The sequence below is a fragment of the Triplophysa dalaica genome, chromosome 21, assembly GCF_015846415.1.
Source record: "Triplophysa dalaica isolate WHDGS20190420 chromosome 21, ASM1584641v1, whole genome shotgun sequence".
Lineage (NCBI taxonomy): Eukaryota > Metazoa > Chordata > Actinopteri > Cypriniformes > Nemacheilidae > Triplophysa > Triplophysa dalaica.
Genome location: NC_079562.1, coordinates 13432471 through 13504226, shown reverse-complemented (window position 1 = coordinate 13504226; position 71756 = coordinate 13432471). Strand labels below are relative to the sequence as shown.

General features: G+C 37.6%; 5 protein-coding genes across 6 annotated transcripts; 3 read left to right on the top strand and 2 right to left on the bottom strand.

Annotated features, from left to right (window-relative positions):
• Positions 1-15255: 15255 nt before the first annotated feature.
• Positions 15256-20632, top strand: sgta (small glutamine rich tetratricopeptide repeat co-chaperone alpha). Its single transcript, XM_056735579.1, has 12 exons — positions 15256-15340; positions 15902-16047; positions 16133-16236; positions 16330-16417; positions 16506-16605; positions 16749-16853; positions 17516-17657; positions 18720-18782; positions 18869-18906; positions 19011-19169; positions 19294-19440; positions 20128-20632. Exons 2-11 carry the CDS (start codon positions 15948-15950, stop codon positions 19403-19405), a joined length of 1011 nt encoding a protein of 336 aa, XP_056591557.1. The 5' UTR covers positions 15256-15340; positions 15902-15947; the 3' UTR covers positions 19406-19440; positions 20128-20632.
• Positions 20633-20764: 132 nt separating this feature from the next.
• On the top strand, positions 20765-25343 carry LOC130410742 (zinc transporter ZIP3-like). The gene is made up of 3 exons (XM_056735580.1): positions 20765-20901; positions 21332-21654; positions 22586-25343. The coding sequence occupies exons 2-3, from the start codon at positions 21448-21450 to the stop codon at positions 23324-23326; spliced, it is 948 nt and encodes a 315-aa protein (XP_056591558.1). The 5' UTR covers positions 20765-20901; positions 21332-21447; the 3' UTR covers positions 23327-25343.
• A 91-nt stretch (positions 25344-25434) lies between these two features.
• slc1a8a (solute carrier family 1 member 8a) lies at positions 25435-33099 on the top strand. The gene is made up of 12 exons (XM_056735576.1): positions 25435-25513; positions 25956-26235; positions 27626-27705; positions 27785-28000; positions 28343-28385; positions 28495-28702; positions 28789-28888; positions 30799-31032; positions 31129-31323; positions 31579-31713; positions 31851-31947; positions 32290-33099. The coding sequence occupies exons 2-12, from the start codon at positions 25999-26001 to the stop codon at positions 32455-32457; spliced, it is 1713 nt and encodes a 570-aa protein (XP_056591554.1). The 5' UTR covers positions 25435-25513; positions 25956-25998; the 3' UTR covers positions 32458-33099.
• Positions 33100-33873: 774 nt separating this feature from the next.
• On the bottom strand, positions 33874-39280 carry elavl1b (ELAV like RNA binding protein 1b). 2 transcript variants are annotated; one of them, XM_056735577.1, is made up of 8 exons: positions 39150-39280; positions 38495-38560; positions 38160-38213; positions 37837-38017; positions 36640-36743; positions 35789-35942; positions 35472-35697; positions 33874-35358 (listed from the first exon to the last, which is right to left on the bottom strand). In XM_056735577.1, the coding sequence occupies exons 2-8, from the start codon at positions 38528-38530 to the stop codon at positions 35034-35036; spliced, it is 1080 nt and encodes a 359-aa protein (XP_056591555.1). In that variant the 5' UTR covers positions 38531-38560; positions 39150-39280; the 3' UTR covers positions 33874-35033. The 2 variants fall into 2 exon arrangements, with proteins under 2 accessions (XP_056591555.1, XP_056591556.1); XM_056735578.1 differs by lacking the exons at positions 36640-36743; positions 38160-38213; positions 38495-38560; positions 39150-39280 and having other exon boundaries at positions 37837-37976.
• Positions 39281-39642: 362 nt separating this feature from the next.
• On the bottom strand, positions 39643-50658 carry si:ch73-60h1.1 (calcium/calmodulin-dependent protein kinase type IV). Its single transcript, XM_056734096.1, has 11 exons — positions 49881-50658; positions 48383-48461; positions 48231-48293; positions 48051-48133; positions 46600-46672; positions 42960-43050; positions 42755-42829; positions 42503-42578; positions 41976-42102; positions 41655-41807; positions 39643-41513 (listed from the first exon to the last, which is right to left on the bottom strand). Exons 1-11 carry the CDS (start codon positions 49985-49987, stop codon positions 41037-41039), a joined length of 1404 nt encoding a protein of 467 aa, XP_056590074.1. The 5' UTR covers positions 49988-50658; the 3' UTR covers positions 39643-41036.
• Between the last annotated feature and the right edge of the window lie 21098 nt (positions 50659-71756).

The window sequence follows — 71756 nt, the reverse complement described above, 5'->3', positions numbered from 1 at the left end:
GTTAGACGGAAGACTAAACCATCTAAAAGAAAACAGATTTCGGCTTCTTCCACAGATGTTTCAGATATAAGAGGAACCTTTTTGTGTAGCTCCTTGTCAACCTTGTTTTTAAAGAACAATTTTCATTACTGTTCCAACCTCAGCAGTAAAGAAACCAAGCCAATACATCACAGATGCTCTTCGCATAAACAATAACACTCATGTCCAGATGGAAAGAAACCAAACTCGACCAATCATCTGTCAGATGGGAAATTGTGCATCACAATAATCCTTGTCGGTATAGGAGCCAGACCTGTTTGAAAGTGACATTTACATGTGTTGTGATTTTAGGAAGAGATGCGAAGGACTCGGTGCTGGAGGACTGATTTATCTGCCCATTAATGAAGAGACTGATAGCAACTGCTTGCCAAAGGCGAACAGTTAAAATGCACAATAACTGAACGACGAATCCTGAAAAAGTTATGAGTTTCATCTGTTGGGTTGTGACTTAATATGGATTGCAGGTCTGTAGGATCACAGACAGCAGGAAATCAATGTTACATCTCATTGAAGGAAACTCAAAATCTTCAGGATTTTGGCAAAAATTCATCTGCCGCATAGTAAAGCCAAATATGGCCAAAGGTCACATGTCCTCATATTCGAACACAGAGAACAGAGGTGAAAGAAAATACAACCCAGACAACTTTCAATTTGTGTTTACATGCTACCAGAATAATAAACCGCAATCTGTTTTGTGCTATTCTTCTGATGTTGTTTATGCATTTACAAAAGTTTTGGAGTTAGGTCTACGCTTTCTCGCAGTGACAAATTTAGGTCCAGATCCATTTCTGGCGAGATGATAGAAAATCATGTTCAAAAGAAACGAATCCTGACGCTTTATAAAGATTCTTTATACTGTAAATTGGATCCATCTGATGATGTGTTATTTCAGTGAAATAAAATAAGAGACCATTATATACGTTTAATAATAGTTCATGCCCATCAAACAACAAATTTACCCTGGTTTTATTCAGTTCGCTGCAATAAACTGCTTTATTGTCTGAACCTGAAAGCGTGTGCCGTTCACAAGGGTTAATTCCCAGCTTTCATGTGTTGTCATTATGATTCAAATCAGGCAGAGAAGAAAACCTGTTACGCTTGTTTATGTTGAATCTCTCCTGAGACATTAGATGGGAATGAAATGAGATGTCTTCCATTCACGTATCTATTTCTCTGATTAACTGAGCTCCCAAGATAGAAGCTTTGTTTCAATGTAAACGTGTACTTTCTTGTCCATCCTGCTCCTGTTTTATTCATTGAAAATTGTCGTTAGCACAAATAGCCTGTACACGATGCTGAAAACAAGCCAATTGTGATCTGATATATAATGGTTTTCTCAATTAAGGATATTCCCTTGAGTTTTAACATATTGAAAACATGTCGAACTGTCAGCATGTCTTGAAGCCATATTGGAAAAAACATGTCGCTTTTTACAAATGCCCTTGTTTTTACTGTCTAGCAATGCAGTCAAGACGAGTTTGCTCCAAAACAACATAGCTTTAGATGTCCATTAGTGTTGGCTTCCAGAACAGTCCAATTATGAAGATTAAGACTGATGATTTGATCTGAAGATAATGCTCATAAATTTGTTCAATTTCTTAGTGACTTGTACAGTATCTGAACATGATTACAAAGCAAACAACTCAATCCCACAAGACAAAACTCAAACGTTTTATTTTGCCAGAGTGTTTGTACAATTGCTTAATACTGACCGTCAGTCTTTCACAAATAGTCAGTTCTTTGTTCGTCCTGGCTTCACTTCAGAGGAATATTCCATCATAAATGATATAGCAGCTGTTAAGACTTCCTCTAAATTTAGTTCTCCAGAGAACACATCATAACCAAATGAAAACAGCACAATCGATATGAACGCCGCCTGCTTACGATGACGGACATATTTCCATGATGTTACATTTTTTCTGCAGAACAGAACAAATGTGTCATAGAGGCAAAAGATGCAAATATTGTTGTGTCATATTCTTCAGTCATTGTGGGTGTGGTTGAAGTTATTGAAGTACTGTAGGTGAGCATACAATTTTTGAATAATTCATGGAATGGGTTGATGGCATTATGCATAAATTATTTATTATTTGAATGAATTATTCCAATTAATTTATTTTTAAATAATATATTTGATGGCACCATTCTTGCTTCATAAAGGTTATACAATAATCAATATGCAGTTGTTTACCGCAAAAAATAATTGTTTTACTTTTTATAAGATCACTACATCTCTCTTTTGACATCATTGCTCTCTAGGCAGTGATAAAAAATGAGAAACAAATAATTTACGTATAAGGATTTTTGACATGCCACTTTTAAAGTACAAATAAATAATTATGTCTATTGCAGTAATTCAAACATTAAGAATGTGGTGTACATATAAATGCAGATTAAAATGTTAAATTAATTGATTTTAGTGCTTTATCTATGAATTGGCCATAGACTTTAAAAATGTCATGTGGTCTTAAAACTTGTTAATTATCTTGATATGCTTAATTTTTGTGTATAGAAAAAAAATATTTGCATCGCTTTAAGTTTTGGTAAGTGATCATCTCTTATTTTTGTACTGTACTTTTGTCTTCTAAAAAGAACAAAATTAACTTACTTTACCTGACATTGCACACAACTAATAGAAATGTTTTAGGAATAGCATTCAATTAAGCATGCTGTTTCAGAGATTCATATTAAAGCCACAAAAATGTAATATATTTGATTTTTAAATTTAAGGAGCACTGTGGAGATTGAGGTGGCATCTAGCGGTGAGGTTGTGAATTGCAACCAACAGTTCACCTCTCCCTCTTCCTTTGAAGAATTACGGCAACTCCAACAGGACAAAGAGGTTGTCAGGCTTTTGCTTCTTTGGCGAAAAAGATAACGTATAAACAAAACGCCAGGGCTGGACTTGGACAAAAAACAACTTCTTGGCCAAGAACTGCCCTCAATTCTGCGGCAGCCCTCCCTCCCTCCTTAGATGTTAGATGCGGCCCACCGGTAAAAGTCCCTGTGTGTCCCTGTCTGCCCCTGGAAAACACACTCTGTAGAGCAGTTTTTCCGTTTAGGGCTACTATAGAAACAACTTGGTAAATTCCAGGGGACCCGTGTTTACATAGAAATAGCTCAATCAAAGCTAATAATAGCATAACGATTCATTATGTAAGGTCTTTATACACCTCTGAACACATAGTTATGTATATTATTTAGCGTTTCTGTCAATAGATACTCCAAAAAATTACACAGTGAACCTTTAATACAATTATTGATATTATAAGTGGCACCACTATTCCTGTAACCTCTGAGTCAGCTTATGATGTCTTATGTCAGACACTGGTAGTAATGTTTTGAGCAGGCACATTGTTTACATTAAAACAGCAGACAAGCACGTATTCCTTTAATCCAGAAGGCTGAAGTGAGACATTACTCGACCTATCGTGTTTCAAAATGGGTTTGACAGCTCTGTGAAAGAACAGCCCTTGCAAAATGTCTTGCCAGTTCATCCATTTGTGTCCTGCAAGAGCCCCAATGGGTTACGTGCCCAGAATTCTCTTTCTGTGCTGGACCGCACGTCTCTCCAATACCATTACTGTCTAAAGTGTCCCAGGCAAAACTTTCTGTATTTGATTGTATGGGGGATTTTCAGGGGGAAATCACAAATGGTAACATCAGTTCTTTCAGGCAAGAGTAATGAATTTGAATTTTGAGCTCATTAAATTAGAAATAATGAATTCTTGTTCATTCAAATTGATTTGGCATCACACTTGATGATTAAGGTAACACTCAAAAAATGCAAATACTCTCATCATTCAGAGTATAATAAACTTTAAAAAGCTTGTACAAGGTCACTTTATAAAATAAATGTGCTACAAAAGGTTTTTCACAGAGTTTCCATAGAAGAATTTATATTTTTGATTCCCCAAAGAACCATTTACTCAAAGGTTCTTATAAGAACCGTGTCTTTCTATTAATTACTCCGAAGAACCCTTTTCACAGCAAAAATCTTTTGTGAAAAAAACAGTTTGCATTTTAAAGTTCTTTGAAACCATTGAGCTAAAAATGTATCTTCTATGGCAGTTGTTCACAGACTATTATTGCTTAAGTACCCCTTTTTATGATTTTTTCAAGCCAAGTACCCCTTGACCAGACCGCAACATTATGCATTAAAATACAGTGAAATGAGAGTCAGACAGTTATTATATTGGATGCCCCCTAAGTAGGTGTATTGCTTATAAACATTTCTTTATGTAGCTTTACGTAAAAATTGTAAAAAAAAAATGTTTTACATTTAACCGCAACCTCTCCTAACTTACATTATTTCGCGCCCAGATACTGCTCCTGATTCCGGGCTCAAAAAATAATTCTTATAAATTGAAATGCGTTTAAATTTATGAATTAATTTTTTATATATATTTGTGTAGTCCTAATTTCATATAACAATACAACTATCACAATTAATTGATTTTCATTGTTTATTCCTAAATTTCAGTTTCTCTCACGTACCCCTTGCAGTACCCCTAAGTACCCCTGGGGGTACGCATAAACCCATTTGGGAACCACTGTTCTATGGCATCTTGAAGCAACTTTATTTTTAAGAGAGTTTAATGGACAAGTTGTTGTGTCTTCATTCATTTTAGAACTTGACAAAGTCACAATGAATAAGTGAGTAAGGGAACCTTCTGTGTAAATATTCTTTAAAACAATTCATGTTCACATGAGCATGAATGACAACAACAAACACTTGCGGGCAGGGGCAGTTCTGCTGGGACGTGAAAGCAATTTATGAAAGCCACAAAAAAATATACCACATTGTAATTCCTGCCTGAAATCTAATCATCGTATTCATCACGAGCAGGATTGATAGTAAATTTGACATTTAATGACTTTGAGAAACTTCTCTGATTGCTTTCATCTCGGAGTCTCTGGTGTGCTGTAGATCATTTCCACACCATCAGCTGCGGGCCAAGCTTCAACAGCGCGATGGGACAAGCAAGACTTAAAATTGAGTTTCACGCTTACCGTTCCAAACGACCGGACCCGTTCCTTCAACATTCTCTGAAATATGTTTTGTCACTTTGGGGAAAGCAAAACTTTTATAAACAACATAACAAAATAGAAACATCTTTACTAGTTAGCGTTTGAAGGCTGTTCTGCATTAAATTGTTTCAGAAGCACAAAAGCTGAGAGCAGATGAATCTATTGTGACTTATTGATCGCTGATATGAATCTTGTTATTCTGCTCAAATGTTTACTCAACATGCATTTTTGCATCAAAGCATTCCTGCTTCAATCTCATGCATATAATGAGATCGGTGTGTATGATCAATTACATCCGGCCTCATGGTTTCTCAAATTTATTTATTTTGGCAAACCAATTCTTGTTATACATTTCTTGAATAGCCCTTGTCAGCTGAAGGTCTTTTATTGCTCCTCTGGTTGGCCACTTAGGGGAGATTTTTGCGGGATTTGATTGCTTGTGTTTCTGGGCGATATTAGAGGGATATTTAAAAAGATGGATATTGTTAAACATACGCTGTCAATGGAAAATCCATATTACTTTTAGAAAGAAGTTAAGGCTACATGTAGCACTGGCTTCTTTTAAGTGTCTTATTTTGTTTTTGGGAAGTGTTTCCAAAGATAATTGATCTGAGCCTGTTTTTGGTCCAAAATCACTTTTATAATAAAACTCTGAATGTCACAATTCAAATAAACTCAAAAAATGTATGTTTGGTTAAGTGTCAAGTGTTTGACAATAAGACAACTACTTGGTTCTGAATAGTTGTAAGCATTCTTATGTGTTGTCTTCGGCTTCTGGGTTGTTCTAGGATCTATGTGCTCATAACCACAGACACACAGATTGCAGAAGGTTATGCACAAAATTGTAATGCTTTCAGGAAAAGATTAGCCTATATTTTACCCCCGCTTAAGCCATCTCAGGTGTATTCCACTATCTCCCTTTAGTGGACGACAATCTGAGTTATATTGAATAATATCCTGGCTCTGCAGTTTGGTAATGGCAATGGATAGAGAACCATTTTTGATGCTTCAAAACGCCCATATATCCGTCATTGAAAGACTCCAAGGTTACATGTCTCATGAGTCATGACACAAAATGATACATTTGTGGAACACTGTTTTATGATGGTTATGCATTCTTTGGAATGTGTTTTGCCAGGATTTGGATTATTTTTACGATGTAAAAAATTCAGTTAAAATCAAAACAATTCCTGGCAGCTGGAGCGTCTGTAATAGACCGCAAAAGCGTTTCCCTGTAAAATGACATGTTTTCCGCATTTTTCTTGATGCTGAACTTGCCAGTTGATCCATTGAGTGAACATCCGTCTAAAGCTGAGAAGACCTGTTCTTTCAGCTCCCACAGAGAGAATTTCCTCCTGGGAGTTCTCTGAAATCAGGGGTCAGAGAGATTAGCGCTTTCAATTACAGGAATACATGTGAACAGTATAAAGATTAAAGCTTTAAACACAAGAAAAAGACTCATCGCAAAACTTTCAAACATACTGTTTAGTCGTTCTTTTATGAGATTAATTCAACAGAATTACTGCAGATTTAGAGAGATTTATTCACTAGTGTGTCGTAAAACACAAAAGACAACATTTTAAGCTATGTCTCAGTGGTTTTGTGTCCATACAATGAATGCCAATATGGTCCATTGTTGTTTGCTACACTGAAAAAAGGTTTTCTTTCAACCAATTAAAACGTTTTAGGGTAAGGATTCACATCTCTGATTTATAACTTGAGTGAAAGAAAAATATGTATATATATTTTTTCATTGGCTCAATTAATAAAATATAGATGTGAATCATTCCCCTAAAAATGTGTAATCGGTGTACCAGTATTTTTTAAATATATTTTATGGTCTGCAGAAGAAAGTCATGCAGGTTTGATATGGCATGCGATTTTTCATTTAAATTAAAAATCTTGAATCATTTTCATTTTTTCGCGAACCATCCATTGAGTTGCTGTGAAAAATGTTGTCCTGCACTTAAAAGCTATTCATTTAGCTTTGCATCCTACAAAGGGCACCCCAGTCCCACAAAAAAACAAAGTAAATGAAGAACACAACATCACGGAAAAGAGCCTGACCTTTTTACCACAGTGCTCTTAAAGTATAACATTAATAAAAGCCTGCTATAAATTATTAACATCAAGGATCAGCTTGCTTTGTGGTTTCATTAATCTTAAAGTGCATTTACACGGTGCTCATTTCCATCTGTGCAGTGCCAGAGAGCTTTAGTGGATAATGGCCTATATTGAGCAACACGAATTGCATCTTTTTATAAACACAAAAGCGTCTTCACAGCAAACATACAGCTCACTGCAACCTCGGGCTTTTAGTGACCGACTCAATGGATTCGGGTAAAGGGTATCTCACCTTTAAGAAAACAAGTTCTGTCTAAAAAGAGCACAAAAATGAATGTAATGAAGTGTCTTTTCAAACGAATGATAATTACATTTGCAGGACAGCATGATGAAGTTCATCATTTTAACCTGTAACCTGTCACGCCTATTTTTGCGTGCATATGATACGCCAATTTAGCGTGTGTGCATATTAGACAGCAATTTGTCTCATTAACCTGTCCCCTAACCCAAACCCTGAACCTAATGTTAGCGTCCGTGCATATTCTAGTCTCTAACCAAACCCTAAACCTAACAATATTATTTACATTTTTCAGTGTTTCCTCTTCATTTATGTTTAAAAATGGCTGCTCTCAACCCAGGTACAAACAAACATTGGCGTATCGTATGCACGTAAAATCGAACTTTGGCGTAGGTATTAGACGATAATGCAACAGCGTGTTATTTATATGCAAATTGATAAGACCAGGTTGAAAAGAAGAAATGTAAATGAATGTTGTTTGGTTATCAAAATTCGTCAAGATATATTCTAATGTGTTCTACAGAAGAAAGTCATTTTGTTTTGGAATACATGATGAAAAAAGATTCATTTTTGGGTGAACTATCCTTTTAGCAAAGGAAAACCATATCAATAGACAATAAAATCACAAACCATGACTTGTGAATTACACTTGATATGATTAGACAGTAAAACATCTAAAAATGCAAATTGCCATGACAACAAATTGTGCTTTTATAGGACATTTATACCAAGGGGATACTGGCATGTCTTGAGACGACCAAAAACAATATTCATTTGCATTTCTTAAATGATTTTTACCGGCATATTTGTTTTGAATAATCAAAATAAACAACCGGGGTTCAATGAGAGCTTTTTAAATGACTTCAAATATATCCCATTATCATGATGCATTAAAGGAAAATGCAAAACAGTTTATTTTAGGCTTCATATTAAGATGAAATTAAGATTTGTGATACAGTGAACATAAGCATTAAGTCTGAAAAAATCCAGAATAAACACCCCCTCTGACAGCTTTTGCCATTTTTACCTCAGAAAAAATCTATTAATTAAGCCAAATTGACTGATGTCGGTCCACATTTCATTCATTTGTTACGACTAATCAATCTTGAAAGGAAACATACTAAAACAAACCTCAAAGAGAATCACGAGTCTGCAGGAGAATTGTTCTTGGCTGACAAATGAAGCAGCTGATACAATTTGAACATTCAAGACAAAGATGTGACGTTGACCATATTATTTTATTTGTGCATTGAAGCACGCAAAATGGTCTTTGGATCACTCTGATATAACACAAATCTTCTGGTTTAGCAAGCTTGAGTGCAAAACAAGGAAGGAAACGGAAGAAAACCTTTTTAATGTTTGACTTTAAATTGTAAAATGATCACGAAAAATGTTACTTCTTCATCCGAGCATTACATTTATGCATTTGGCAGACGCTTTTATCCAAAGTGACTTACATTGCATTGTACTATACAATTGTTTCTACATATGTGCAATCCCCTGGGATCTAACCCATGACCTTGACGTGTTTTACAGTTGTGAGCAATCTTTGTTACATAACTATGTTCTTCTACATATAAAATATTGCAACTCAAGAAAATATATTTAATGTCAATCTATATATTTATATGGAAAGTATCCAAGAAAAAAGCAAAACAACTTGTTGTGTCAGTGATCCCCCTTAAATTTAAGGATTGGTGTTAACCATCAAAAGGTCTTGCCCAGTGTTTGTAGTGAAATCTAAAGAATCAATCTATTGAAAACTGCAGGCCTGCATGGTTTTCTGGGAGCTGTTCCTATTTTAGCCTCGCAATTGATTTGTGGTCAAATCAATTCAAGTCAAATGGAACGACTGCTGCAATCACTGAACCTTTTCAATTTGCACCATTAATTGCTATTATTAAAGAAAAGCCCCAACAATGGCAAACCAAAGGGAATTTCACATCTCTACAAGAACATCTTTCTTGCATATTATCACTTATAATGTTTCTAAGGAGAAATCTGCCAACACAGTCAGTCTAGGAGCTCTCAAATTGATTAATAATAAGTAAGTAAATCACCGTCTCGCTGTGCAAAGCCCACATCACTCATTTCTTGAGTCGTGCTTCAAGTCACACTTGATTTATTTCTCTTAAAGAACTGTGAGTGTAGCTTTGATTTGTTTTTTCAATGGTTGGAAAAAACAAGATTGATACATCAAAATGAGATCTTTGGGTATAAAAGGTTTTGAAAGAAATACCTCCACCCCATCTTTTCGAAGCACTACAAATGCAGACAGAACTTGGCGAAATACATGTAGATATAGAAATAGCTCATTCTTAGGTAATAAAAACATACCGTTTCATTGTGTAAGCTCTTTATACACCTCTGAAGGCATAGCTATGTACATTGTATTGCATTTCTATCATCCCCAAAATTACACACTGGACCTTTAAACTAGGAAAAATGATAGGTAAAAAATCAAAAGTGCCCCAGAACTGTTTGCTTTCCTGCATTCTTACAAATATCGTTCTCTGTGTTCACAACTCGAGTGTGAGAAAATGATGACAGAATTTTCCTTTTTAGGTGAAGTGTTCCTTTAAAACTTTCAGTGGAAATTACCAGGAGGCATGTTTTGTGAAGGCACAGAGCTACCGCCTTAAAATAATCATCTTGTATAAACTCAGTGAGGATTAAAAACATCTCAAGAAAAATTCACACCTCCAACATAATGGATTTCATTACTGGGTGGACTCAGGGGATGAAGCTGTCAGAAAGATTAGGAACAGCAATGCACATGTCCATCCTAGTTTACGAGTCCACTTTTGCTGGTCTTATGAGAGATGATTAAAATCCCACACAGAGGCTGAACATAAATGGCATGTTATGTTAAAGTAGTCCATAGTGTGACGCTGGAATTTTATTGGGCCTGATGAGGAATTTCCAAGGAAATGTTTTTCTATCCAACTATTTGAAATGTTTTTTCAAAACATAATAAATGTGTTATTTATTTGCTTAGGGATTCCCGTTTCCCCCATTTTACAGTAACTGTGCTTTGAAAAACTATTACTTAAGTCAGTTCTCACACTGAATGTGGATTGGAGCTGTGCCCCTCAAAAGGGTGGAAATAAAAGTGTGTGTGTGTGATATTCTTTCGAAGGTATTCAAAACCTTTTTTGACATTTTATTGTTTATTTTATTTTTGAGTAAACTGTTGCTAGAAGTCAAATGAACCATCAACAATGTATTGTAAATTTAATCCTCGCTGTACACAGTTTCAGTCCTTGACAGAATTTGGATGGCTCGCCTTACAGAGAGCACCACAAAACAAATGCCCCTTCTCAAAGCAAACGGTACACATGACTGAGCAATGACAAGACTTATGATGTGTTATGTAAAAACACACAGACAGGATTGTTACCAATTCATTATCAGGCTCAAATATTTATGCTCATGACCTCAGTATTAATTGCTAGAAACTGACACTTTAGCTTAATGCGACGATGTGAAAAATGATTTAAAAGAGTTCAAAGCTGGGTTTCCTGAAAACTTCGTATATCGTTACCACCCTTAGGGGGTGTTTCCCAGACAGGGCCTAAGCCTATCTCAGACTAATTTAAAAGTGAGAGATGCCTTGATCGAAAACAGTTGCACTGATATTACATAACTGTGATTGTTTTGTCTCAAGATGCACACGTAATGTTTTTTTGAAAAGTATGTTTTTTAAAACAACTTAATTCTCCTTATTTAACTAAGGCCTAGTCCTGGTTTAAGCCAATCCTTGTCTGGGAAACGGCCCTTAAAGTATAATTTAAGAATGACGTATTTTTGAAGATGTTCATAAAAATCAATAGTTATCCCGCGTGTGTTTCTCGAAAGTTGTTTTGAACAATTAGGTAACAATTAGGTACAATAGAATGTAATTAAATTGAATAAACATGCTGAGGAATTAATTTTGAGGAAAACACTTAATATGGAAAAACCAATACACGACGGATTCAAATGAAATATATTTGTAAAATTTATACCCCAGATGAATAATAATAGAAATCATCAGATAAATTGTTATAATTCTAAACTATACTCTCTGCCTATCTAGTGGTAACGGTGGGTGGTGTTAGATGGGAACCAATAGAAAACCATAAATGCTGCTGAAATAAGGAACGAATCGCATTACATAAAGAAATTGTGTAATAGTTGAACAGCTGATGGTTCATAATGGTATTTGTAGAAACCATTGGAATTGTCTATGTATTTTCCCCAACAAGGAAATTGTATAAATGTGCTGCCCTCTACTGCTACCTTTTTAAACTAACAGCTGGTTTTCATAAAATCATTCTATCTTTCAATAAATATGTTAAAAGGTTAATAGTTATCACAAATAACATAAAGCACTTTTTATTACTGTAAATCCCGACGTAAGGTTCAAGTTTAAAAGGTAAAGCTGTAGCCTGAGCACATAGCAAGTTACATATGTATCTCATAGGATTTCATTTAGATGTAATGTTTTCAGAAACTACACGTCATTTGCCACTGTCAGTGCCCCGACAGCCCTTTTTTATTATTGAATTGAACAAGAAAGAACTACACCTTCCAAAAAGTGTAGAATAACCACACAAAATCCAAAAATAAAGGCACTAAATGGAAGCTCCAAAGATAAAGTAAAAAACAAAACAAGCAAAAAAAAATACTGTCAGAATACGCCAAATACAGACTCATACTAATACTTTTTTAGAATACTTTGAATAAAAATGAAGATTTAGACAGTCGACATTTATGAATAAAAAAATTGCCACAGAACGTACTGTGAGACTTAACTGTTTTATCATTAATATGCGATAACTTCCTATTAATTTAATAGAACGTTTGGGCATACTTTTCGGCACGGTAGCTTCACGACATGAGTAAGCTATTCATTTATATAGACCATAGCTGCGTTTCCCGGATAGGGTTCCTACACAGTGTTCACTGCTCCCTACTCCCTGAGCTCGGGATATTGAAGTGGACTTTGGTGACAAAAAACGCTCCATTGGAATGCCCTGCAACGTCATCAAAGAAAGGCAACGGCACGGTTGCGCACTTTTGATTACATTTACATTTTGCCATTTTGTCATTTAGCTTTTACCCAAAGCGAAACAAAATAGGGGAAAACAATCGAAGCAATTTGTGAAAGAAAGAACAACAATACATAGGTGCAGTATAACTGGTCTCAGTTAGCCTACCACAGTATACAAACCTAAGATTTTTATTTTTTTGTAGGGAAAGGAATGTAGAAAAAAAGTAGAAGACTGGGTCAAATATTGACGGAAGATATGTGTTTTTAGCCGATTTTTAAAGACAACCACAGAATCCATTGATCTTGTGGCAAGAGGGAGATCGTTTCAGAGTCGTGGATCACATCCGGAGAAAGAATGTGAGAGTGATTTTTTTCCCCTTTGTGGGATGGGACCACAAGGCGTTGTTCGACTGCAGAGCACAAGAGAGAGTGAAGATAAGGGGGTGCTGAACCATAGGTGGTTTTGTAGGCCAAGAGTAGAGATTTGAATTGAATGCGAGCGACTATAGGGAGTGCAACCAGTGCAACCTAATGATGTGAGGAGTGACATCCGCTCTCTTCGGCTTGTTAAAGACCACTCTTACCGCTATATTCTGGATCATCTGTAGAGGTCTGGTTGTACAAGCTGGAAGAACAGCCAGTAGAGAATTGCAATAGCCCAGTCTGGACATGACAAGCCTGGACAGGAAAGGTCTAATTCTACAAATATTGTAGAGGATGAATCTACAGGACCGGATGGTGCTGGCAACATGATCTCTGAAGTTCAAATGATCATCAATTACCACTCCCAGGTTTCTAGCCCTTCTAGAAGGAGTAATGTTTGATGAACCAAGTTGGTTGGAAAGGCCGTGCAGAGTCTGCGGTTCGGCCGGGATCACAAGCAGTTCAGTTTTTGCAAGGTTCACCTGCAGGTGATGGTCCTTCATCCAGAGTGAAATTAAATTCAGACATGCTGAGATCCGCGCAGAAACCATGGGATCATTAGGCTGAAATGACAGGTGGACTTGTGTGTCATCCACATAGCAGTGATAGGAAAAGCCATGTTTCCTAAGGACAGAACCTTGGGACATTGTGTTTAGGAAGAAGAGTAGCGGTCCAAGAACTGAGCCCTGGGGTACCCCTGTACTTAGATGCTGGGACTCAGAGACCACACCTCTCGAGGATACTCTGAATGACCTATCCGAGAGGTAAAACTCGAATCATCGTAGCGGCGTTCCAGAGACACTCATAGTCTTAAAGGATCGACAGGAGGATGTGGTGGTTGACAGGAGGATGTGGTGATAACAGTGTCGAAAGCGTACGATAGATCCAGGAGGATAAGGTCAAATGACTGAGAGGCCGCCCTTGCCAGTCTCGGGGCTTTGATGACTGAGAGCAGTGCAGTCTCAGTGGAATGACCCCTCTTGAAACCAGATTGGTTAGTTTCCAAGAGGTTGTTCTGTGTGAGAAAGACTGGTCAGCTACCACACGCTCAAGGGTTTTTGCAATGAAGGGGAGGAGAGATACTGGTCTGTAGTTTCCTAGCAGTGCATGGACAAGAGTCGGTTTCTTCAGCAGCGGAGTTATACGTGCCTCCTTAAAAGGGCCTTTTTTTAAGTTTATATTTATTATTTGACCGATGCAGCTTTGATTATTTGAAACTCTGTTACTGTTATGCAATATAAAAATAAATTTTAATTTGGTCAACTAAGTGAAGATGTGTTCTTAATCCATAGTCACATCAGTCTCAACTCGCTTTTTTTCCCTATGTGGTGCAGCAGTATACATTCCTGAGGTAAATAACATAACATTATAAAAAAGAACTACTACTGCTGCTTACCACTTTTACATAACTTTGTATAATAAGAGCAAAATGGATGAATCCTTACATACATATGGAAACTACTTTTTAATTGCACACTAAATCTAAATAAATATATTAATCATATCAAGTGTGTAGCCGACATAATGACACTGCTACAAAAAGTAAAATAACATATTTACGTGGAGCAAACCACAGTAAACTATTTAATATAAGTAACAATAATTAAAAAAAATCACAATGTACAAAAGGCAGACGTAAACTCGTCCGTTGTTTTTCTGACTCGTGACGCGGCGTGCAGTGGCAGTTAGATGCGAAGTGATGTATAGATGTTCCCTGATTCCCTACGCCGTTCGCAGTGCCCTTCTGAACATGTTCGATTCCATCGGATTGGATTCTCACTTAAGATGGTTGAACACCATGTCCACTTCACAGTCCACTTGTGGCCAAATGGAACGCGCCTGATATCGAATGACCCCCAGTTAATTTCCGGTTTGTGTTCGGCTAGTGTCTAATAATATGACTATTTAGATTTACTTTAATTTATGTTTATATTAATTTGTATTATAATAATTATATTTTATATATAATAATTCTATTTTAAATAAACGATTTGTTAAATTTTGTTGTATGCTCGTTTTATAAATGTACAATTTGTTGAATGGGTCCTGTAGTTTGATATCATTTAAAGAAACCGTATGGTACATTGAAATATAGCAGTTGAGTTTGAGACAAGTTTAGTCAAGTAACGGTTCTTCTCGGTTCCTTCTGATTGTTATCAGAAATAATCTACAGGTATTCTATTGTTTGTGTTTCGGAAGTTTAGTTGTTGGTTCACAAAAGTGCGCATGCGCCGTAACGTTTCTTTATGTGTCTTTTTTATTGCTCAAAGAATAAACATAACATAATGCCAAGAACCTACATTAATAATAATAAATATTGTTATTTTGAAACCTTGATATTTACCCATATCATGACGTCATGGGCTCTACGGCACGCAGACGCGCGCGCACGTGAATCGTCACTCTTTACTGGCTAGTGGCTACTAGGAATCATTGAGTGCTGACAAGTGGTGAGTGTAAACCTACAAACATGTTTTATTCATAATTTACAACCAAGTATAATTCTGCATGGTTCTAGTGTAATGTATTAAATGGCTGGTGATCCGTGTTCGTTATTCTTTTTACATTTAAACAGACTAGCGAACTGAAGCTAATGGTCGCTGTATTAGCACACACGCTGTAACCCAATGGAAACTGTTAGCATAAGCTAACATCCACTGTGTGCTAGAATGTTCTGTCATGAATAACTGCTTTTGTGGACCTTTTGAGCATATTTACCCGTCAAGAACAGTTTCTCATTGCTTCACGCCATTATTTACATTTCATTAGGTTGTTCATATATTGTTGTCCTAGTATCGATTAGCTTGTGCACATAAACTGACTAATCTGAACAGTTGATGTTAACCATTAATTCCTATAAAATGCTGATTGATACACTAAATGTCATGTAGCATGTAAACTGTATAATTTTTAAGGTTTACATGAACTGCAAACAGTTTTGATACTGATTTCCTGTAACTTTGTATTATGTGTTTAACATATACTGATATATATATATATATGTCTTTCAGGTTTCCTTCACATTTTTATTTGGCGAGGATTAAGCCTCAGTACAGAATGGCAGACACAAAGCGTCTCGCGTTCTCTATAATCCAGTTTCTTCATGATCAGATGGCCTGTGGAAGTCTGTCATCGGACGCTCAAGAAAGCTTAGAAGGTAAAACCGACTGCAAGAGTCATTTCTGCACATTGTTATGGTGTTGGTTTGTAATGAACGGGTCCTTATTTATCAACCTTTCTAGTCGCCATCCAGTGCCTGGAGACAGCGTTTGGTGTATCTGTGGAAGATCAGACCTTAGCAGTCAGTCAAACTCTGCCAGAGATATTTGCATCAGCTACAAAAGAGGTAAAAGTTGTTTTTACAATGCCGGCGAACCATGTTGACTGTTTTTTAATAACACAGAATGTGATTTCATCAAGATGTTCATATATGTATCAGACAGGTGCACCGCAAGTCAATACCAGTTCGTCCTGTGATTCACCTACTGCGGAGCAGTTAGCAGAGGCTGAATGTCTTAAAACCGATGGTATTCCCATGACACCTTCACGTTGGTCTTATGGTTGAAGATGCTTCACGCAGTCCTCTTATCCATAGCTGTGCGTATGTTTTCACAGGCAATGATCAGATGAGGGTAGAAAACTTTAGCGCAGCCGTGGAGTTTTACTCTAAAGCCATCCAGCTTAATCCTCAAAATGCAGTGTACTACTGCAACAGGTAAACAATGTCATGAAAACATCTTAAATACAGCAAAGTGTGGTAAATCAAAAACACTGATTCATATGGGACTCACTTAAGTAGTGTTGGGTAAAAATATCAATTGTTCGCTAGGTAAAAAGTCATTGTTTTGTTGCATTTAGAGCTGCAGCCAACAGCAAACTGGGAAACTATGCTGGAGCTGTTCAAGACTGTGAACGTGCCATTGGGATTGATCCAAACTACAGTAAAGCATACGGACGCATGGGGTAAATTTGATATCAATATTAATATTGTTTTTCCTGAGGAGGCATTAAAGGGATATTTCAGACGCAAAATAAAATTTCCCCATGTTTAACTCGCCCTCAAGGCATCCTGACTGAATATGCCTTTCCTGTTGAAGAATAATGTAGTCGGAGTTATAATACCACGTATCATTTTACTTCCAAGCGGTAGAATGGGATTTTTAAAGCTCCAAAAAGGGCATCCACCGATCAAAGAATGGATCGACAGGTCACCGTGGTCTTAACAAAGGTCTTCTGAAGCGAATCGATGCGCTTGTTTAAGAGAAATATCAATATTGACAGCGCTATTAACGTTGATGTCTAGCATCCGTTGATGTTTGGCTGCTTGTGAAACTGAAACTTGTTTTCCTGACAAATGACGTTGACGAAAGATCCAGTGCAGAGGAGATGGAAAAAATGCCACTGTTTTGCCTCTGAAAAATCCCTTCAAACGAGGTCCTCTGGTAGTATTTATAGCTTTAGGGAAAATGTTCAAGGGCAGATGTTTATTTAGCCTTAACATTAATTTCTGGTCAAGGTCAAGTCAATGGAAAGTCATAGCTCGCTCCAGTTCATAGATCTCTTCATCTTGTATCAAGTAATTGATTTCTGTTTACTTTTTCCTGTTGTTTTCTGTAAAAAACAAGGCTTGCTCTTGCGAGTTTAAACAAGTACTCGGAGGCAGTGAGCTTCTACCAAAAAGCATTGGAGTTGGATCCTGACAATGGCACTTACAAAGACAACCTGCTAATAGCAGAACAGAAAATGAAGGACACACAGTCCAGCCCAGTGAGTTTACAGAACCACAGTGACTACGTTTACATGCACCCTCATAATGCGATTATACAAGGATTATTGTAAATATTGCAATTACACTTTACCTCATGTAAACGCAATCAATAGATTTAAATAATGTGACTAAGCACATAATCGAAGTAACCTATGTGGTGTATGCCGGTTTTAAAAGGGGTCATGTGGCACGAATAAGTGTTTTTCTGTGTCTTTGGTGCAAAATTTTAAGGGTTGGAACAAAATATGCTTTCTATCTAAGAGTGAATGCTCACCCAGACCGGCCTGAAACGCCTCGTGTAACAACACCCCCACAAATCTACGTCAGTTGGTGGTATGATTTGACTAAGACCACCCAAATGTTTACGCAAGTACTGTGGGCGTACCTGTCAGTACAATTGCTTTGGAACCTGAAGCCTGAATCTCACCACGGTATTTTGAAAATACAGTGTTTTTGAACCTAAAATAGTGTAGACACATTGCATTACATCTAAAAAACGATAATATTTGTTTTGGATGTGTCATATGACCCCTTTAATCGCAATATTTAAACACCTTAATCACATTTATGCTGCTCCGATCAAGATGCGGATGTGCTTCTGTCTCGCACCATAAGCGCAAAGTCATGGTTAACATGACAGTCTGAACCGTGAACACAACATGCTGTCAGCAGTCTCCTTAACTTCATACAGAAATAGCATGAACGCGATGACAGCGTACACCACTGTTGCGGAGACATTTTCCATCATATCTCTATAAATTTATCAGGTAAACATAATGGAGTGTGGGGTTTGACGCAAATATATTAAAACGATTATTATATATATACACAACTTCTGTATCTGAGATTATCATTTGTACTGTGTATTAGAAAATATTTAGACTAATAAAACTTCCATGTAAACGGGAGCAGAGAGGTGTTCTCACGTCATGTAAAGTCCTCATTCTGATTGTTGAAAATAATCGCATTGTTGATGTGCATGTAAACAAAGTCATTGATAAGAGGCTTTTTTTGTCATTTTGAAAGCAGTGAAGCTAATTGAGTTAATTCATCTTTTTCAGGCAGGGGCTATGGGTGGTGTTGACCTGGCTGGTTTGCTGAGTAATCCTGGTTTTATGAACATGGTGAGGGCCACAATCATCTTGTATTCAGGTTTGCAAAACATATAGAAGCACCATATGTACAACCTAATCACTTACACTTTCTTTAGGCATCTAATTTAATGAACAACCCACAAGTGCAGCAACTGTGAGTATACGTGATTAAAACACATGCTGTGATGAATTTGTTAGAAAGATGATTATTGACTTATGAAATATTGATTGATAAATATTGATTGATTGTGTGCGTAGGATGTCAGGTATGATATCCGGGCCCTACGCTCCTATGGGAGGTGCGACCTCCCCCGTAGGAGCTGCTGGACCTGCACCTATACCTGGACCTGGACCTGGGCCTGTACCCGTAGTTGGATCTGGAGCAGGTGCCACTGACCTCTCTGGCCTCATACAGGCGTAAGTTCACATTCTTTATACACTGCTAGCCTGCTCTTGTCAGTAGCTAACAGAATGTTTTATACTGATCTATGTCTATGGTTTATATGTGAGATTTCATTGCTGTTTTTCTGTCGTGTGATAGCGGTCAACAGTTTGCACAGCAAATGCAGCAGCAGAACCCAGAGCTTATTGAGCAGTTACGAAGCCAAATGCGCAGTCGACCACCCAGCAGTGCTGGCAGCGAAGAACCCTGACCACATAATGTGGTACAACACATCATCTAGTAAAAGTAAATTAAAAGTTTAATGCATTGAGTTTTATGCAGGACAGTATAGACACATTTTAAAGGGGTCATATGACACGTCTAAAACAAATATTTTTGTTTGTTTTTGGATGTAGTGCAATGTGTGGATTTAAGGTTTAAAATGCTCTATTTTACACATACCGTGCATGTCTGTATCACCTCTTTGCCCCGCCTCTCTGAACACGCAGATTTTGAACAAAGCTCATTGCTGTGAAAAGCGAGGTGTGCTATTATTGGCCAGTTAACCAGTGTGTATTGATTGGTCAAATACTGCAAGCGTGTGATGGAAATGTAACGCCTCTTATCATATTTGGAACATCAGTTTCCTCAGCATTTGTATTGACAGGTACGCCCACCTTACTTGTGTATACATGTTGGCGGTCTTATCATACCACGAACTGACGTAGATTTGCGGTGGGGGATCTAAAAAAGCGTTTCAGGCAGGTCTGGGTGAGCATTGGCTTTTAGATAGAAGGTTTATTTTGTTCTGACACTTTAATATTTGCCATTTTACGTGTCTTACACAACTTATAACACACCACACAGGAAAAACACATATTCATGCCATATGACCCCTTTACTCTTAAGTTGTGTTAAAAGTTGATTATTACATATGTACTAATGTAGAGGATATATGTTCAGACGTAACGCCTTTTTTCTTGTTTTGTTTAGAATTTGGCCTGGTGGACCTAGGGAAGACGGGCTACTTTTTTATTTTTTAAGATATACCTTGTTCCTACAACTCCAGGGATAAGACATTTGATTCATCACAATAAAAACTGCATGTGCGCCCACCGCCCCACATAGAACTACCTGTTGGGAGAAGTCATGAGCACACATTTACACATCATGTATGGGCGCAGCCAGGACAGATGTCAGATCAAACGTACTTTAGGTTAACACTATATTCCTGAGTACCGGATTGTGATTGTTATCGAATCACAGCATTGTGGACATACGTGCAAATTTGCTGTGTTGTTAACACCTCGGTGATTCACCTGTACTGGTCTGTGACTAAAACTGAACAGCATTGACAAGGATGGTGTGCAATCTCAACATCGACAATTAAAGGTCCGACTTCATATAGGACTTATGTACTTCTGTTCTCTGCGTTTGAAGTTTCCTGTTTCAAAACTGCTCATGCCTACTACTATTAAAGAAATGAAATTTGTTAAAATTGCCCGTAAAGTTAGTTTTGTGATGGTTTGGGATTCAACAAAGTGGATATATTTTGGTGTTGCTTTGATGGAATTTGTTGCGTGTGGTATAAAAGAGGGCGTTGTAGTTTAATTGTATTTATTTATTACTGTCAATCATTTTGGGATCAGTCGCATTCCTCACGTCCTGTGATGCACAGCAGTGTTGTCCGGGAAGGCAGCTCTCTAGTTTTTTGTCCCGGTCACTGAACAGGTGTTTCAGTTGCAGGAAGTATCGACACAAACACTGGTAAACGCTTTAATTATACTTCTATAAAAATGCTTATATTAACTTTTATATATAAACGATATCTGTATAATTATACTCTATCGTTTTATTGTTTAATTGAGCCTATGAAAGCTTCGACGTGCTCTTACCGCAGACGTCATCCAAATGTATGTTCTTGTTTGTTAGCTTAGCCTTTGAGCTAATAAATACGTTTCCGGAAATAGCCTATTTAAAATGAAATCTCACTTATTATTTGTATTAATTTATTTGCAGAATTTAGACTAAAATCCAGTGACGTATTGTATTGTTCTTATATATGCACCATATTAAACGCATCGGTAAATAACTAACGTAGCAGCTCGTCAGAGTTAGCATGCTAAATGTCATTTTGATGGGTTGTATTGGAGAAACACTGTGTTATCTACAAAATGACTTTTACATTTTTTTACAGGGATGCTTCGTGTAACCTAACATCAAGGGTACTTGTACTGGAGCAAACAGACCACCAGAGGTTATTTATTTCAGATAATGGTTTGCTGAACCGGGATCGCATCCCATCTCCTCAATATGGAGATAGCTGTAGCCAAAATACTTTGCCTGCTGGGGGTCTTTGCCCTCATGCTGGGTGGGATCCTCATCCCTGTTCGGGTGATGCAGACAGAGTTTGATAAATTTGGCAGGTACAGAAAAGTGGTTTCGTTCAGCAATTCTTTTGGAGGAGGTGTTTTCTTGGCCACCTGCTTCAATGCCCTTTTACCTGCGGTCAGAGATAAGGTATGTAGTGAAACGAGATTTGGATTTTAATTCATATTTGAATACATTTACGCATACATTCACAAATATATGAAGAGTTTGCTTCCGAAATGAATTAATCGTTTTAAAAAAAATCATGTTTTTTATAATGTTATTATGTTTTTACTGTGTTTGTTTTTACCAGCGGTTTTTATTATGGTAACGGCACTGATTTTCACATTTGGTGGTTCAAATACCCATGTGAGATCTCTCTTCAAATGTGTAAAGCATTTGTTTTATTTTTAAAGCATAATTTTCCAGTCAGGTACGTGCCATTTTGAGGATTGTCACATCCATAACGCCACATATTCCTCATAAACAGACACATGAAAATTATTATAAAGTAACTATTTTATGTTCTATAAAGAGGCATTCCTTCTCCATTCATTGAGTGTTATTACTTCAGGAATGTGTATTTTATTTGACAGAAATCCTTTTACAGAAAGTTTATTGTCTCCCAAAAAACTTGTGCTTTTTTTGTCACAACGCATGTTTATTTCCCTTTTTTTAAATATGATTTTTTTTCATAGACTGGCATTTTTTTTGATGTAAAGACTCTATCAACAAGGATTCAGTAAAATATAAACCGATAGTTCACTATAATAGTAACAAATTCATTCTCTGAGGATTTTTATGTTCACGTCCATAACACTGGAATTGCCCAGCTGTATTGTTTGAGCTAATATGGCTTAAATCAAAACAAACCAACTGCAGTTTGTTTGATAATAATTGGAATGCACAATAAAAAAAACATGATTTTAGATTTTTTGGAAACCAATTATATACTTTACAGTTGTAATTTACAGTCAAATCCAGTTTTACAACCTGAGCTGCAATAAGGAAATCCACTGTGTCTAAGGAGTCAAATTTCAGTTTCACATAAGGAAACTCATATTTCTTTGTTTGCTGTCAGGTGGGGGAAGTCTTGAAAATGCTAAATGTGTCCACGGACTACCCGCTGGCGGAGACGATGATGATGCTTGGCTTTTTTCTAACAGTATTTGTGGAACAGGCCGTGCTTACATTCCGCAAGGAAAAGCCTTCATTCATTGACTTGGAGACCTTTAATGCAGGTGGTTCGGAAGCGGGGAGCGATTCTGAGTATGATACCCCATTCATTACACCCACTCGTGGGTCGTCCGGAGCCCATCAGCGTCATTCTCATCACCACGGAAACTTCAGCCCTTCGGATCTGACGCGTGCTGGCCCGTTGAGGTTAGCTAGTCTTGTGCTGGCGCTTTCTGCTCACTCTGTCTTCGAGGGTCTCGCGCTGGGCCTTCAGGAAGACGGGGCTAAGCTAGGAAGCCTCTTCATTGGAGTGGCCATCCACGAGACTCTGGCGGCCGTGGCTCTTGGGGTTAACGTAGCCAAGGCAGGAGTGCCCATACTGGATGCTGTTAAGCTGGGCGTAACAGTGAGTCTGATGATTCCTATGGGCATTGGGATTGGCATGGGTATTGAGACGGCCCAGAACTTGGCGGGAAGTATTATCTCTGTAGTGCTCCAGGGGCTGGCAGCCGGCACATTCCTTTTCATTACGTTTTTTGAGATTCTCTCAAGAGAGCTGGAGGATAAACACGACAGGCTGCTAAAGGTGCTGTTTCTTATCATGGGCTATGGTATACTAGCAGGGCTCATCTTTATCAAATGGTGAAGAGGTTTGAAAGACTGAGACACATTTCCAAGTGCATCAACTGTTAAACATGCCAAACGTTATTTTCAACATGTTCAGTATATTTACTGTAAAATGATTGATATTCCATATAGCGTTTTATTACTATTTATTCCAAACAGGGTATAAAACTACATTTTATATGATTTTAACAGATTGAACATTTTTGGGGGTAACAGAAATAGCACATATTACAGCAGTTTCATTCATTATATCATAAGTCTGTTTCTCATAAAAGGGTCTGATGTTAAAAGATGTACATCTGTTACAGACACTAAACATTGCCACTCCATTTTGTATCCGTTCTTCATCCAGTTACTGTTTGTGTGGATCTTGTAAAAGTCTCTTTTTTTGGAATGTCAAACATTTTGTTTGAAATGATTTGCATAGGAATGTAAGTTCAAGATGAGGTGTGAATATAAAAAGATGCAGTTGTTATTGAGATAGAGAAATTTGTCTCGGATAAATTGTGTAACTATGAAAATTGCTTCGTATAGAAGAGCTTTACTGGTGGAAATAGAAGCTTTGAAGTCACCATGAAACGGAAGTTGTGATTGACACCCCGAAGTGTGACATATTATATTCGCGTGTGATGCCTTCTGGAATTAGAAAAATATAGGGCGGGGCTTTATTTTGGCCTTCCTTTTTGATTGGTTTGTTGGAAACAAACCTGCACTAGAGGGCTAAAAATGCCAGTCCTAAAATTTTTTGTTACTTACGTCATGTTGTGAACAGTTGTTGTTGAGAGGCGGAGAGGAGCTTAATGTTTTTGATTAAAGATCACAAGTGAAATTAATACAAATAAATAATGAGTGTGAATAATGTGCACTGATGAATCATTTATAATAATCAATTCAACACTGTGTAAATACTTGGAATTGACCTCTTTGATTTCATGGTGACTTTAATAGTTTGGGTGTTTTTAGTAACGGAAGGGAAGTGTCTAAAATTGCGTTTGAGAGACTTGTTTTGTTGTGGATATAGTCAAACCAAAAATTGTTCAGACACCAGATATCATTTTTGATATGTTTACTTGTGGGTGCAGGATGCTTAATTTATTTAAGTGAAGATCAGTTAGAACAGCAGATTACCAGTAAAATGTATACAACTTTTTTTTATATTTAATTTCTAATGCAACCTTTTAACCCCAAAGACTGAACAAAATGAAGCATTGATTGGTAATTATTTGCCCTAAATTGATATGATCTAATTGTGGATTCAAATGTAACACCTGACAGCTCTAATCCGTTACGTATCTTTCTCTCAAAGTTATCTGACGCTATCAAGATGAATATGAACTCTTGAGTTCTTGTAATATTTTATCACCATTTTCTAAACTATAGCGAATTAACTGTGATCATAAATCTTGAAGGTGTCTGAATAAATGTAGTTTTGACTGCATATGGTGGATTATGTTGTGGAGTAAACAACCATGATTATCATTTTAATTCAGTTTGATTATTCGCCCATTAAGGCTTTATTTTTCTGTCTTTCCATTTTTTTTTCATACACATAAATCATGATTTACTCCCATATGTAAAAGTACAAAGAATTATTTAATGTAGTCCACTTGAAATGTACGGCTTGAATGATGCTAGAAGTCAGGAAGAGTCTTAGTAGCAAGTTGATGGGAATTGTTATGGAAATAGCACGAATACTGAATTTACCCAAAGTGCATCTCAGGTAACTGAACCTTTTTATTGTGTATTTAAACAATCTTTGACTGTGTCAATGTCCTAAATTAATCTGTGGTTGTTTTTCTTTTCTCTTACATTTTTGAAGCCACAATTTATCTTCAGTTGGCTGACTTTTGTTTGACATGTTTATGCTATTCAACAAAAACCTAATAATCCAAATCAATGGAATCCATTAGTTTTTTCTGATGAATGAAGACTTTTTATTAGTTTGTCTCTGTGATCTTTTACAAGTGCTGCAAACCTTTTCTTTAGAAATGCTGGTCAATCAATCATGTAATTTAATAAAACTGTTTAAATCATAATGCTGGATTTTCGGTTCTTGAATAGATGCCCTATATTTACTATAACCTGGTTGGAGATGTTCCAGATGACCATGTAACCAGTCTGACCCTTCAGCCCAAAGTGTGACATAATCTGACGCACATAATCTGACGTAAAATTCCTCTTGACCCATCAGACCCATTAACACTGAGTGAGTACATGATTCTCACATCAAACTGCCTTTAGTCACGATAGGATTAAATTTGATTGGATTGTTCTTATATCCATGGTTTCATTAAACCAACTCGCAAACATAACCTGGCCTTATTTACATGCAAAATAACATTGCATCCAAAGAAATTTCAAATGAAGCTGCACCTGAAATGTATGAAAGTCTTTTGGTGTAATTGAACAGCATTTGTTTTATTATTTGAGGGGATGTATGAAGTCTAACATGAATAAATCAAAGCCCATTTTTCTGACACATCCATTGATTGTAAATCAGTTTGCATGACATCCTGTGGTTTGACACAGATTCACTATAAACAGAGGTGTTCGATTTTACTGCCTACAGATCCTCTTAGTAAACTAATTCCACCCGACTGTGGTCTTGAGTTGTTGGAGGGATACATGATGGTTTAATCCCTCTTAAGGACAGGTAACCACTACTTTGGCCCTGTTACTCAGCATTTTACCATGGAGGAGTTCCTGATACCGACAGAAACCGAGCCTGCCGGCTTCTCTCCAGCAGGACCTCCTAAAAGCCCACCGGAGCGACTGAATGACTTCATAAAGAGCACATTCACGGTCAGTGTCAGAGAGTATGTGAGGGAGTACATCAAGAGAAATGGGTTACTGACGCTCTCTATAATGGCTGTGATCACGGGATGTGTCCTGGGCTTCATGCTGAGGGGTCTGACCCTCTCCACACAGGTATTTTACTTTGGCTTCATTTAATGAATGAATGAGAAAATAAGGCAAAAATTATCTTTTGATTCATTCTGCTTCAAATGTGTGAGCTGATTTTCTACTTTATTATCTCTGAATCAAATGTCTTAATACTATACTGGATTTAATGTTTCAAAGAAAGTGATGTATAAAGATTTGTTTTCGACATTGATTTACTCCTCACAATGCTATTTACTGAGGCTGAACGTTTTGTCAGGCTTTAATGCATTTAAATAGACAGGTCTGTTCCATAATTTATAAATATCAATTGCATGTTTTTTCGGCATACTTCAATATTTTCATCCTACATGAACAAAGCCCATATACGATGTTTTTTTATTCTTTGTCTGTGCATATGAATTGTAACTACAGAAAGGTTTCTGGTCTTTGTTGTGATGGGAAGTGTGCTCAGTTAATCCTATACAGACAGCAGTCTCTTCAGAGTAAATAGAGGTTGACGTGTGAGACACACAATCTCTGCGTGCATGACGCGTGACTTTAGTAATGAGTTGTTGACAAGAGTAAAAAGGAGCTCAGAGCTGTCTGAGGGATTAACTAGAATTGAGACTGAGAACTGAGTGTCCTACACTAGAAAAAAATACCAGTAAAAGTCGTGATATGGAAGCAGTAGGGGCATCAGAAAAAAAGGTCATGTTGTGAAATCACATCAAATAATGGGCTTAAAATGATTGGAAAATAAATATGTACAATTGAAATGTTGAAATGAAATAAACTTCAATAGGTTTAATAAGTCAAACAGAAATGTAACTAAAACAAAAATATATTAATTAATATAGCAAAAAAAATGACAAAAGCATAACAAAATTGCTAAAATATAACTAAAATTAACGTAAAAAAATAGCTTATTTAACTACGATAATTACAATACAACTTAAAACAAATCTAAAATAACTCTGATATAGGCAAATAAAATAAACCCTGAATGAGACGTGAAGCCCTCTTACCGTTTGGTTATTAGTTCATAGACGACAACAGATGTTGTTTAATTGAAACCAAATCTGTATACATTTCATTGTTCCAGTGAGCACAGAGAAAGATAGACAGACTGTCTGAACCCAAACATGTTTTTGGCCACCACTGACTACCATAGCAGGAAAAACAAGCATTCTTCCAAATATCTTTGTGTTCATTAGAACAAAGACATCTATACAGATTTGGATTAACTCGAGGGTGAATAGATAAAGACCGACTTTTCATTTTAAGGGAAAATGTCCCACGTTGATAAGTTGGACTTAAAAAAAACTTTGTTATTATTGAATGTCCTTAACATTCTTTTAAATTAAGATAAACCCTTTTAAACAGTATGACATTTGCTCTGCCTTCTGTAATATTTTTCTCCGTTTTTCCTAACAAGGCTAAAATCTATTTCTCCTTCCCTGGTGAGCTGCTCATGCGGATGCTTAAAATGCTGATTCTCCCCCTAATCACCTCCAGGTATCGTTATGTTATTTATAAACAAATTTTCTCTAAAGAAAATATCAGCGTGTTCTCTGATCAGCTGTTATGTCCGTAGTTTAATGTCTGGACTGTCGTCTATGGAGTCGAAGGCCTGCTGCAGGATAGGGGTGCTGACGGTCACCTACTATCTTTGGACCACGTTCATAGCTGTAGTGGTTGGGATTCTTCTTGTTCTGATCATTAAACCAGGCTATGGCACAGACATGGACAGAAACAGGCTGGCGGTTGGACAGGTCATAACATCTGCAGATGCACTGCTGGATCTAGTCAGGTATGGGGCTGTCCATAATATCATGGTGACTGGACCGTCGTTTTAGTGTTCGACCAGAATATTCCTTCTGACAAAGTCTTTAATAAATTGACACCATTCATGAGTAAGAGTTGGCCGAGATTGAGAAGTTTAGGTCATCTTAGAATGTGCAATCCTATTAAAGCTGAAGGGTGATTAGGGTATTTTTAGTTATCTGTACAAAAGGCCATGTAAGTGGTCCCTCCCACCTCTTTCCCTCTCTTCCTATGTGTTTGACTGATCTTAAGGGACGTATGGACTGTGTTTTACTGTTTATAAAGTATACACTGCATTCTTACACGCATAACTTAATTCTTTTTTCAGGAATATGATTCCCTCCAACTTGATGGAAGCCACTTTTCAGCAAGTGAGTAAATGCACCATATCCTATATGCTTCGTTCAATACAAAAAACGCACCCTAGCAACCAAACTTCTTAGCAACCAACAAGCTTCATGGTATTTTTGATCTTTTCAGTACCAGACAGACCTTATTCCCATCATAAAAACACCAGTTGTCACGGGGCGGCCTAATTTTGTCTACGTGATGCCTGATGACGACCATCCGAATGGTCGAATGGTGCTGTTGGAGCTCACACCACCTCCAGACATCGAGTACAAGACCCGTCCAGGCAGCAGTCAGCAAATGAACGTGCTCGGGATTGTTATTTTCTCAGCCACCATGGGTAATGCATCTGCTCAACGAGCGCAAATATACATTTACTTTATAAAATGAGAAAACGAGAGTATAATAAGACATTTTCCTTTAAAGGTCTATTACTGGGTAAAATGGGGGAGCGTGGAGCTCCGCTGGTGAACGTTTGTCAGTGCATCAATGAGTGTGTGATGAAGATCATTAATGCGGCTGTGTGGTAAGACAGAGAGAGAGATTCTATATAATAATGAATTTACATTTTCAAAGGGATCCAGAGCCACTTCCATTAAAAAATCTGAAATGAAAAGGATATGTTTAATACTTAACCAGGATTTCACATATAACTGAAGAGTGTGATCGTCAGTCGTGCTCTCCTTTATGACATGTAGAGATTATTGAGCACATGTACTTAAAAGCTCTCACACACTTTCTCATACTCTTCTCAGTAGTAACAATGTTCTATGTGCACATTTCAGGAAATGTCTTTGGTAACACTTTACAGTGAGATTGTATTTGTTAACACTGGTGAATGCATTGAGTAGCATGAACTAAAAAAATATAGTTTTCAGCATTTAGTAATCCTTGTTATGTTAGTTGATGTCAGTATGTTAGTTGATGTCAATACAGTAGATCATATTCAATATTTGACGCTGAAAAACGTATTAGTTAATGTTGAAATTGACATGAACTATTAATAAATGCTTTAATAATTTGTTCATTGTTAGTTCATTTGACATAATACATCAACTACGATAACAAATACAGCCTTACTGTAGAGTGTCACCATTTCTTTTGACTCCAAATCATTATGTTTTTTTCCTTTCGATTTCGGACAGCTGTTCCTCATTGCAAAAACAAAATGTGAACAAATCTTTCTTGTCTGTAAAAAACAACTAGTAAGATGTACTTAACAAAATTTGAAGAGTTTTTAAGGGAGTCATATAACACAGCTAAAATAAATATTAGCGTTTGTTTTGGATGTAATACAATGTGTATACACGATTTGATGTTTTAAAACGCTGTATTTTCCACACACCTGCATGTTTGTATCTCCTCTTTGCTCCGCCTCTCTGAAACATGCTGATTTTTAACAAAGCTCATCGCTCTGAAAAGCGAAGTGTGCTATGATTGGCCAGTTAACCAGTCCGTAGTGATTGGTCGAATACTGCAAGCGTGTGACGGAAATGTAACGCCTCTTATCATATTTGGATCCGCAGATTTCAAAGAAATTGTACTGACAGGTGCACCCACCTTACTTGCGTAAACATTTGGGTGGTCTTAGTTAAATCATACCATAAACTGACGTAGATTTGTGGGGGTGTGGTTACACAAGGAGTTTCAGGCAGGTCTGTGTGAGCATTCGCTTTTAGATAGAAGGCATCTTTTGTTCTGACACTTTAGTTTTAGCAATTTTACCTGTTTAATACACAGTGTTGGGTAAGTTACTCTGAAAAAGTAATTAATTACTAGTTACTCATAACATATTCAATAGTTTAATTAGATTACTGTCCAAATTACTCTGTCCAAAAAGTATTTAGTTACTCATTACTAATTACTTTCTATATCCTACATATCCTTGATTAGTTAAGTGATTCAAGGATAGACATGAAACGGCTTATTTAATTCATTCAAATAAATAATATTATTAACTGACCAAAGTAATACAAATGTGAGCACAGATTTTAAAGTAAGACTTTGAATTTTGATGTCAATTACACTATTGCACACACATATATTTCATAAAGTATTTAGTTTAAGTACATCAAAAGTAACTGTAATTAAATTACAGAAAACATATGAGTAATCCCTTACTTTACTTTTTCAAGGGAAAAGTAATTAAAATACAGTAACTAATTACTTAGTAACTAGTTACACCCAACACTGTTAATACATGCATGTGCAACTTATAACACACCAAAGACACAGTAAAACACGTGTTCGCGCCATAGGACCCCTTTAAGTAAATTTACTAAAGAAAACTGTGTGCAAAAACTTGACACAAAATATGTAAGTAAATCCTATAGATGTTTTTTACAATGTATAAATATTAAGTATGGTCATTTGAAGACAATTTTGAAGAATCTTATAGTTTCCACAAAGCAGATTCATCTTTGTATTTTAAAACAGGTATTTTCCTTTCGGGATCATTTTTCTTGTGGCTGGGAAAATTCTGGATATGAAAGATCCCAGCATACTTGGGAAGAAGCTGGGCTGGTACGCGGTGACGGTCCTCACAGGCCTGTTTGTGCACGGCCTCATCTTGCTTCCACTCTTTTACTTTCTTTTGACACGGAAAAACCCTTTTACATACATCAGAGGACTTCTGCAGGCCATGGTTATTGCCCTAGCCACATCATCCAGGTAAGAACACAAATAAGAGACTTTAACAAGAAATATAAGTAAAGCAGCAACATGACCCCACAAACTGTAAAACTGAAGTTTTGCTATTTTTCACAGTTCAGCGACTCTGCCCATTACAATGAAATGTTTGTTGGAGAACTGCCGGGTGGACCGGCAGATCGCCCGCTTTGTTCTGCCTGTTGGAGCGACCATTAACATGGATGGAACAGCCCTTTATGAAGCAGTGGCTGCTATTTTCATTGCTCAGGTCAATGAGTACGAGCTGGATTTTGGACAGCTGGTCACCATCAGGTACTTATACAGACAGCCGGAAGATCTATCCAATGGATAATATTTCGAGAAATTTAATCAGGAGATATAAAAAGTACAGCTGCAATGAATCTTGCTTCTGTTCTTTGCGGCAACGTTATTTTCAAAAACCCTTGATAGATCTATTACCTTTTACTGTGCTCCATCCATTTGTTATGAACAAATGAATGAATGAACTAATGTATTGTACGAATGGAAACCAGGATGTAAAATCGCAACTGTTCCTGTTTCCTTCAGTATAACAGCAACCGCTGCCAGCATAGGCGCTGCCGGAATCCCACAGGCAGGTCTCGTAACCATGGTGATAGTGTTGACATCCGTAGGGCTGCCACCGGATGACATCACACTGATCGTGGCCATTGATTGGATTCTGTAAGTTTGAGATAAATGCTTGGTATCAGTTCATTAAAGCTCTAACCAGTGTTATCATAAAGTATATACAATATAAAACAGTAAAAATGTATATTTAAAGCACTATTTATATAGGAATCTTGTGTCTTGTCTGAAAGAGATCGGTTTCGAACTATGATCAATGTACTAGGAGATGCTCTGGCAGCTGGAATCATCGGCCACTTGTGTCAGAAAGACTTTCCTCCTGACAGAGCAGTAAGTCAGCCTTCATTATATATTGTTTACAGGTATTGTTTAGTCAATGACTTTTAAAGGAATACAAATTATGTCATCTTTTACTCGCCCTGATGTCAAAGCTGTATATGACTCTTTGTTCTGAGAAACACAAAATAAGTTATGTTGAGAAATGTCTTAGGGGTTTGTATCCATCCAATGGAAGTCAAAAGGGTTAGTATACCAACATACTTTAAAATATCGTCTTTTGTATCCTGCAGAAGAAAGTCATACAGGTTTGGAGTGACATGATGGCGAATAAAGGCTGAAAGAATTTTTATTTTGGGGTGAAATATCCCTTTAATAATAGTTTTTTTTTTCTAGGCAAAAGCGAATGGAGCTTCACAGGACAGCCAGGCAGCTAATAACATGGAGAATGTGCCTTTAACTGAAGTACCACTGCTGTCCATTAATAAAGACTGCATATTTGAAGTGGTTGGGGACACCGTTTTTGAAAGGCCCACGGTATATTACAACATATGTCAGGTCTAAGCCAACACATTGTTGCCTTAAAAATATCAGATCCACTATTTTTATTGTGCCATGAAAAATGCTGTGATTTATATTTAATAATAATGCATATTGGCTGCTTTTTACAGCTGAATTTTGAGCAGCGTTTCCCTATTTAATGGGACATTGGTCTGTTTATTGTTTGCTGTTTGTTGCTGGAGGTATACAGATGTTAAACAAATAGTTCACCTGAAAATAAAAATATATTAACAGTTTATTACTGCCAAAGTCAGTATGACTTTGTGCATGACTTCCACATTTTTTTATAAACATATCTGCATGAATAGGTCCCAACTTAATGTGTAGCACTACAAAGCGCATATGGGTGGGTGAATGTCTTATGAAGTAAAACAACAGGTTTGTGGGAGAATTTTTTTTTGAACTTATTTAGCAAAAACAAACCTATAAATGCAAACATAAAAAACAAACAATAGAAAAGTTCACATCTTGGATGGCATGAGAGGAAATTATGGGAATCTTCATTTTTGGGTGAATAATTACCAAAGGTATTAGTAATTCAGGTGAACTATAGTGTACAAAAATACGTGAGGGAAGAATTAACAGTTAAAAATGTTTGTCCATAAGCCAATTATCCACAATCATGTAAATAATTTGTAAATAATGTTTTTGTATCTTTATATGACTTTTATTGTATTTTAAATCAATAAAAATTGTATAAGTCTCTGCGCAGTGTTTTGTGAACGCGTGCATGCACGTGAGCACAGGCGATTAGCCCTGGATTTGGCTTTGGGGAAAAGAGCAGTACAAACCATCAGAGATTACATCAATTAGACAGAGCCGCTTGCCTCAGTTTAAAAGCTCAAGTTGATCATTCCACAAACAATTAACAAATTAACCATTCAGAGGTTATGAGCCCTGACAAACATATTACATTCTATTCCAAAGCAGAGCTTTTAGGCCTCAAGTGCTGTTTATCCTAAACAATGAATATGTAAGACGTTTTAATCATCACATATCGAAAATTAAGTTCACTATAGGACATGTGATTTCTATCAGTTCAGTTTATTTGACGTTTATGATGTAAATCTTCTCAACACAAATACACTGAACATTCAAGTGAGTTTAAAGTGAGATTTAAAAAATGTATGCATAGTTTAATTCTATTTTTCAATTTTCACTTCATATAAATTGTCAGCTCAAAGCCCAATACGGAAAGAGCGACCTCTTCTGTCAAAAAGAGTAATAACTCCATCTTATATGTAAATCTTTTTAAAACCTTATCATTTTTAAAGATTTTATAAACTTGAAAAAAAAATGAATTAAATGAGAAAAATATGTATGGTGTAATGCTTGCCAAAGAAACTACAAAAAAAAAATACTCATGCATAACTTGGCAGGTGAACTGGGGCTACACTCAATAAAACAGTAATACAAAAATCCATCTTGGGCCTCACTCTTTATATATTAGAAAAAATTATACAAGTAACAGTATACATTTTTACGACAAAACAATTGCATTTATTTGAATACATGAAATGTCTTGCTTCAGGACTTCAAGTCACACTATGAATAAAGACCCAAATGACACAGTTACATAGATGATAATTGAACATGCACACAATATTAGTGCTGACCTGCAACTGGTGTATGCTAGAACTGTAGTATCTCCAAAAAAACAATGTTATCTATGTGTTTTACTCAAGTTAAAATTTCACATTAATGTACAGAGCTGTATCAAGGGACTGACCGAGTACATCACTACAGAAGTAAAACACTACACAAAAAATGTATTTCTACTGCTGCAAATGTTACCTAATACTGACCTGACAAAAACTATAAATTGCAGCCATGCCCCTAACTTTTCCCTATTATTGAATCCATTTGAAAAGAAACTTTTCTGAGTGGGGCGGTTAAGTGTTAAAAGCTCATGGTTTGTAAAATAGAATAACAAAAGAATAATAAAATAAAAGCTTTGAACCATTTTTAAAACAAAAGCAAACATACAACTAAAAATAAGAACATACTGTTAAATGCAAAACAAGCTTTAATGTCTACACAATATAAAACTTAAATTTCAAAAGGAAAAAATGCAGTTTTGGAGTAAATGGACCAACAAAACTGAACACTTAAAGGCAGAAGCGTTACACTCTGAGATCTTTGGTCCTCCAATCTTTCCCCTTACAGATGGGTTATCTGGACAACTAAATCCATTTCTTCACTATTTACAAAGGGGATATGTAGTTCGCATGGACAATGCCAAAACTCTTCACATCCTAATATGATAAAAAAAATAACACTACTAGACCCATCGGTCCAGTGTGATTAAAGATAAACAGAACAACAATGCCATGAGATATTGAAGGCATTCCAAAAAAAACTCAACAAAACCCTGGATACATTTCACATTTACATTGTCCAGGGCTTTACAATTGCCAGTTAAACAGTCATCAGGGTTCAATCTGGACCAAAAATAATAATAATTCTACATATTTTCAACCTCAGAGAAAAACACTAGCACACGAGTATGTTTACGTAGACAGTCAACAATAACTGAAATCATTTTGAACAACGCTGATTGAACGTTCAGAAAGGTGCCTTCACTTATGAGACTTGCTGGTTTTAAATGACACTTGCAGGACTTTGTCCCCCAAGCGATATCCATTCAGGCTAGCGATGGCCATTGCTGCTTCCTCGTAATTTGTCATGGTAACAAACCCAAACCCTTTGCATTTGTTGGTATTAAAGTCACGGATGACCTTGACGTTTGTGACGGCCCCAAAAGGACCAAACATCTGCCAGAGAATACCTTCATCTGCATCCTGACCCAAATTATAGACGAAAATACACCAGCCAGAGGCAGAGCTACTGGGCACATTCATACTGGAGACACTGCTCATGTGGTCAACACTCATGGGTGAGAACCTGCAAGAGCAACGACAGGACAGTTAGGTAATTTAAAGCCTCTCAAACAAGTGCCAACGATCTAAGATTTTAATGTCATTCATTCATGTTAGAAAAATGTACAGCTATCTCACCTGAAGCGCTGGGCCTGATGGTGAACAGGTCCTCCGAACCTACGGGATTGAGTATGGTAGAGTTGGGAGAGGAGCTGGGAGTTCTTGGTCTGGTTAGGATTTGCAGCAAACTTCACTGTGATTGGTTCAGTGGCACCAGGTGGTTTGGAGCCATTCAGTAGTTTAATAGCTTCATCTGCTTCAGACCTCTTATCAAACCGAATGAAAGCCACTCCACGTGACAGCCCTGACACATAATAACACACGCACAAAGATTATTACATCAATACATGTTCAAGCTGAAGAACTATGTGTCCAATGCCAGACAGTCTCATTACCTGAAGCCTGATCGACCAGCACACGAGAATTAATTATGCGTCCGAAGCGGGTAAACATGTCCTCGACATCCTTCTGCGTCATGGTCTTGGGTAAACCACTGATATACAGATTGGCATCTTTGATGCTTTCAGAACTCGGCCGAGCATACGAGACCTGATTTAATGGAGAGAAAAACCTGCGTGAATGACAGTTTCATTGCACTATAGTTAGAAAACCTACCGCAATAAGCCATTTCTTTTGACCCCAAAGTATGATTTCAATGTGTAACCAAAAGAGTAATCTTAAGCATAAAAAAGCAAAATTAAATACATTTACAATATTTTCCAGATCATATACAGTTATATATATATGCCTACAACCAAATAAATAAATAAAATGGAACAACTTTCAGGTTGAAAACTACAAAGATCCAAAATAAATAGAAAACCATCGGACTTAAGTGCAGGGCTTGTGTTCGGCACAACTTCATACTCAAGTAAATGACTAACAGTCATCCCTTCCCATCTTTTACAGTGCTGCAAATTAAAAACAAATGGCAGAAGATTGAGCAAAGTAATACAGAAATGTCTCAAACTTCAGTATAATCCTGTTCCGAAATTAAACCTTGCAAAGTCCTCAAGAGCAGCCAATCGTACATATTTTACGTCTAGAGACTTCGAAATGTCAACAAAAAACAAAACACTTAAAAAACACTTGTATCAAACTCATAAAAATATTTAAAAAGAAGATCATTCCTTACAGAGAGCAGACAGGACTGGAACTCAGCCTTTTACTGTGCGAAGTCTACTTTAACAAGACGCCACACCTATAATTTCAAACATGGATACAGAAACACCTCTTTGCACGTTACCTTGATAGTTTTAGACTGTAGTCTCAGGCCATTGAGTGTATTGATTGCCCTTTCTGCATCATTAGGGTTAACATAGTTAACAAATCCGTACCCTAAACTGTGGCCTAGAGAAAACAAAAGGGAAAAAAAACAAAATAAAAATAACAAACGTTCGTCCACGTCATGTAGACTAGTCTCTCTGCACAAAACAAAACCATACAAGCTAATCGTAAAAAGGAATTACATTTGTAAAAGAAAAAGTCACAATGTCAAAAAACAATTTAAGTGTGTGACATCAGAAAAGAAACTTCTGATATGAAAAGACAAATAGTCATCACAGTATAATTTAAGGAAAAAACCTTCCATCATCCCCTTTCATAAAAACAAATGCCATAAGTAACACTTTGTCAAGTAAACAAAATACAATTCATTGTGTAACATACATTAAATTTATAAATCCACTTAGTGGGATGCTGGGGACAAGAAATAAACAAACAAACAAAAACGAAAAGAAAAAGTAGAAAATAATGACATAGATGTATGAAGATGGCACCAGACTGACATGAACTGGCCACTCCGGGCACTCCATGCTTGAACTGTAAATGTGTTACTTGTCCTCAAAAACACCACAAGAGGAAAAACAATTATGGAAAACAATCTGGAGTATTGGTATCTGTATCTGGCACATTTAAAAGCACACAAGTCAGTGCAGGCACTGTCATCCAATAAAAAAACGAAACTAAAATGAAAAGAGATCTGCACCGAGTGGAGCTTTTGCAAACCCCCACTTAAAAAAACAACTTGTTTACAGAAAGCTAACGTGTTTGACTTCAGTCTAAATGAAACTAAGAATACAGCAAAACAACTCAAAAATATTAAATCGGACCAGTACCATCTTTACACCTTCAGTAATAAGAAAAATAAAATAAAACCAAAGCAAAGTGTTTATTGGAGCATATAAACAGACCACAGTATACAGTGCGAAATGCTTCCATAAACACTGACACAAGCTTCAATGAACTGGTCAAAAGAAAATTAAATACCAAGAGAAGAACAAATAGAAAAATGAACATAAACAATAAAGAGAGAAAATGATACTCAGCAAACAAACAAAAAAGCACCTGGTGTCTATGACACTTCATAAAAAGAAGCTGACGTCCTGTGTGTAAGACTAGCAATAGAAAAGCCATTGACCCCCTCTGTTGTGTTAAGACCTACCTGCCATCTTGTCCCTTATGAGTTTGGCTGACTCCACCTCTCCAATGCTGCTGAACAGACTGCGAAGCTCCTCCTGACTCATGTTCTGCGGCAGGTAGTTGACGATCAGATTGGTTTTAGCATTACTTGGCTCATCACCCATGTGGTCTTCGTACCCATTTGGCATATCGTAGACGTCTTGCTATAAGAGAGATGATGCAAGATGAAAGCATGGCACCATAACCGTCACGCTTAAACCGAAACAAATGTGCAAGATTACTCCAAAATCATATGTTTTTTTTTTAAAGATTGAGCCACTCTGCTATAAATGATATCAGTCTTACCTTTGCAGCAGCACTCTTGTCTCTTTCATTCCCTTGGCTCTGAACCTCACAGACCTGCATCGACAAAACACAGTCATGACATCATAGAAATGTGCTTTCTATTTTAAGTTTCTGTTGAACACAAAAGAAGATATCTTGAAGAATGTCAGAAAGCAAACTGTTCTGGGGCACTTTTGACCTACTATGGGAGTCATTGGTGGTCAAGACCTGTTTGGTTACAAGCATATCTTTGTGTTGTTCATCAAATGCTGACAATTTTATTTGGGTGAACTGTTCCTTAAATATCATCTAAAGAAGATGCTGGTAAAAGGAAATTACACGACTAGATAACTCACTTTTAAATATCGTATGTGTCCTCTTCTGACGGCCATGTAGACACTTTGGAGCTTCAAAATTCAAGTCTGGAAAAGAAAGAAATCATTAACACAAACAAGGCACTGGCAAGCAAGGAAATAAACGTGTAAGGCATGGAAGACATCACTATTCTTGCCGCTTATTTCAACGTGTTTACTTGTGAAATCACAGCATGCAAAGTGAATCACAGTAACGTTATGCAAATGACAAAACAAATGAATCTCACATTCACTTGTTTAGACAAGCAAGTCGGTTTAGGTTCACGAATAACTGTAAACTGTATTCTTAACAAAGCCCTCTCCACAAGCACAACTCCATTCATTACACATACAACACCATACAAACGGTGTGCAGGTTAAATAAAAGCGTGAACAGCAGCCGGCCTATCTAACAGTTTACAGCCGTATTACTTAATATGGCCAAAAATATCTAACACGACTAACGTTTCCTAAATCGCCAGTTTCTTCTTTACAAGTGTTAAGACGTTCAGGTGAGACTGGGCCTCTCTACTGAGGCCTGCTAGCATCATGGCTAACAGCAAGCGCTCATGTGCGCGTGAGCCCGGCATCTGAATGAATTTTTTGCAAACTAATTCACGAACGATACTGGCGATACTAAGTATTAAAAAATACAAACCTTAGTTTCGTTTGCAATGCGGTAGCGTTGCAGTCGAGCAAGTAACTAGCTGTTTAGTTATGAAGGCGGTGGTCTTGTGTACCTGTCTGCACACACACGCTGATCTCAAACGACAACGACACTGAACTGCGCAGAAGCGGAAGTTAAGCCCCGCCCCCTTCTGTCTGGAAGGAGAAAGCCGCAGCAGACCTCATATGAACCAAGAAAACATCTTTTTTTGACATATAAACATTAGACTTGTAAAACAATGAACTGACATTACGTTTTCATATCCTTTATAGAATTTCGCTGTGGTTGTGCAATAATATTGTGTAAAATCGTACTTTGATATAAAACTGGCGAGCTTATATGAAAATTAACCATGGTTTTATTGAAGTAAATTTGCAATAACTTTTTTCATGGGTCATTTACATAAAGCTGGCTGTAATAACCAAAGACACTGAGCAGTATCTAGATGGTTGACTGATATGGGTTAAATAAAAATGTGCAAAAATCATTTGGTAATCTTTATTCAGTAATAGACTACAGACAGATGTTTATGTATTGCATCTTCTGTACCTCTTCACATTGGACATTATGTGTATTACACTTTAAATGTTCTCTCCAGCATACAGTACAAACTCAACTTAATCAATACAAAAGATCTAGTAGCACAATTTATTCATCTTGGAAGAATGGAATCTCTTGCTCAAACATAACAGCATTTACATTGGCTTGCAACTGAACACAGAATTAGATTTTTATTGACTGCAAAATTTTACTGAAAAGTAATCATAATGTTCCAGTGATTTATACTTAGGTAAGCAGTATGTACAAAGCATTCTTGTCGGACAAGATTAAACCAAAGTAGAATAACCGAAACAACTATTGGCCTATATATCGTAAGATCTGTTGCTATTATACGTTCGTGGAGGGGGACGAAATTCAGCCTTTAAAATTTAGTCTACATTAAGTTCACGAAAAACAGCCCTTTGACATTTTACATAGAAAATTATTTCTTTCGTGCCTCGTCTCCTAAATGTCTTTTCCACATATGTTCTACTTTATACGCTGGAAGCCCATGTACAGTAGAAGAGGTAGACAGTGTGGCTAAATCAAACGTTTGTAAAGTCCACCTCAAACATATTTTTTAGTACAGTGGGAGTTAAGGTGTCATTTTTTAAATAAAATTAGTTGCCCGGTGATGAATTTTGTTATGCGAAGATAAGAAGAATTGAATCTGACATCAGTGTGGTAACCCTGAATGACATCCATTCGATTTTATGGACTGTAAACTGTCAAAGATTTGTTGGGGGTAATAAATAAAATAATCCTGCTTTATGATGTTGGATCCATTGGTCTGAGCTTTTTTTACTCTTTTGTGTGCAAATACAAAAAGGGTAAATCAGAATAAAGATACATAAGATCTACAGTATATCTATATATTCATTTATAAATAGTGTATACGATACAAATTTTAGGTTTTGTAGCAATTCTTTCTAAAACAAATAAATACTATCACAACATCACCGATACATGGTCCGCACTACCTTTATAGACTGAATATGATTGTATGAGCATTTTGCATATGACAGCAAAAGAATAAAGAGCAAGATGAATTTCAGTTCAGATGAGAGACAATCTTATTCACATAGCTTGTGCAAAGAGGAAAAAAGCTTGAATTGAAAGCCACGTGCATCCAGGTAAAGAACATTTAGAAAGACAGCTCATCATGTGCTGGTCCAATATCAAAATATCCCAAAGCGAAAATGGAAGAGTAGAATAAATCCTACGTACATTTTAAAGCATCATCTCCATTGTCCGCTTAAATGACAACGGCACAGACCCAAACCGTGGCTTTCTTTCTTCCATAAAGCATAAAGACAAACATCTTTAGATGTTCCAGTCTTACTGACATTCAGATGTACTGCCACCTGCCTCTACACCCACGGAGAAACCATTACTGAGGTTCTTGGGACTGGGTGGAGTGGTGCTCAAAGGCTCACATTTGCCACCAGGATCCACAGAGCAGCTCTTTTTTGGAACTCTGGGTCGTACCACAGGAGCTTTCAGGATGACGGAGGTCTGCCGGTGCCCCTCCGCTATCAGAGGCGGACGGACGGGCATGGTTCCAGGCAGGCCAGAGGGTTTGGATTTATGTGGAGGGCGGAGGGGAGGACTTGGAGAGGACGGCACGTTACCGTCTTCAACCTGCTCAGAGCCTTCTTTGATAGGAATGGGCTCCTTTAGAGAATCCAATGTGTTTTCCTTTTGTATGCTGCCTTGCCGAGAGGTCTTGTCCGAGTTGGGCATCTCACAACTGTCGGTCCGCCGCCGTGAGCTCTCGTGCATACGGCTTGTGGCCACCACAGCTTTCATAGCAGCCTAAATAGGAGATTACAATATGCCAGTTCAGTAAATCGCCTATGAATTTCTCAATAAAGGCACAAATTTGAATATAAGATTTTAGCAGATTTCAATTTTTTTGTACAAAAGAAAGTTGTCAGTAGGCAGTAGGTAACAAACCTTCAATTTGCGGCGGGCATTGAATTCTTGTAGTTTCCTCTGTGTCGTGTCCATGTGGGAGAAACGTGCTGCCTTTCCAAGCACCCATGGGTGCTCCAGAGCCTGTTTCACCGTAAGACGTTTATGAGGGTCCAGCACTATGAGCTTACTAACCTACACACAACATAAAAGAAACAATATCAACTGCATCCGAGGAGTTGGAGATACTGTTTACTCATTTGAAATCGATCTGTGGTCCATTAACATCACCAGCGTTAAAAACAGGACAAGAAGCAGATCTCATAACGCCATCTAAACAGATGGATGGCAAATGGAACCCACCAAATCCTTGGCATTGAGGGAGACTTCATCCCACCAGGGGGAGACAAACTCATAGTCGCAGTTCAGTATGCGACTGTACATGTACTGGTCACCCCTCGGATCGAAAAATGGTTCGAACCCGCAAAGCCTGAGAGTGGAGACAGAGCAGAGGCAGACAAATGAGAAAATGCAATTAATAACTTGGACGTTGACCCAGAGAGGAAATACTTAACCAGAAAAAAGAGAACATAATTACACAAACAACAAATGAGGAGGAAATGATTACATGCGGAACATAAGAGGAAATCATTATATGCATTCATTTACATATTCAGTGCATACACACACACACACGCACGCATATCCTTTTTCTATTGTATACTTTACTTTACAATACTTCCCATTGTTCCTGCTATTCTTTATAAATCCTGAACTGCCTCATTGCTAAAATTGTTTGCTTATAATAAGTCGCCTGTGTGTGCATCTGTGCACAAATAATAAAAAGTGTCTGCTAAATGAATAAACATCAATGCAAATGTATTACTCACAGAATGTAAAGGATGACTCCCACCGACCACATGTCGACCTCTGGACCGTAAGCGTTTCCTCTGAGGATCTCAGGGGCTGAGCGGATACAATATGAAAGCAAATGAATGCAAATACACAGACGGAGGACACTTAATTAGTTATTATTTGGAAAATCAGCTGCCTTATTGAATGGCATTCACTTTAAATTGATTTTAATTATTAAATGTTCTGAATCATAAAAAAGCATAAGTAGCGGGAAGTATCAGACTCACCGCAGTAGCCGGGGGTCCCACACACTGTCTTCATGGTCACTTGCTCATCGATTATCTTGGACAGGCCAAAGTCAGCTGTGAGCGAATCAATAAATTAATAACAGGAGGGGCGTTAGCCGTCGCCCCTGACATGTTCGTTTCACTGTTCAGCGTTCATTTGTCATGCAGCACACACATAACGGATTAAATGTCTACTGTTTGTTACCTATTTTAAGAGGCGCGTCTATTGAAAGGTCAGCGTAGAGGAGATTTTCTGGTTTGAGGTCTCTGTGAACAACTCCATTCTCATGCAAGTACTACGGAAGAGACAGAACAGACATATCAGAACCACAACACTGAATGTGCATGTGCAAACTCGTCATAAAATATCAGGATTAAATGAACACATATCAATATCACATTCATTCTGCATTTTATTCTCTAAACCAATATTTCTCAAGATGACTTTAAAATATTACAAGCATTAAAGTGCAATGTGTGTTTTTAAGCAGGCTCTACTGACCGAAATGCAATATAATATAAAATCTTCAGAGGTATTTGAAGACCTTTCATAATGAAGCGTTTCTATGTATAAACTCTGTGGGTCGCCCTTACGTGAAATTCACCATGTTGTTTCTACAGTAGCCCTATATGGACAAACTGCTCTAGAGAGCATGTTTCTTACACTATTTTCTTTGGCAAAGAAGCGAAAACGTGACGAGATCTTAGTCCTGTGTCAGCCACCGCAGTGCATTGAAAGGAGAGGGAGAGGTGGAGTTGGTTGCAATTCACATCCTCGCCACAAGATGCCGCTAAATATCACAAACAGGACCTTTAAAATAAGCTAAAATCAAGATATTCCTTAATGTTTGGTTATTTTAAAATAAACAGACAATCCATCTTTCTATATGATGATCAAGCGGCAACCTTCTGATCTCTCGTGAAGCCAACACTGAAGTGACGTATACTACAGTTCATCGACTGGCCGCTTAGAGACTGGCTCCAAAAGAGAGCAGAATCTCATTGAGCCCCATATTAAAATGACCAACTTTACAGCAGAAAAAAACATGTTTAAAGCCTAGTACAAAAAATAATGGTCTATATAGCTAATTTACCCTTCATTTACCCTCTGTAAGGAGAGTGAATGTTTTTATAACTAACCCGTTTAATTTATATTAAGCCTTAAAATTCTCCAAATCAGGTGCATGGCCATTTGAGTGACAAGTGGTTTCAGCAAAGCAGGGACCTCAGCTCCAACCACATCTCGCCTCTTTGCTCATTTTCGATTAATCCGTGAGTGACGCACTGCTATGATGGCGACGGCCGGCTCAAAACAAGCTTCAAAACAGCTCCTCAGAAATTTACAGGTGATGTCACGGACATTACGTACATTCTTAATACAGTCTATTATGATGATGGGGAGGGTTGGATTGGGTCTCGGAGTCAACCACTCGGTTTAACCACCACACTACTAAGTATTTCAATTGAGTCATTGCCATGCAAACACAGCTCCTTTCTGTTAATCTGATTTACAATGTGCTTGATTCACAGAAATCTGAATCTGGTGCCTTTAACTTGCTACTGTAATCCGATTGCATTACAAAGGAAATGCTCTATTGATTGTGGCTTAAGTGATTCATTGTATGATGTTAAAAATGAAACATTATAACTGGGCAGATGTCCAACAAGAGCCATGTAGAGGTAAAGCGATATCAAGTCTAGAAAAAAGACAATTGTAATGCTTGGAAACTAAACAGAACCCCATTCCCAATACAAGGCAGCTACTGAAATAAGTGATTTGTTATGGTGATTTAATTCATTAGTGTTTTCATTTGTGAGTTAAGACTTGCCGCTCTGTTTATGCGTAACTGTGCATGACTAAATCAGTCATGATGGAGGGTATGAGTGCACCGAGACAGTCTGTTCTCTGTATACATCCAATAAAACACCCGCCGTCAAGCCCGAAACAGACGCTGCATTCAGCGTCTCCTCGCTTCAGCCCATCCCTAGGCTCCAGGAGGAGTTTTCAGTGCTGCAAATTGCAGACTGTCTCTTGGATCTGAGGTGGAGCCTGAACCTTTCAGACCTGTCGTCTTCCCTGAAGAGGTTTTTCTAGCACTCTGAGATCACAGGGTCGTTCTCCATTATCAGAGCATGGGCGCCCGCGAGCAGCAGTCTGATAAGTGCGGCAATGACTCATGCGGTGTGAGGCCGTGTTAATTAATTTTGTGTTAGCAGACGCAAGACAGATGTTGTTCTCTTCACGCAATCCCAGAAATATAAAAGTGCATCACGGCGGGCGGGGAGACAACGGTTTCCTTTCAAACGTGAACCCGGAGGTTTGTTATCAATCTAATGAAATACAGGAAGTGTTTGGCAGATGACGGGGTGATAATTGAAGGCAGCAGGAGTCACTTTTGTGTTTTAGCTCATGACTGGAGTGGGGCCTGGAGGTGAGACAACACTCAGGACTTCATTCTGTTGTTGTTTAATCATTAGTGCTTTTGAATAATTCTTGTTCTTAGTATGTTTTTAATGGTCGTTTTAAGTTATAAGACCATAATATCATTAATTCCTTTTTGATTCTACAGAAACATCAATGCAATGTAAAATACTGGGCCTGATTATTAAAAACGAACATGAGGTTTTGAGCAAAACTCACTGAAACGTTACTACAACGTTGTGTATGGTTTCTAAGCATTTGTGTGAGGTTTTAAAGCATTGTGGTGTGGTTGATAAGATGCTCTTGGTGGCTGCCGTTTATGGCTCGATGGTTGCTAGGGTGTCTTGGCAGTTCCCAGTTGGATGCTCTTTGGCCTAGTTCAAAAGAGAGCACAACGAAATTTAGCTAGAAATGTTCGAAGGTCTTTGGTCAATCTAAAACTATAAGAATGTGTTACCCATTCTGTTGTCCAATAAATAATGACAAACTTTTTCTAATTTAAATTTATGCTATTTGTGGTGTCGTTCATGCCATTGCCACGAAATATGGACATGCTTCTTTTGTTCAAAAACCAAGACAAACTTTTTCCAAAATCTATGCACAGGCACATATATAAACCCAATGACAGCACTAGAGATGAAAACACGGATTAAATGGATCTGATGTGCACATACAAAACAATATTCTTTAGATAAATCAGCTCACGTAGCCTCCGCATTGTTGCTTCATTGTTGGAAAGGCACACGGTTGCAGAACTGCTACATAACACAAGACCACATTCCTCTTGCTCAAGCAGATTAAAACCCGCAGAAAAATTTGCAATGTTGTTTTCTGAGGAGATTATTTTTCACTAGCGCTTCTCCGCCCATTTCCGCTTACTCTACCATTCACTTTTGAGTGACGACAAGGCTGACCCACATCTACAAAAGCATCCACTGTCAGCCCAGCGCTGGACATGTGTTCGGCCAACACGCAGATAATAATCCCCTGGTTGAGGATGCATTAAAACAACTTCTCTGCCCTATGGCACGTATCATCCTATCCTGTTATGTGGTCATAGAATTGCATTCATAATGAAGGCTTTGATTAAAAAAAATGTTCTCTAGGCACACAGTAGGCCACATTGGTGAGTACAAACCACAACGTAGATCTGTGACACGTACAAAACCTGACCAGCCCGAGAGCCAAATTGGATCAACCGATGGTGCCTATTTGGGGTGCCTATTGATCTCCTTATCAACCAAATAATGGTAAAAAATATACTATTTCAGTTTCGGTGTCACTTATAGTGCCAAAATTCCATACTGGACTGCTAAAGGAGCAATAATTTCAATGAATGGACTTCAAAACGTAAATACACAGTAGGCTACACTTCATCTTAAAAGTACAGACAATTTACATCCCATGATTCACTTGGTCTTACCGCCACAGCTTCCAGGATCTGTTTGATGACATGAGCAGCATCTCTCTCGCTGTAGTAACCTCTCTCCACAATCCTGAAACAACACAATCCTCATGACAAAATCACACATTTTAACATCACACTTACATGTGCACCGTATGTTTTTAAAGAGGAACAGCTGATGTTTAGGCGTGAGTGTGCATAGATCTGGCATTGCTCAGTGCTCTGTTTAACAGTGTGTAGGCAAACACATCCTGCTTCTGCTCTGCACCAAACCCACTTAAACCAATTATCGGGAACTTGTTTTATTTAATTAAGTCTCAGTGCCGGGCAGAGGAACAGAGCTCATTTATCTCGGAGACTTGAGCAGTAAGACATCGATGAAGAGGAAAGAATGAGATTCCTGTGCTTGTATCTACATTAAGATCATAGGTGACACTCTTAATAACCCTCATTAAAGGGGTCATATGGCGCGAACACATGTTTTTCTATGTCTTTGGTGTGTTATAAGTTGCACATGCATGTATTAGACATGTAAAATTGCAAAAATGTAAGTGTCTGAACAAAAGATGCATTCTATCTAAAAGCAAATGTTCACCCAGACCTGCCTGAAAAACTTTGTATAACCACGTCCCAACAAATCTACGTCAGTTGGTGGTATGATTTGACTAAGACTGCACAAATGTATACGCAAGTAAGGTGGGTGCACCTGTCAGTACAAATGCTTTGGAACCTGATGTTCCAAATATGGTAAGAGGAATTTAATTTCCGTCACACGCTTGCAGTATTCAACCAATCACTACACACTGGTTAACTGGCCAATCATAGCACACCTCGCTTTTCAGAGCGATGAGTTTTGTTAAAAATTTGCACGTTTCAGAGAGGCGGAGCAAAGAGGAGATATAAACATGCACGGTATGTGGAAAATACAACGTTTTAAAACCTTAAATTGTGTATACACATTGCATTATCTCAAACAAACGATACAAATTGTTTTAGCCGTGTCGTATGACCCCTTTAAAGTAGTTTTTTTGCTCAGCTGAGTTTAGTCACTTTTTCATTGCTCAAAAGGGTTTATCAGTTCAGAATTATAATTTATTGAGGTCATACATTTGTCTTGGATGTGTAAACATTAATAAATTAGATGGTTGTTGATATACAGAAAGAGGATAAATGTGGACTGCATTGTTCGATAGTTGATAGTAGATTTAGGCCCAAATCTAGGAATAAATTCAGAATAAATCAGAATAAAAATGACGTCACTATTAGCTTTCACAGTTATTTCATTTCTCTAAAGAAACGAGTGAGATATTGAAAAATCCTAATCTGTAATTTTTCATCCAGATGAAATCGATATTTGAAGGTCAGAAAATTATCAAATGAGAACATTACTTGAGTTGAAAATGAATCAAATATTGATTCACATGTAATATCTGAATTACCCATAATCTCATTCACAACACACATCATACCTGTCAAATAGTTCTCCACCTGTGACCAGCTCTAGAATGAGGAAGATCTCTATCTCAGTCTCGAAGATTTCCTTCAACCGAATCTAAAACAGACAAGAGGAAGAACATAACACACGAGAAGCCAACAAAAACAATAGAACCATGACATGTTTCATAACAGTGTGATGGTATTAATCTTACGATATTTGGATGAGAAAGACGAAGCAAGACTCCGATCTCCGTCCTCACAATTTTTTTGTCGATCTGAGTTGACAACATGAAACACAAGATTAAATTATAATCATTGGCTTACAGGAAATGATATGAGCAAATACAGGGACAAATTGATTTACCGTTTTCTTCAGGACTTTGACAGCGTAAGGTTTCTCTGCTTGCTTCTCTTCGCAGCGAAATACAACAGACGTGGCACCCCTGATAGATACAAAAAAATGCTTATTAAATACAGACATTCACTTTTAATAATAGCAAATACTGAAACACAAACACATACGGTGGAGCAGAACATGCATCCATAACAAGCCATTACACATCAAAAGGTATTAAAAACAAGTTTGATCAAAGTATTGGATGGGGTTTCATGACCATGACCTCCATTGTTCACCTCATCACAGAGTTCTCTGATTCTCAACCTGTACTCAATCTCCCCCTACATCACTCCTGTGGCCGTGCATTTCTATGGCAACTCAGTCCAAACAAGAAAACCTTGAGCAATCAGTCTTCATTATAACACCTTCTAGAAAAAGAAATACACATTTCTTGATGACACGAAGATAAACCGAGGCCTGATTGAATGGCTAGGCCAACCCGAGACTGGATCATTAACTGGTTTCTCTAAATGCACCGAACAAGACTTAAAATCCATACATACACACATTCACTTGTTAATCTTTTTTTTTTGACAATTAACTAAGCAGCAGAAACACACCGGGTGCAAAGGTAATGAACACATTCCTTGTAAACAAGCATGCATTTATTGATGATTGAAGGTGTAATGTGTCTAGTAGTGATGTGATACGCAATCCTCACATCTTGAGATCTTTGCGTCCGATGTTCTGTGAATGACTCAGATGAGATGAGCACTCAGATGAAGACCATCATCTGGCCATCAGACCATCACCATCTGCCGCCTTGTTATCCAACTTTAACACTTCCACAGATCTGAGTCCGACAAATACGCCATCACAGACTGACATCACAGCACACACATGTAACTGGTTATGTCAGAGTTGGAATTCTCTCAAGCTCCCCTCGACGTTGAATTCTACACTAGACCACACAGTCATGATGACAGGCTGAAGTCAGGTGACAACATTTTGTATCCTACATCCTGGGAGGTAATGGTGACATTTCGAAGCACTTGGTGACATTCAGAGATTGGGTGTCTCCTAAGCGGGCTCAATTAGGTGCAGTATAATTAGTGCACTACGGGGAGATTACATTTTAGCTCGATTAATTTAGAAATCACCCATCCTTAACTGTAACCATTATAGACAACAAACAATCATTAGTACTTCAAAACAAGCTTCATGCAACGTAAAATCATTAACATTTCTGCTTTATACATTGCCACCACAAACAGTTCTAGAAATACATTCAGCATAAAATGTGTTTAGTTACTAAGGTAACACGTTGCATCCATGTTATGCTTTAGATACATAATGAAACAACCTTTAATTATTTTAGGGAGCAGTACAGTAAATCCATAACGTGCATTGCATAAAGTGAATACTTTATCATAATTCTGCATATTATTTTCATATGTTGTACTTTTACCACACCCTATGCATTCACACCTTAACAACAAAACCAACAAAGTGAGACCGTACTCACCTGCCTAATTCTGGGCCCATGTTGTAGAAATCCTCCACTGTCGCATCTCGGCGCGAGCCATCGACCCAGTATTCCACCGAGCACGCGCCGGACTGAGAGGTGGGCATGATGGACCCTCTGCAGGCTCTTCTGATGTTTTAATGAATGCAACTAACCCCTAAAATCAGGGAAGCCCGTAAAAGACGAGTTACACTGTTACATCTGGTTGTCAACTTGAGCTGGACACGAATGTTTATGAATGTATTGCAGGTAATCCACTGTGGTTTAAGATGTCCAGGTTTCCATTTCCGTCTGAGTGCGCATATTAAAAGTCAGCCCAGACACTGAAGCATCACTGCGGGTTGAAGCTGATCTCCAAATATCAGCCTTTCGTATTTGATCTAACATTTATCGGAAAATATATCGTAGGCTATATATGAGATGCTATGTACTCGATATGTTCAAAGAAATCTTGATCAAAACAACGAAATGGATCTTCAGTTTCTCAATGGCCTCGTAGGGTGGTTCGGAAAACATCCCAAGCTTAAACCTCCCATGACATGTAACATTCAAGCAAACATCATAATCCTGCGAATACAACCAGCGATCTGGATATGGATTGATACGCGATTCGTTGCTTCTCAGCTCCTCGTCTGAATGAAGAAAAATAAAAACAAGACCAGCGCCTGTAAGTTATGCTTCTTAAGTAGAGCAGGATTTCTGCATTGGCAGGATGAAGATGAACTAAATGCCGTTTCAAATGTAAATCTCACTGCTGTTTGTGCTGGTTAGGGGTGGGGAAAGGGAGGGGGTCTGTCACACTAAACCACACATACACACTCACGCCCAGCAGCTTTTCTTCCAATCCGTGGCTTTCACTGTGGGCTGAAATTTTGAAACCTGAATATTCAGCTCAAATAGCGAATTCGCACGTGTGACGGATGGCATCTTCTTACACGTCGCATATCAAATTTATTTTAATCTATTAATCACTTATTACTGTTACTCGCAGTCAACAGTAAAGCTGTGAACGGAGGTTCATTTCAGCACCCCGGACAGCGCCGCTTGTCTTTATTTCCCCCTGATAAAAACGAAGAAGAGAGATTGTAGTTTTAGCTAAAAAATTATAAATAAACAGACTGCGGGAGATATAAATATATTTGATTGCAATCGGATCCCGCATGACTGAGTTAATGCAAAGGACGCTTAAATGATTATATAGGCTACAGTACTTTGGCTGTGCTGGAAGTAAGATGCACAGATGTGATCGCTCACAAGATTAAAATAAAGCAAATCCATAGCAACCATAGAAAGTGCAGCATGCACGCGACAGAAGGTGCGTCACGAGACACTGTTGTTTTCAGAGATGGCACGTGATGCGATGTTCTGTTGGACACATGCACACATTTTGAGCATGTAATGTCAATGCTTGTGAATATACAAGGGTATATATTGTCCATTTTTAATTGAGTCGAATATCACATTAATGTTTTTTTCAGCTTTAATATAAAGACATAAACTTGAGATGTTTTAAAAAAAAATACTATTATTATTATTGCTGTATTATAGTATTATTTTGTTCTTATTCCATGCAAACCAAGAATTATAGTGCAGTCAGAAAGGCGGAATGGTTCACTCACTGCTGCCCTCTATTGTTGCCAATGAGCAGTGCAGTACTTTGAAAGTTAATGAAAACTCTTCAAACTGTTCACCCTCAGGAATTATTACATCATTATTAACACACCTATGTCTTTCCAAATCCAGATGACTTACACTTTTTGAAAAATATAAAAGTTTGAAAATATGAAACATCTTTCATTTTTTAGGTTTTATAGGCCTTATTAATTATATTATATAATTAATTTTATGTTATGTTTTATGTTAAGTGAAAAAACGCTTTATGTCCAAGAATGATGTGTTCAAGCTGGTCATTCTACAATATTTAGAGGCAATACAAAGAAACTAAATGTTGTGAATCACATGACCTCCATGCTACACATTAAGCATAAACTTATATTTATTTATCTATCCGTTTGAAATAAGTAATCCAACTATACCTATGCCTAACATAAATTTAAATGAGTTAAAAAGATGTTGTAATCACTTTAAATTAGTGTTTCTTAACCTTTTTGACTTTAAGACCCCCTTCATTTTCCACAACAATATTTGAAGCTCTCCGTTCACATCTTCAACAAAATAACATATTCTAGGGCTTGGCATCATCAGAAAGATGCATCTCAGCTCATTTTAGTTGATAAGCTCATCTTCTCTTATTTTAAACAATTGGAAGGTATCTTTAAGCGATAGTTCACCCCAAAACAGATCTCATCCTCCATTTACTCCTATAGTATTTATTTTCTCTACTATGGCAGTAAATGGGGAATGAGATCTGTATGGTGACTTACATTTTTCCAAACATCTGCCTTTGTGTTCAGCAGAACAAATACATTTATTCAGCTTTGGAATAACCTGAGAGTGAGTAAATGATGACAGAATTGACTATCCCTTCAAGACCTCTCTGGAAGTTTGTTGACGCCCTCCGTTGGGTCCCCGGCCCCTTTTTGAGAAACATTGCTTAACAGTACATATACTTCAAACCAACTTTATAACTACATTTAAACTTTAAACTAAATTTAACTAAAACTAACTATAACATAAATACACATGACAAAACTTAGTGCAGTTGAACAGGGAGACAAGGAATGCAAAAAAGACTAATTCCGGAAAACAGCTGGAATGTAAACAGTGCAGCGTGGATGTAAACAGGATTAGGGAGGTTTGGGGGATTTGGGCCCCATTAGCCTTTCAGGCCCACCAGGACTCCTTCCTACACATTAAGACTATAATACAGTTGTATATTATACAAATGTCTATACTCTTTGTTCTGTCTACACATTTCTGAAAACAACATGGTTTGCAGGGAAATATGTGCATGTTTGAATCATGTAGGTCAAGTTCTGTATCTTTGTTTATAAAGAAATAAACCTTGTTGTCAACAAACACAGATCTGGATCATTTCTTTTTTAATGTATCATATATATTTATATATATTATTTTTGACACACAGATAAAAACAACATCGTTCCAAATCGTATGGTAAATGCATCAATCCAAATCGTATGGCAAATGCGCTTCACCTTTAGGTTTCTTTCTGTATTAAACAAAGCAACACATAAAGATTTTTTTGTCTCTGTATAATAATCTATATCTATAATCACAATGTCAATCCATTGCTGAATATTCTCTGGATAGAATTGTTTTTGTTTTAAACCTCATGTGCAATCTATACTTCAAACACTAGATGGAAGCAAACATTAAGCAATGGAGAAAATGCGTGGGCTCCTCCTTGAGTTCAGACTCTACAGCGCTGTGTGAGAGATGCTCATGTGAATAAAGCCACATGCAGGAGATCTGCTGTGTTTACAAGCCACCATAAATCATAAAGCAACAAAGCCACAAATGACATCATCTTTTAAATGAAGCAAACCACTGATCCCCTTTACAGCCGCAACCTGAAATGTGCACAACAGTGTTTGGCTGACGGAAGCCTTTAAACCTTCCCATTAACCGGCAGATGTTGAGGATTCTGCTTGTAAACTGCATAGCAGTCGCACACAAAGCACATGGACCAGGACATGTTCTTCATTAGGACGCAAGGTCCTCCTTCACCTCCAAATGTGTTTTGCTTAACAGGATTTCTGCTTACAGAAGCCAGGCTGGAAGGACCTTTAAATGACTGCCGTGTGTTATTAAAAACATTACCCACTGTAAGTTCACTGCCTCTAAAGGCCCATCACCCTGTGTGATTCATCTGTTTGGGATTCGTCGAAGTAAATGACCGCATTTTCAGACCACTGTAAGTGCCTCAAATTGCGCGGGCTAATTTGATGCAGAAAATCCCCCCAGAGGTTTTACAAGCTTTGTAAATGAGTGTGAGGTCCATTAGAGGCGATTCATGTGCGCATTGAGGAGACTCGGAGCTGTTTTTGAGCTTTTAAATTGGCACAGTTTTGATGTCAGCCTATTTGCCATGATGGAACAGGAAAGGTAGAATGAACGTTGTGTTTAAATGAAAGCACACAGGCCTACTACTTTTATTGACAGTCATGCACAATAGAGCTTTGATTAGATACATATACCCTTAAGGATATACAAAATATACATCCATTTTATGTATTTCATCTAGAAGGATTTCATTTTATTGAAATGTAAACAAATGCATTTGACCACTGATGTTAGCAAACAGGACGGTATCATCGCACCTGTGTTTGTGGCAATTTACACGTAGACTATATAACGCAGATTAAAGCAGTTTAATGGGCCTTCCAATGGCTAATTCACAGAACTAATGTCTTATGTAATGGCATGTCAGAGAGGGCAGTCAATCTGATGAACAATAGTCATTCTAGGGAACATACTGTAATTAAAATCACATTTACATATATTGAATATTTGATGAAAGTTTTCAAAGGAAAAATGAAAAGGCCTACATGTACAAAAGTTCAAACTGGACATTAGTATTTGGACTTTTTATGTGTCAAAACAAAATATGCACAATATAAGAAGTTTTAGTTTATATTTGACAACTTGTGTTGCTTCTAAGTGGTACCCCTGAAATCTTCTTAATTTCATAATCCATGAGGTCTTGATTTTGTTATCTGAGCACATTTAGGCCCACAAGTCAAGTCAAATCAACTTTATTTACAGCGCTTTTTACAATTTTCAGTGTTACAAAGCAGCTGTACATAAACATATTGATTATAAGCCATACCTTCAAAGTTATAAAAATAAAAACGAAAAAGGTGAAAACACATAAAACAGACACACAGACCGATTAAAACACCTTACACACAAAGCACTTCACACACGCAATATGCACACGCACTAACACACACACAAATGCGCACATACACTGACACGCAAGCACAGACCAGCACGAACACTCACACATACACACAGTGGTTATCACTGAGAAGCACACATTTAAGATAAAGGAGAGAGAAAAACAGGTCGAATATTGAACAGACTATAAATTCCTATATGCCATATTCATTTTAAGTAAAACTTCAATATTCTAATGCTTAGGCAGCCAGACAAACAGGGCAGAACAGTATGCAAACGGTGGCGAGGAATCCAAAACTCCAATGGAGAAAAAAAACCCTGAGGAGAACCCAGGCCCAACTAGGGGATTCCAGTTCCCCTCTGGGAAAAGCTGCAGCCTCTGCACAAGCTAAATAAAAATAAATACAATTTGTAATATGGTTAATTATAGATTTAAGATTACATACATTGCAGTTTATTACACCAACTAATGAGGTTAGGTCAAACCATGTGAACTATGTGTCTCCTTCCACCTCTTCTCCTCCATTTTTCTCCTCTCCTCCCTTTTCACCTCCTTCTCTTCTCCTCTAAAAGAGAGCTTATTAAACTCCACAAGTGTTTCATGTTTTATTTCAGCACATTTAGACTCATTGGCTGGTGAATAATGAACAGTGCAAAGCAAGGAAATCAATTTTCCAGCTACGGGAGCAGAATAAATAGATACAGAGTGGTAAACTAAATTAAACACTGGCACCTGAGGCTGACTGCAAACAGATGCTCGAGCTGCAATAGAAACGCAGTGAGATTTCCTGCCACCAATGGAGACACGTACATTTAAGAGAGTAAATATGTCACATTCGTTACAGACGAAGCAGCTTTTCTGTTCCTATTAAGACTTTTAGTCTAAGCAATGCAAAATATTTGTTTTATTAAAATGATCAATGAAAGATACAATAACTATATATTTGTTTTTTTTTATTTTCGACCAGAGAGGATATTCTGGCCTTGCAATTATCGAACAGGTTGATGTGGGCCCTCTAGAGGCAGGGTTGTGTAAATGCATCTCCGTTAGAAATTCAATAACGTTTAGAAATTCAAAAGCATTTTTTTTGCTATTGAACTTGACTAGATTTACTAGGTTCATATTTTATTGTAGCTCATATATTTCATAAATATGTCAAAGGCTTATAGAGTTTTTGAGCTGGTTGGCATATTTCCTTAAGGGCCATTATAACATCAAAATTCTGGCTCCTCTGGGAACTCTTTGGAATATCAGACTTTTCTCGTGGAGGAAAAATGGTTTACTGTCATTTGCTATGAGAAGGAAATTAAAATAAAAGAATCAATTTGGTTGTTCAAATTGTTTACGAATCTCAGTGCGTCGGGCAGACGAAGTGAAAAGTGATGTTCAGAGGGAGGGAAACATCCATCGGGCCCTTCGCCCATTTGCATTTATATAGTTTCACTATCAAAATCACACAACACATTTTTATTTTCATTTGGACACTAATATGGACGTGCCATCCGTGCAAATCCTGAATATTAAAAACACCCACCCAGCACTCAAATGGCTCCCTTGTGTGTTCAGAGTAGGTGCTCTTGTACCTTTAATGAAGGAAAATAGGTCTGGGACAATCATAAGTACGCCGAAATCATACTTTTCCATTAGGATGAAAGATCACAAACATTGTCATAATTTACGGAAACCATTTGAGATTGGGAGATTATTTTGTTTATGTATTTATTTAGACTATTCTTCATCTGGAACAATTAGTATTAATCATGTGGCTCCGCAACATCTGTTTGCCAATGAACCACAAACCTTGAACAAATAGAGTACATCTCAAATTGCTTGGCTGCGCTTAAAAGGGTTTCATAATTACTGTATCCTTATATTAGTAACAGAGAGAGGCTCTCTGGGAACTGCTTGTATAAATTCCTCTCGCTTTGCGCGCACGTTGAGATCACAGGTCTGTCAGAGAGCCAGCTGGTGGACAGGTGTCCGACACACTTTTCTCTACATGAAACATATACAAAATAATACTTATGTTACAGTGTTATGTCACTTAGGATGTGTGTCTGCTCAATGATAAGTGACAGAAAATGAAAACCTTCACAATTTTGTTTGTGTTGAAGCTATTTGACTTTGAAAGGCACAACGATTCCAAACACATATGTTACGGCACATAACAAAAGGGGAAGCAATAACAAAAGTTCTGTTTTCAGTTTACGCAGCATTTCTGATGCACATTCCCAAGAAATAGTCAGATGTATCAGAACAAATTAGAGTTTACCCCGAAGGCCAAAAAAATAAGCAAGCAGTCACAGATAGATGAAACAATAAAAATGTAATCTTACTATATTGAAAAGTTGGCTATCATTATTTTGCTAGGAGGATTATATCACCATCCATGTCTGGAATACTGATTCAGGGAGGACACATAACTGCATACGCAGCTCTCTTTTGGGGCCTCTTGGTATTTTTTTGACAGCTCCTGTATCTCGTTGTCTTGGCCCCCAGGGGCCCACCACAGGCCAAAACTTCACTAATAGTTTTGCCAGCACAGAATCTTTAAAAACAGTTACACAGACCTAGATTCCATCAAACACCTTACCCACTGTAAATAATAAATATTATACTAATATACCAAGTTATGTCTAAAGGAAATGTCCTGATCCTAATTTTAATAGGTATACAAGTTGACAAAATTATTATTATTAAATAACTGTTTAATATTTGTTTTGGATGGACAGGATTTGTTTATTTTTATCATTATCAATATTATTTTCATTATTTTATTATTTAATAACTGTTTATTATTAGTTTTGAATAGACATGAATTGTTTATTATTATTATTAATAATTAAAAACTGTTTGACTATTTGTTTTGGTGGGGGGTTATCATTTTCTTTATCACAAATGAGAAATGTTACATGTTGTCTCTAAAGAAATTATGAAAAATTATACAAATAAAATCTCAATTTGAAATTATTCTGAAATGCCGTGATTTAAAATAGTTTTCAGTTTCAGTGCTGTTTGAAAGAAAGTACAGAATTCGGTACGATACTGTTGTCACTGTTAAACATGCCACGTCAACTTTCCTCCAACTCATTTTTTGGGCATTTCTTAGTAATAAATCAATAGTTCGGTCTCATGTAATTTAACTGTCCAAACATACCAACATTACATATTTATCTAATCACAGAATTATCTTGTCACAGTAGACAAACTCAGTCGCTGAAGCTTCTTCTTTGTTTAGAAAGCACTGCGCATGAAAATGTTACGACTGTAAATTGTAAGCATTAATCATACTGACACTCGACTATTCAGTATTGGGAAGTAATAATCCAAACATAATTCTGCCCTGGACTATAAATGCGTTTTGCCAGCACTGCGTGGTTTTCCACACTCGTCCTCTCAGGACATTTTGTGAATTGGTTTACTGGCTCTTTGTGGTCTCCATGGAGATCTGACACTGTCATGAGCACATCAAGATCTGTTGCAGCTAAGCCTATTGATCTGAACCCAATGCTCGGCTCTAGACCCTTATTCAGACACTGTTTGCATGCATACACAGTAACAGATATCTAGCATTATCATGGATGTAAAGAGCATCATGCATGCTGCCATGCACCTGTCACAGCTCAGCTGGTACTAATCGGATTTGTAGAATGTGAAGGTTGTTATTGACCTTTTCAACAAACATATGCAGTTTACACGCTTGTTCATTTATTATGTATGTACTGTAAGTGCTGTCTCATCCTGCAGCAGGGCAGACAGGTAGGCATTGGATGACACAGTGAATTTGTAACGCACAGGAATTGTAGTTACTCTTGAGAGGAAGACAAAACAGACATACAAAACTAGATAATTTTAAAATGAAATCTAAGAGATGACTTCTAAAAATATGTAGAGGATTAAGGATGAGCCTTATGTGATCTGGTAATGCCAATGAATTTCACACATTTAAATAAATAAATAAATAAATTTTTTATCATCTTGGACATCCTCATTGTCAATGGCATAAATTTAAATGCCATTTTTAGCTAATTCTCACAAATGGTCTGAAGTAAGAAAATATATACAGTAAGATAAACAAAGTGATATTCTCAACAGAAAAGGTCGGAGATCATTTACCGCACAAACTGCAGAATTTACGAGGAGCACTGGATAGATTGTTTTGGTACACTTTAAGTCAGATGTGCCTTTGTAATGCAATCAGTGGACATATAATCATTCCAGCCCTGCATGAGCACTTTTGGGAAAACAGTGAATCAAAGGAAGAGCTCTGGACTATAGAGCAGTTGGGTCACGTCCCTGTTTTCCGCACGCCACCTCTCTCTCAGTGTATGGCGCTGTATCGATTGCTGCATTTAGCTGAGTTTTAGCATGCTTTTAAAATCACTCCCAGCTCTCTGGCTCATGAGATGCTTCATTCTTCTAACACCATCACATTTATTCCTGCCACATCCATCTGTATTTACAGGCATACTGATTTTTAAGAGGACACTAATAATAGAAGGAGCGTTTTGACTACAAGAACCTTTTTCCAATAAATCAATGACTTCACGTGAATTGAAGCAGTTTTCCCGTGTTCACTAAATGTGAGGGGACTATTATTTTTTTCTTTAGGGAGAATATGCTCGACTTAACTTTGGATGAAAACGGAAAATCACGAAGCTTTCAGGCTTTTGTGAGGAAAATATGTAGGAGTTTTGAGTAACTTTTTCTCGTGCAAATATGACCACAAGATGTGAGTTTAAAACTCTTTTCTTACGGACAAAAATAAGTAAACTAAGTTAATTTTACCAAGCACACTTAAGTACTTAATACTATTAAGTACAAACTACTACATTTGCATTATTTTACTCTATAGTATAATCATTTTACATACTTGCACTAAGTATACATTATTGTAGTTCATAAAAGTATACTTTTGAAGTGAAACACAACTGACTATGTTTTGTTTATTTTTAAACTGTAAACTAATAGAAATACTGTTAGTTTACTCGTTCAGTACTTCTAGCACATTTCTTATTTATGTAAGTATACTTTGCAGTGTACTGTCTTGCAGCTTTTATGCTGTGCTGCATGTGTAGTTCTGCATTTTCTTCTTTACTAAACATCATACTTATAATTTACAATATATTTTTTATACATTACCATAATTTGTAACTATATAAACTTAAATATTTTCAATACAGTATGTAAAACTATGTGGAAAAGAGTATATAAAAGGCAACCCAATCAAAGAGTAAACAAAACTACCAGCCAAGTACACTTAGAAAACTTAATTTTGATTATATCTCAAAGAAAAGACAAACTTAGACTTCAGTCAATGTAAAGTCAAGTATATATTTAGGTGTAATTTAAATATATTTCTGAGAATGTTAGACTAAAAGTATGCTTTCTTATTTTTTGGTTTAAGAATAATACTACAACACATCAGAATAAACTTTGTTTTTGGACACGGTTTAAGTAAAACAAATATTATCCACATTATTTTATAAAAGAAGACCAGATGATGAGCTGAAGTCTGTGAATGATCGACAGCTTTCAAGCAGAGCTCTGAGGGAGCAGATTCCATGTGGTCTGTGAGTAAAAAGATGCTGAATATTTAATGATCGAATGATTTCAACAGCAGTCATTATGATTGCTTTTCAGTTCTTTCTTCCCCAAACTTTATTTACAACATCTGTCTGAAAATAATTATGTGTTTTCTAAGAGAAATCACCGCATACCTCTAATTACCTGAACTGCAGCCAGGACATTATCATCACCTTAACAATCAGGACGAATGGGGCTAAAGGAAGAAAAACTATTTGGCTGTGGCTTCAGCTTTTGTGGGAAAACGGCTCCTGGAAAGCATCCAAACAGGCTTGGCAGTGGAATTTATTGTAAAGGCATGACTTCCTCTTAATGCCTTTGAAAGGTTCTTATGCATTCATTAGACAGTCTGCCATCCCAGAAAGATCTGAGCCGAGTGAATAAAGCAGACTGAATGCACAGATTTGGCTATAGCGAAGGAAAGGTGACTTGGAATAAGAGCACATAGATCTTCTACAGCATCTGCTTTCAGTCAGAGAAGCTGTCAGTTACATCCAGAGGGTCTCATGCTCAGAGTGGAACCCAGCAGGATGTTGGGACACATACTTCGAAGATCAATGAAAAGACGACAGTGACAACTGCTGTTCTCGGATGAACTCGAAACATTCAGAAATATCAATCAATGTTAGAGCTGAACCCAGATCACAACAATATAGTCGAGGTGTAAACCAGTATTTTACCAGGCCCAGAAGGAGTCAGCTGACTTTTTGACTTTTTCAGAACTCAGAGGTAAAACTGTATGGTAAAACAGAATATGAATAAGCAAAAATACTTTCATGAAGTATTTTGTAAAGCTTTCCTGTGGGTTTGATCCCAGGCAATTGCACATAGTTAGATTTTTTTTATAGTACAATGCGATGTAAGTCGCTTTGGATAAAAGTGTCTGCCAAATGTAAAACAAATGAACATAAAAAAACATCAAAAACAGTCAAAAGATGTCACAAAATGAAGTCAAATAAAGAGCGTAAAGCTGTAAAATTAAAACATTTATTAGCAAAAATCCAATTTAATTTAATTCACATGCAAAATTCAATTTTTTTGCTTTTATGCACAGTATGAGATTATTTTTAGATTAGGAATAATCAAATTGGTTAAAAAATAGATCAGATTTTATCTCATTTTTATTTTTAATTACCTTTGTCCTAGTTTTACACATTTCTCTAAAATTAAGCAGATTTAAGTGATAGTTCACCCCAAAAAATAAATTCTGTCATCAATTGCAATTTAACTTTGTAAGACTTTCTTATTTCTGCATAACACACATGAAGATATTTTGAAGAACATTGGCAACCAAATAATGCCGGTACCCATTCCATTCCATTCCATTTTCTACCGCTTATCCGAACTACCTCGGGTCACGGGGAGCCTGTGCCTATCTCAGGAGTCATCGGGCATCAAGGCAGGATACACCCTGGATGGAGTGATGCCGGTACCCATTCACTTTAATTGTATAGACACAAAACCAATGTCAATGGGTACCGCAATTGTTTGGTTTCTTGAAAATATCTTCTAATATCTTCTAATAGAGTAAATGATGACAGCATTTTCATTTTAGGGTGAACCATCCCTTTATTGTTTCACCACAGTTGTGCATGTGTATTTGTTTATGTTTCAAATCAAAATCTGGAATGTTCAAACAAGTGCAACATTGAGATTTCAATCGTGATTTTTTTTCATGTGAAAACACCAGAGTGTTGGTGTTTATCCTCCTTCTATTAACCCGCATCTACAGTACACAACATTGCCTGCAATCTCTGCATCAGCAATGCATTGGGGTTTGCATGAGAAGAGATAAATGACTTCTCTTCACGCTCATAATTGAACTTTGCTGCCAGGCAACCATCACATTCATAAGGTTCTGTTTTTGTTTAAGTAACTTTTTCACCTCTGCGCTATCTGCCGTCGTCCATCAGATATCCCTCCTCCAATAATAACACACTCTGGATTAAAGGCTTCATGTTAAAACGGGTGAAGGTGTAGTTTCTCTTCCCTTTTCTTCAGGGTGTTTTATGTTCTCAGCCTGTCCCGCAGGAGCCAGAAGGACATGACCTAGAAGGAGGGCGACAGGTTTAAAACATCGTTCCAGCTATTCCAGTAAAGTCAGGAGGGCATTGCATCCAGCAGATGAGATGTCACCCGGTCAGGTGCTTGTGTCAGGGCTGGAGGTAGACACCCTCTCAGAACTCTGAAGAATCCAGTATTTCCGTCGTACCAGAGATGTTGGCATTCTCTCCTCCGCTACAGTGTCCAGGGATGCTCACAAAAAGCAGGAGCTAAAATTGTATTCCATTGTGATGCGTTTCATCAACCGAAACGGGACACTCTCTCACTGAATCGTATCGACCGGGAGGGCTTGTTTTTCCCCTGAAGACATCATCTTTTTTATTACATTCCGTCCCTAATGAGTGCATGGCTCTCTGCTGCCGCGTGCCATTCCTGTCCTACAATTCAACCCAGCTGTGTGGTTAATCCGGTCTTTGCATTAAATCAAATAACTTTTCTTTGTTGTTCGGATATGAAGCTGAACAATGGAAATTCTGGAGAAAATTCTGATTATTTAAGTGACATTTCAACCAAAAATTTAAATTCTGCCATAATTTACACACCTTGAAATTGTTCCAAGCCCGTATAAATGTCATTGTTCTGTTGAACGCAAAGAAAGATATTTGGGAGAATGTTCGCAACTGAACAGTTCTTGGGCACCATTGACTGTCATAGAAAAACAACAACATGTGATCAATGGTGACCCAGATGTGTTTGGTAGCAAACATTGTTTAAAACATCTTCTTTCATGCTCAACAGAACAAATTGTGAAGTCTTAATGTGAATCGTGATTCTTTGATCTGATGAAATGCTCAACATGCTTGAATGGATCTTATTCAGAATTTATGGCTTACTTAATATCTGTTCAGTGGGTTGTTCTATTATGTGCCTCTGTGTTGAACATTCAGTCTATTGGAAATATGTTTTTTCAACAATTCTTTGTGAAAAAACACAAAGCCTTAAGACAGTACACCTGCATATATCATCTATATGTATAACCCCTGACAGCCTATTTTCATTCACGTCAAACCACCCAGAAGGGCCGGTTCTTGTGTGTAAATACATACTTATAACCCTTTTAAGATTCAGTACGATTTTCCAAGGTCAAATATTAATGAAAGCAGCTCAGAAATGGACTTTGGTGATGAACCATAAGGTTGTCTTCAACTACGTTACGTGAACTTGAGACGCTTTCTACTCCTAACATGTCTCACCAACATGCATCTTAAATAATTCTCTTTTAAGCAACGATGAATCACTTCCTGACTTAATATGGTAAATCCATAAGGCATCTTGAAGAAATGCATATCCTGCCATTTGAAGTGAAGACGCCCGACTCTAAGCAAACTCTTTGGATGTGGAGATTGTTTATCTGACCTTGGGCACTGTAACTTTATGTCTGTATAAGGTAAACATATTTGCTTTCATGATACACAATCAAAGTGCTGGCGTCTGGTGGAGGGTAGGGAAGCGATTGATGGTCTCATTGTCTGTCTGGATTTGTGTGCATTTCAATGAAGAGGGTCAACAGAAGTTCATAGACGGTTCTGGGTTGGAATTAATACTGTCTGCATGTGTGCCTGCACCCTGTGTGGCTGACATGAATTACAGTCTGAATATTGTTGATCTTTCATTTTCCAGGGGGTTTCTTTTACAATCATTGTCAAAACCTGTGCGGTTTGGTCTCATTGCAACTTATAATGGAAAAGATTATTTTAAAAGCAGAGTGAACTATGTCCGGTGAAATCCGAGCATATCCTCAATAACAATATTTAACGCATTTGCATGTTGAACTCTGCAGTACAGAGGCACATCTTGTGGCTAGGGTGTTGTTGGTGGTTGCCAAGGTGTTGCTTTGTGGTTGCTAAGTGTTTTAAGTGCAGTACTATAGGGTGGTCTGGATGGTTTCCTATAACAAGAGCCCACCCGTAACTCTCTGTAATAAAAGGTTAAGGTCCCTAGGCCTAAATATGGCTGGATTCCTCCTGTAATGTAAGTCTATATGATTTTAATCGTCCACCCAATCAAGATTGCTTAGAAAAGTAATAGCGCACCTCTCCTCGATAAGCCATACGATTTATCATTCATGTCTACAACAAAACAGAGCAGGACAAATGTGGAGTGTGGTTCAAGAGTTTGTTGAAATCTCTATCCCTAAGTATGAACAATAGTTAGATGCTTGAAACATCAAGAAAAAAGCAAGTGTGATTTCAAGTCTGGATGCATTTTACAGTCATTCCGCCAAGTTTCCTTCTTATTGAGTCAATCCCAAAAGAAAACAAAGCAGCCAATGACAGGCAGCCAAGAAAGTATCTGAATGAAACAAATGGAACAGAATTACCCCGTGTTTCATATCTTCATTAAACTATTGCCGTCAAGAGAAGCCATAAGTCATTTGCGCTGAAGTATCCATTTGTTCAATTTCGGACAGCAAACGCCCCCAACAGAAAGAAAAAGAAACGACGCTGTTAAAATGCACACGAATCTGTTTGCTTGCTAAAAAAGTATGTATATCTAAAGGTCTGTGTGTTGAACAGTGAAACCTCTCTACAGCACGATGAGCTGCACTGACTTCAGTACAGCCAAACCTGTCAGTTGAGGCTTCTAAACTGGGATCTAGTGCCCATTTTGGCTGCGCTCAAAACAGCCTTCCTACCTGCCTCCAAAGCACTGCCCCGGGTCTCCCCAGCACATGTATTTTGCATTATGCATAGTCCACATTGCATCAATAATTCAAAAAGTACATCCAGATTTTCTCGAGCCTTGGGGACCAGAGCTCCTGCTTCCCTACCTGTCTGAACATCCAGCACTGAACCTTGATCACACCTTTGCAGTGTGTGTGTGTGTGTTTTATGAGATGTCTGTCAACATGTATGTGTCAGTCTGTCACTGTATGCATTTGGCTCGACACCAACATTTTGGGTCCGGTATCATACCAGCCCTTGAACCCGAGTGTTGATGTTAAATCGATACATTGACACAAACAGACGGCAGGCAGGCGATTGAAAATTAGTGATAGATTGGAAATATTGCAGTTGCAATGCACAGACTATACATTTTTCCCTTAGTCTCACATGAACTGTGTCAGATTTGAGTGCGTATTGAGCTTTATTGTCATAACACTAATCATAATACATTTTGAAACTCTATATTTTTAACCAATCATACTTAAAACAGGCAAATAATACTTAAAGAAACAGATAACTTGATTCATTGATTTACTCACCCTCGAGTTGTTCCAAATCCGTTTACATTTCTTTCTTCTGATATGCACAATGAAAGATATTTAGACGAATGCTTGTAACCTAAAAGTTCTTTGCCACCAAAATACTTCAGTTTCGATTTGGTTCTTTGACAAAATTTAAACTGTGTCTTTAATGCTTTTTAATGCACCCCTAAAGAACTGAATCCATTCTTAGTACTGTTTGTCATTTTTGTGTCTTATTAGCATTTGACACTTTTGGTATTGCAACACCACGCAACCCAATTTTGTCAGGTTATCTGGAGACACGCTAAAAATTGCAGTAGTTCAGAACGCTTTTACAATTACCCGCATTATTCATTCGCTGCTCATAAGAAGGACGACGAACCAAACGACGTGAATTTTGTTCGTGTCTGGGGTTTTATTATTCCAGAAACTGTTCATCTTTTGGGAGTCATGCGTTTTTATTATCAACAATGCCATTATCAAAGATCCTATCTGGATGTACATAAATCAGATCTTCTGCCAATTAGCAGAACAAAGACAACAGAACAAACGGCGAGATAAATCGCGAGTCCATTATTAAAGCAAAGACGAAGCATCTGACAAACAAAAACCTCGCCATCCGCAAGAGTGCACAGAGCCGCTAAACGCTAATGCACTCCTGCAAACAGATAAACCAATTAAACACAGAGCCCCATCATAACGGGAGACAAGTTTGTGCGTACAGACCTCATTCTGCGTTTCTGACACGCCAGGTGTATCAGCGTGACACCCGCACGGGTCGGATTAGCAATGCAGGTCGAGATGTGGGCTGTTCTGTTTGACCGCTGCTCGGGGGATGAGACCTGATTATCAATGAGCACTGCGTTACTCCTCTCCTGCCCTGCAGGCTCTCTCCTGTGCTCAATGCCGCACGTCAGAGCTTGTTAGGGCAGTCAGAGCCCAGAGAGCAGAGCGGGACAGGTCCAAAGAGCAGGAGTGTAGAGGGGTGGGGATTTAATCACAGTCATTCCTCCCCATCCCAGCCCACATGTACATTTACCAGCGCTGATATTTGTGCTGCCCTGGAGCTGAGCTCTAATTGACAGGTTAATGGAGAGAGGAAACGCTCAGGCGGGACAAAAGGATCATTAGCAGGTTTGTGCAGTAACTGTGCATTGCGGCAGGCCTCGGCACTTGGCACCTGGGTTAGTGTTGAGTTAGTCTTAAAAAATACCATATTGGAAGGGGGTCGGGGTGCCTGCCTCTGCTGACAGGGTTCATGGGGTATCAGACAACAGCGCCGGCGGGAAAATTCAGGCAGGTTTGGCATATCCACACACCAACACTAGCATAGCAACTCAGTGAAATCGCCATGAAACTTTTTTTAGAATGTCTTGAATATGGGTGGAAACTGCTAGTGCAAAAAAAAGTGCAATGGCATTATTACAGTATGTATTGTACCATGGTACTACCACAGTATTTTTTTATTAAGGTAGGGATCCCACAATACGATGTTTTGATAAGAACTGGTCCATAAAAAAGTGTGATTTTACGCATTTTACTTTTTTATTTTATACAATAATTAAGGTGGCTTAGCAAATATAAAAAAAAAATACATTTATATTAACTTAATCAATTTTTTTCTAAATCATTTAACTGATATTGTTCAGTGGGACATTTTAGAGAAATTTGATAAAAAATTAACAATTAATTTATCTAAAATGTACATAAATTATTTAAGTTTATTTATTGAAAAAACAAGTATTTAATTTTTTATGTCCATTTTGAATATACACATAATATTTTTGGTTGATTCTTAACAGAAATTTTTGTGTTACTCAGATTTACGATTTTGTTTAACTTAAATGTACACAACTTAAACAGTATATTTCTTTGATTTCACAGCTTTAAAATGTACAAATCTTTTGTGTGTAAACTGTTTCACGTAAAATAAAAGTAAAACAGAATACATTTTAGATTGTAATTCACATATTTTTAAAAAAAATAGAAAATACCATGTTTATATGTAAATTATATTTGAAATAAATGTAATTTACAATATTTTCTGGCATCTCAGTTGCCGGAATATTACCGTTTTTTTTGTCTCACCTTCCAAAACAGGTTCCCTGCACTTTTTTCAAAGTTTAGTTATGCAACACGTACAATTATTGTGTTCTCCAGTTAATCATTTTTATATTCTTTTGGAAAGTTTCTTTACTTTAACTTCAAAAGGATTTGAATGCAGCAATCAGTTTTTGCACAGCTGTGTTGACCCTCCCAAACTACTCAACAAGATTTAAAAGCACCTTAAAACAAATCGTTTTTATCTCCTTCAGTTATCAGTGTGCGAGTGTGGAGAAAGTACGAAAACAGGTGCCAACAATTTTTACTGTATCATCCAGAGTTTAGGACTCTAAATCAGACTTAAGTAACAGATATCTTAGAAACGTCTCAAGACAAAAAGGCATTTTGTGAGACAGCAGCTAAAAAGTCACAATCAAAGTGAAAAAGAGAAAACGCAGAAATATAACTATTACTAAGGTTAGCAAGATGGGCCCAGGTGGACTTTAGAAACTTCCTCAAGTTTAATTCTACCATTGGGTTTTTTAGGGGAGACTAATGCTGCTGAGAGAAAGGTCGATGTTGTGCTCGCCGGGTGTGAAGACATGAAAAGCAGGCCGAGGAATGCTGCGTTCCAATAATGACACACACGGCTGCCTCCACCTTATGCGATCAATGGCTGCTGAGCGGTCCGCTGCTCCCCGGAGTCGCCCGATGGCTCCTATTGTCGGGGAGAAAGTGGAAAGGTGACAGAGGCCATGAGGAGCTGTGGAATCGGCCTTCACACCTGCCCGACAGTCTCCAGATGCAGGACCAGCCATTATCTCTTCAGTATCTGCTTTATTTAAACTCAATCTAGACTCTTTGTTAATGCATCGTAATGAGAGGTGAGGGTTGGTGTCATGAGAAGGCTCTGGTGTGTCCCGCTGAGGTAAACTTAACTGTGTGTGTGTGCGAGCGAGAGAGAGAGAGAGAGAGGATGGGTGTGTGATGATATCAGAGAGACTTCCTTAAATTCTTCAAATCAGTTTATGGATCCAGAAGGCAACAGTTATCGTAACAGTGGTCCCAACCTGACATGATTCTTTCATTTAAAGGTCTAATGTGTCATTTTTTCGGAGGATCTATTGACAGAAATGCAATACAATATACATAACTATGAGTTCGGAGGTGTATTAAGACCTTATATAATGTAGCGTCATGTATTTATTAACTTTGAATGAGCTATTATTATCCACAAACACCACAGGCCCCCTTACATGGAATTCACCATGTTGTTTCTACGGTAGCCCTAAAAGGACAATCTAAAAGTTCTTATTCAGGAAAGAAGCAAAAACGTGGCACTATCTTAGTCTTGTTTCAGCCACCATAATGCTTCGAACGTGGGGGGGGTGGAGTGAGCCGTCGGTTGCAATTTGCAACCTCACGGCTAGATGCCGCTAAAATCACACAATGATCCTTTAAGTCATTTAGGCTGATGTTGTTCTGAAGATATACAACCTTCTTTTTTGTACACAACATGAGAAATGAGACAAATCTGCTCGTTCTCGTCCCCGAAGCCATCACTTCAATCTGGATGGATGATATGGCTCAGCTGGATCTATGTATTTCATCTATGAAATGCGCTACAAATACATTCCAATGATGCGCACTAGTGGAGTTCTGGGAAAAGAGCAGTGGATCCATGTGAAGTATATGGGCCTGTTTGAAGCACTGCCTTAAACCAAGCAGGTCATATAAAATATAAAAAGCCCTAATAAAAATGTCTATGGGGTGGCACACTGCAGGTATATGACCCTCAGTACACTACAATAGCTTGAGTAGAACAGAAGGAAATGCTTCATTGTCAAAAGCTTGAGGTTTCCATAGTATCGGTTTGTCAATTGCTGTCAACAAACCAACAAACTTTTCCTTAACTTGTGAGCTCAAGTAAGATTCAGCCGAATTTCATTGTCAATACAAAGTTGAACTAATTTCTGTCTTTCTAAAGTTACCAAAAAATAAAAAGATGCATTTGAGTATACCGTTACTTGTGTTTGGGTTATAAAACGATAGCGATACTCTTTCTTTTGGGGTGAAAGCTGAGTTTGTGTATGCATCCGGTTTCACTGTTGGCTACACAGTGTTGAAAACTAACAAGCCATTGGGTTTCCTTTGTTTTAACATTAGCATTAAGATTAGCACTACACACAAATCCTGGGGGAAAGGAAGCGACCTGTGGGGCAAAGCAGACAGTTGATTGACAGTTGGAAGCATCTAAGAGCGAAGGGGGCCTGCCAGCTGTCAGTCAAATTTGGGGGAGAGACAGCAGTGGAGGAACTGGCACATTCCACGGCTTGTTTTAATAGGATCACTTCACAATGCCTGAGGATCTAATATTCAACCAGCAGAAGCCAAACCACTGTTCACCTGCAAGCAGCACCGTTTGAAAGACAGCCACAAGAGAGAATCCACAAGCAGTGAGCAGTCTCGTATTAAAAAAGAAAATCACAACAAGTAAGCACGAACAGCATTGTGTACCTAGACACATACACACTCAGAACTGTGTACATAACTAATGTACATTGGTGTGGTACAGTATAAGAGCAGCCAGATTCCATACCTCAATTGCAGAAGTTTGCAGTCCTTGGGTCATCAGGGTATTCTAGACAAACCAAAATTGTCACTACACACAATATGTATACTGTATGCTGTAGAAATAGCTGGGATAGTTTTCTTGGCCTTATTGTCGTTAAACCTAAAAAATGAATGCCATGGGAATCACGTTGAGGCCAGCAGTCAGCTGGTTGGCTGATGGCACAGCATAAGAAAGCATGCAGTCCCTTGACTATTCCCAAATCTGTTGGTCAAAGGCATCAGTGCACTGGGTTCTGTATCCCACAATGCAATGCATGCACACAACACTGACGTTTCATTTCCACCTGAAAAACTCATCCCCTCACTGAATGAATATAAAAATGCATCATAAATGTAAAACGATTAGTTCCAGTCCTTTATTCTGATTGGTCAATATGTCAGCTTCACCGACGGATTCTGTAGCTCATTTAGGAAGGCTGCGTCCTCTGGAGGTCGCAATTGAAGTCTGCATACATCATCGAGGCTGTCTCATTTGAGAGAAGCAGGAAGGACACTTCGAATGAGCCTTCCTGCACAGGAATTCGGAGGTTGTGGAGGTTTATTTATTTGAATAAGAAGCAGCAGCTGCACATTCAAGATATATATGGTGTTTAAATGTAAACTATTTATGTTTTTGCACGTTTTATTTTCTCAGTAGACAGATGTTTAGTGTTCAGTAATTTTAAATGTAAGGAAAGAGATTGTAATTTTTTTACTCTTCTGGAGACTTTGTTATTTTTCAAATCATGTAAAATATTTTTTTATTAATTTGAGAGATGACAAACTAAACTTGTTAAGAACTTTGTTAAGACCACAGATCCTTGTCAAGCACTTCTTTGATCGATCAATGCACATTTTGGAGCTTCAAAAATTTGCCCCCCATTCACTCCCATTCTACCACTTGGAAGAAAAGCGATACGTGGTATTAAAACTTCGACTGCATTATTCTTCAAGATGAAAGTCATATTCAGTCAGGATGCCTTGAGGATGAGCAAAGCATGGGAAAATTTTATTTTGCCTTTTGCCTTCACGAATGTTGCATTGTTACATGTTTTTCGGCTATAATATTTGGTCGCCTTGGAATGATAAGGTTTTTTCTGCATTGTAAACCGCTATGAGATATAAGGCTTCAAAGTTTTTGCATTCCATTTGACTTTGTAAAAAAACCTTTTTGTTTTCTAAAAACGTCCCGAAATGTACACAACGCAAAGAATAAGAATATGTGAATAACCTAATTTGTACAAAAATGTCAGATAGAACATTTTAATTCCAACATGACGATTTGTATCGTGCGGTAATAATTTTATAAAAGCAATAAGGTATTTGAGACCAGTGCTTTATCGTGAATAAATCACGCTTCGTGCCATGCCTAACAATCCACTACAGCTGTGATTTATTTACCATAAAGCACAGCCTTGACTACTTTATTGCTTACATAAGAAATTTGTTGAGGTCACGTGACAACAATGCAAAGAGTACACTGCGGTTCGAAACATTTTTTTTGTGTTTTTTATTTACCATGCTGTTTTTAGATTATGTGCAGTACATTAGTATTCTATTC

Excerpts from the sequence above, each read along its gene's own strand:
- elavl1b (XM_056735577.1), bottom strand. The coding sequence starts at position 38,530 with ATGGCCGTCAGAAGAGGACACATACGATATTTAAAA. Across the intron at positions 36,744-37,836 it reads CATAAGGGACAAGATGGCAG|GCCACAGTTTAGGGTACGGA; the intron begins GTAGGTCTTAAC and ends TGTTTTCTCTAG. Across the intron at positions 35,943-36,639 it reads TACAGTCTAAAACTATCAAG|GTCTCGTATGCTCGGCCGAG; the intron begins GTAACGTGCAAA and ends CCATTAAATCAG.
- slc1a8a (XM_056735576.1), top strand. The coding sequence starts at position 25,999 with ATGGAGGAGTTCCTGATACCGACAGAAACCGAGCCTGCCGGCTTCTCT. Across the intron at positions 31,033-31,128 it reads GCCCTAGCCACATCATCCAG|TTCAGCGACTCTGCCCATTA; the intron begins GTAAGAACACAA and ends TATTTTTCACAG. Across the intron at positions 31,948-32,289 it reads ACTTTCCTCCTGACAGAGCA|GCAAAAGCGAATGGAGCTTC; the intron begins GTAAGTCAGCCT and ends TTTTTTTTCTAG.
- si:ch73-60h1.1 (XM_056734096.1), bottom strand. The coding sequence starts at position 49,987 with ATGCCCACCTCTCAGTCCGGCGCGTGCTCGGTGGAATACTGGGTCGAT. Across the intron at positions 42,103-42,502 it reads GGAGTCATCCTTTACATTCT|GCTTTGCGGGTTCGAACCAT; the intron begins GTGAGTAATACA and ends CTCCACTCTCAG. Across the intron at positions 41,514-41,654 it reads ATGCCCGCCGCAAATTGAAG|GCTGCTATGAAAGCTGTGGT; the intron begins GTTTGTTACCTA and ends TCTCCTATTTAG.
- sgta (XM_056735579.1), top strand. The coding sequence starts at position 15,948 with ATGGCAGACACAAAGCGTCTCGCGTTCTCTATAATCCAGTTTCTTCAT. Across the intron at positions 16,418-16,505 it reads TGAATGTCTTAAAACCGATG|GCAATGATCAGATGAGGGTA; the intron begins GTATTCCCATGA and ends ATGTTTTCACAG. Across the intron at positions 18,783-18,868 it reads ATCCTGGTTTTATGAACATG|GCATCTAATTTAATGAACAA; the intron begins GTGAGGGCCACA and ends CACTTTCTTTAG.
- LOC130410742 (XM_056735580.1), top strand. The coding sequence starts at position 21,448 with ATGGAGATAGCTGTAGCCAAAATACTTTGCCTGCTGGGGGTCTTTGCC. Across the intron at positions 21,655-22,585 it reads TACCTGCGGTCAGAGATAAG|GTGGGGGAAGTCTTGAAAAT; the intron begins GTATGTAGTGAA and ends GTTTGCTGTCAG.